This window comes from Lolium perenne, chromosome 5 (assembly GCF_019359855.2).
Source record: "Lolium perenne isolate Kyuss_39 chromosome 5, Kyuss_2.0, whole genome shotgun sequence".
Lineage (NCBI taxonomy): Eukaryota > Viridiplantae > Streptophyta > Magnoliopsida > Poales > Poaceae > Lolium > Lolium perenne.
In genome coordinates this window covers 209,777,714-209,849,802 of record NC_067248.2, presented here as the reverse complement: position 1 = coordinate 209,849,802, position 72,089 = coordinate 209,777,714, and the positions used below count along the sequence as shown (strand labels likewise).

The 72,089-nt window shown below is 45.8% G+C and overlaps 1 protein-coding gene across 1 annotated transcript; it reads left to right on the top strand.

The window, feature by feature from the left end:
• The first annotated feature begins 46,361 nt into the window (after nt 1–46,361).
• LOC127301808 (uncharacterized) lies at nt 46,362–48,371 on the top strand. Its single transcript, XM_051332085.1, has 3 exons — nt 46,362–47,316; nt 47,518–47,746; nt 47,848–48,371. Exons 1-3 carry the CDS (start codon nt 46,505–46,507, stop codon nt 48,010–48,012), a joined length of 1,206 nt encoding a protein of 401 aa, XP_051188045.1. The 5' UTR covers nt 46,362–46,504; the 3' UTR covers nt 48,013–48,371.
• The last annotated feature ends 23,718 nt before the right edge of the window (nt 48,372–72,089 follow it).

Sequence of the window (72,089 nt, the reverse complement as noted above, 5' to 3'; positions counted from 1 at the left end):
GGTGTCCGTGCATTGCCCGTGATGGCAATCATTCAATACACATTCGAGAAGTTGAATGTCTATTTCCAGAACTACACCGATGAAACAGAGAAGGAAATAGCTAGGAATTGTGAGTTCCCTACGAAGGTTGAAGAGTTCATGGAATTTCAGGCGAGGAAGGCGGACTCCCAAACGGCTACATGCTATGACAATGTTGAATGGGTTTACCAAGTGAATGAGCCGGGAGGCACCACACAAGGTGGTGTCCAACACGGAGGCCGGGCTTTCCGTGTGTCCCTAAAGACATGTGAATGCACATGTAGGAGGCCCTCTTTGCTTCATTTGGCTTGCTCCCACTTGCTCACAGCGGCACGCACTAGACGTGTCGACTACAATAACGCGCTCACCGTTCGGGAGTCCGAGTTCTCAATCGAAGCCACAAAGAGGACATGGGCTCCAAGGTTTTCTCCTTACTTGGATCAATCACAATGGCCGGAGTATCATGGAGTGCAAGTTTGGCCAGATCCAGAATGGAAGGTTGTGAAACGTGGAAGAAGAAAGACAAAGAGGTATCACGAAGATATGGATAGATGGGGTCATTCGGGAAACAAGTTATTCCAAGAGGCTCGCGAGCCAACTAATTGTGGATCATGCAATAGTAAGGGCCACAATAAAAGGAAGTGCACATCCGGCAAAAAATCAAAGTGCACAAGTCAAGCATCAAGTAGCCAACAAGCTTCAAATCAACCTCGATGCCAACAAACGCCAAGCCAACAAGCTCCTAGCCAACAAGCTCCAAGCCAACCGCGTCAAACTCCTCCAAGCCAAACGCGTCAACCTCCTCCAAGCCAACAAGCTCCAAGTACACAAGCCCAACGGCAACAACCTCCTCCAAGCCAACAAGCTCCAAGCACACAAGCCCAACGCCAACAAGCTCCAAGCACACAAGCCCAACGCCAACAAACCCCAAGCACACAAGCCCAACGGCAACAACCTCCAAGCACACAAGCCCAACGACAACAAGCTCCTACGCAACAAGCTCCAAGGCAACAAGCCTCAAGGCATCAACCACAATGGCGACAAGCTCCAAGGCAACAAAGGATTCACGTAGGGCTTAGTAGAGGTGGCCGTCGCGGTGCTAGTATGCTACGATACCTAGCGGGGCCTTATCCGTATGTGTCTCCAAGTTACTAATTGCATTGTACTTTGGTTTTTCATATTCCATGACTAACTTTGGTTTTTCAATTTGGTTTACAGGTATGGCAACTCAACCCACCAAGGGGAAGGGAGTATGGGAGGGCAATGAGAAGGAGGAGTCCGCTTGGGAGGAGGCGGTAAGGACGGTGCGGAAGAAGGAGAAGGAAGAACTAGAGAGGAAGAGGCGGGAGGAGATAGCTAAGAAGAAGGAGGAAGATGAGCGTATGCAAAAACAGTATGACGAATACATATTGTTCCACAAGAGGAGGAATGCCAAGCTGAAGGCCGAACGGGAGCGCGAGGCACGGATAAAATTCCTGAGGAGCTGCCAACTTGAGCAAATTGCGAGGGAGAGGGCCAATAGGATGCACCTAGAGGAGGTGGCTAGGGAGGCTGAACGCATCAAGGAGGAGAGAGCTCAAGCGGAAGCTGCGAAGACGGAGGAGCGCCACCACTTCTTCGATTCGGTCGTTCAGTTGGCTCGTGACTTAAGGGAGAAGGAAGAATTGGCTGAAGAAGCTAAGAAGAAGAAGGCAAGGGGGGAGGGAGCCTTTGCGACGCAGTGATGTCCCTTTGGCTATGTTCTTCTTGTCGAACCTTTATGTTGTGTGAACCTTGATCTTCTCGAACCTTCGTGTCGTTGAACCTTATTGTAATTGAAACCTTGATGTCGTCGAACCTTATTTGTCATTTGAACCATTATGCTGTGTCAATGTGTGGTACATATTCAGTGCAATCTTCTTGTTGTCAAAACTGCTGGAATATGGTAGGATTTTTCATGGTTTTAACACAAGTCAATGTGTGGCGCCCTTCCCGCTGGCGCCACACATGCTAGTGTGGCGCCCGTGGCATCGGCGCCACACATGCCAACTTATATGAACTACTGGGTCGAAAACATCCAGGGCCTCCGGACGATAAGTCCTTAGCCGTTTTGGCGACCCTCTTTGTGTGGCGCCCTTCCCACTGGCGCCACACATGCTAGTGTGGCGCCCGTGGCATCGGCGCCACACAAAGAGCCTCGCCAAAACGGCTAAGTCCCAGACGATTTGTCTTACAGTATGTTTTGGACAATTAGACATGCATGTGTGGCGCCGATGCCACGGGCGCCACACTATGCAATGTGGCGCCAGTGCACAAAAGAAAAAAAACATGTCTAGGGTTCATGTCCAAATCTAGCCCGATCTATGAAATTAGTGGATGAATGGAGAAGATTTGAAGGAGATTACCTTGACAAATGGATGGGGAACGATCTCCACGGATAGATCTGACGATTTGGTGGTGGATTTGGTGGGGGGAGAGGGAGGAGAGAGAGAACCGGGCTGGGGGGATGGAGGAGAAGAGAAGAGAAAGAAAGAAAGAAGAAGGGTCGGGCTGGGGGCGCGCACGCGGCCCAAACTTAAGTGAATGTGTGGCGCCCTTGCCACGGGCGCCACACTTTCAAAGTGTGGCGCCGGCTAGAGCGGCGCCACTCGTGCTGCCACGTCGGATCGGGGTCACCAGCTCAGCGTCGACGGGCCATGTCGGATGGGTGTGTGGCGCCAGGGCTAGGGGCGCCACATGGGCATGTGTGGCGCCCGTGAGGGGGGCGCCACACAAAAGGGTTAGATCCGTGAAATAGTTTCGCCGGAGGGTCAGTCTGTGCTATAGTTTGACAAAAGGGTTATTTTTGTGCAAATCGCCGAAAAGTTCAGCCTTTGTCGATGAGTAACTGGCCGTTGGGATAGGATTTTACCGTCCTGAAATGAAAACTAACATGTTTTAGTCTGTTTGGGTCGGGCTGGTGAAAAATGTCCTTCCAGCTTGATGGATCTACCACTGTTAGTTAAGCGATCATCGTTTCCTCGCACGACAAACGCAGCTGACAGTGCACACGCCGATTTTTGCTGTCTGGCAGTCCAATTTTGATATTGGTTCACTAGACGCGTGCAACTGGGTAAAGAGCATCTCCACCGATGAGCCCTATAATATGGCCAGCAGTAGTGCCGGCAACAGTATATAGGACGCGCCGGCAATAGTATATGTGTTATGGGGAAGTGTGTTCTGCACCGGTGATCCCGATACCACAGCTTCAATAGCACATGAATGCATTTAAAGTAAAGTTGGTGGGGGCAAAAAAAGTAGTAGAGATGAGAATCTTTGGAGGGGTTGTCACTGCATGTGGGCCGCTTAGCATCTTTTGAGCAGATATTTGGTGTCGGTGCACCCGATCAAAGCCCTTCGCATAGGTAAGGATGACAATGGAGCGGTTTTGGACGGATATAGCTGAACTAGATCCATGCCCAAATCCATCAGTCTCGCTCTGCCCCGTCCATGAAAGTATCCATGGGCATGGATGTCGCTCCAAATCCAAATCCACAGGATATCCGGATATGCATGTGTTTATGCAATATGTGCATGAACAACACATATTTGAGCATAAAACCAACATTTCAGTAGCATTTCAACAATATTTCTGTAACATTTCAGCAATAATTATGTATACAATAAATATAAGGAGAATGAAGGACGACGGGACGAGAGAAAGTCTGCTGCATGCCCGCACGTCTCCTAGGTGGAGGAGAGCCGGACTACTGTAGAGGTGGAACTGTGGAAGCGAGGCCCTCCGACCAAGCCCTCTACCACATCGTGCGAGGGAGTTAGAGGGGGAGGCCATGAAAGAAGTGGTAATCGGTGGTACGTGTTAGACTCACTGATTTTGGCCTCAAGGTAGGGTTAGCTAGGCTAGGTGAAATCTCATGTCTCACTAGCATGTGGGACCTACATGTCAGCCGGATTTCTATTGGATATCCGTGGGGCAAAACCTCTACCTATGCCCGCCCATGAGTTATTGGATATCCGTCCCATGAAATTCATGGGCATAAGCAGCCCTCCATACCCGTGCCCATTAGGTCGGATATGATAAGAAATCGGTTTCCCGATCTTTCACGATGCACCTTGATGATCCATAGGATCGATAGACCTTGAACTTCCTCGACAGATTCAAGGATACTCAAGCACATATGAATACTCTTGACAGACTCAAGAACTCTCACATCTTTATTGGATAATCGGACGAACGTCCTAGACGCCGTCACGTACGCCAAACCCATAGGAACGGAGATAACTAGAACTCGAGGTTCTACATGATCTGAATCAAAACTAGACTAAAACTAACCCTAGGCCGGCCATCCCCTTATATGAGAGAGGCTGGTGCGGCCGCCCAGCCCCTATTGGGCTGGGGCGACCACTTATGGGCCTAGCCCTAGTTGGGTTGGACAGGCCCAATCCCAGCACACACACTAAAAACCCTAATTTGGCCCACCACATGACCTGGCTACATTATTTCCTAATAACAATGCTACGATACAATAATAATGGTACAACCTTAGACTTAATCCTCGTATCAATGGTTGTCCTAATGTACCAGGCCTGGATATCCATATCATTCTCCCCTTCTTCAAGAAGTGTTGTCCCCAACGCGTGAGGGTCTGCTAGAAAAAGGGTAACGTCAGATAAGAACATCGCCGATCTTCATCATGGGTTCCTATGGGTTGCTCACGGCGAGGTTTTGTTGATCGGTCGCATCTAAATCGGTTTGCACCGGAGAAGTTTGGCTCTAGATCGGAGGAGATTTGTTCTCGGTCGAAGGAGGTTGAGTTGGAGGAAGTTTGGAGCTGTTTGCACGAAGTTTCTACGGCCAGAATCGCGAATTTTTCGAGTTGGAATCGGGGAAGAAGATGGCTTTTCGGACCCCGTCCGGCGCACGACCCGGTCAACCGGCCCCACAACCGGACTAGCCGACCCAGAACCCGGTCGGACCGGCCCCACAACCGGCCGGCCCGGTCCAAACCGGCCCTCAGGCCGGTGCCAGCCGGATGGAGGTCCTGGGGCTTCTGCGTGTTCGCCCGGTCGTCCGCCCGGTCAAACCGGCCACCGGACCGGATCGTCCGGTCCCCAGCCCGGTCAAACCGGCTGCTGGGCCGGACCGACCGGTCTCCAGCCCGGTTCAATCGGCTGCTGGGCCGGATCGGCCAGTTCTCGCTTCTGCGCAACATGTAGATTCACAGTCTTCCGCGACGGTTGCATTTCCCGGCGATGTTCTGGGCATGAGGTGTACTCTCCCGAAAAAATCTAGTAAGGTTTTCAATGATTATCTCGACAACTTGAAGGGAGAAGAGCGTCCGCCATCCAACCTTCGTTGGTGTCTACACCGTCTTGCGACAGTTCAAGAGTATGAAGATTGGGAGAGGAACATGGAGCTGGGTTTTGCTCGATGTCGCATATACAATAGGAAGTTCAATGGATCTTATTCATTTATTCTTGCTCAACGTCGTGTGGACGAGGCATTAGACCATTGCTAGCATGATGCGGTTGATAGAGGTGAATTTGCTTATACTTGGGAGGACTACAAAACATTTCTTCGTAATGGTTTCGTGTTACCGTATATGGAGGAGAGTGAGCAGCCATCCAGAGTTGTACATGCAACAGAGGAAATAGACAGGTGCATAGTTCCTATTCAGGAGATTGTTCCACTACCAACAGTCACTAAGGGCGAGGTGATATCTTCAGAGGAGAGGAAACCTGACTCTGATACCAAGAGCACTACTGTGACTGTTGAGGAGGATGTACCATTGAGCGGGCTGAATATGCAACTCAAGAAGGTACAAGATGATGCTTGCAAGACAGTTGACAAAGTTCAGCGGTGGAGTTTGTTTCAGACTCAGTGCTTTATCAAGCGCAAGGCTTGCAAGTTGATGGTTGATGGTGGTAGTTGTACTAATGGCATTAGTAAGGCGATGGTGGCAGCATTGGGGTTGTCTACATGGCGTCTTCCTGAACCTAAACGTCTTGAGTGGTTGAATAGCTGTGGTATGCTGAAGATTACTCACAAGGTGCGTGTGTCATTTACAGTTGATGATTATGTTGATGAGATAGAGTGCGATGTGTTGCCATTGGAGGTGTGTGGATTGCTACTTGGACGTCCTTGGCAGTATGATTGCAATGTGACACATGTTGGGCGAGCAAATACATATTCTTTGATGCATGGTGGCAAACAACGAACTTTGAAGCCTATGGGTGATGATCATATCAAGTCCGATGTGGAGTTAGTGGTGCGTAAAGAGAAGTTACACAAGCCTAAAGTGCAGCAAGAGATGCATGATGTTCCGAGCATTGATGTTTGTGATGTTTCAGCCATGCCTGTAGATGACAAGCCAGTTATTGTTGGTGACAAGCCGGATGAAGCTACACTTGTTGTTGATGTGGATGTTGCAGCATGTGCTACAGTTCCAGTTTGTGTTGATGCTAGTATGCGGACTGATGATGTTTGTGCTGATGGTGTGTCAGTACATATGGCGCAGATGCGCGTGGGAGGAGTGGGAGGCGAGCGCGTCAGTGAAGACAGTGGGCAGCGACACTACCATGCTAGGAGTACTGCAGTCCAGTTTTTCGCGACACCACGGATGCATCGAGGCAAGGATGGACGTGGCCCAGGAATTACACGTCTTGTGCAGGGTCATGTGCAGCGACACAAGGGTCCATCAAAACCTCGCAAGAAGAAGGTATTGGCGCCGACGTCCAAGCTCATGTGGAGAAGAAAGGAGGCGCCAAGTGTTGTGTCAAGTCAAGCGGGCCGCGGGGGAGGATGTGGTGTGGAAGGTAAGCAAGACTTGAGGACGGTGAGGACGTGTCATATTCATATCACGTCACCTTTTCCAGAAGACCCTCACGCGTTGGGGACAACGCTTCTTGAAGGGGGGAGGATGATACGGGCATGGAGGCCTATGTGGAGCCCAGATTCAGGACTCCACCAGCTTAATTATCTTAGTTTATGTAATGGTCATATGTGGGTCAATTAGGGTTTTTATTAATTTGAGTCAGTTTGGTTTGGGCCTGTCCAAACCAAGTTAGGGAGGCCCACTAGGGCTGGCCGGCCACCACCCCCTCATATAAGGTGGAGGGACGGCTAGGGTTTAGATAGACAAGTTTAGATAAAAGATTAGGGTTTTCCCCATTGCGTGTGTTCACGTGTATCGTCCCTCTGGGGATACGGCGCTACCGTTTATCTATGATATCCGCTGTGAAGGTTCTTGTGTTCATCAAGGATTATCTAGCTCAAGGTTTGAGGCGTATCGTTCATCGATCCGTTGCTTGCTGGATTCGTTCTCTCTTCTCCAGGCTGCGTTCATCGCGTTGTTGGGAAGATTTACTACCCCAGGTTCTCGTTGTGAAAGATCGGGCAACACCTAGGAGGATCTACCGGGTTCCCCCCATATCAGGATATCTATGGATACTCGGATCCGTGGATAAAATTACCATCCTTACGCATAGGGATCCTTTCGGGCGCGCCGACGCTTTTATGAGGCTCCAGAACATGCCGATGTTTTTTGGGAAGCGGCGGTGCAAACGCTTTTTCTCACTAGGATCTCAATAAAGCTAATGGAAGGGCTATTGGGAGCGTCGGTGGAGATGCTATAAGGCAGTACGGATTGTGGATCATGGTCGACAGTGCCCGTGTCCAGGCCCCATCCATGGAGATAAAGGCCGGTGATCTGGAAAGCGCGGGCGATGGAGAACTGCACGAGCTCGCCTTGTCAGTTCACACAAAAGAGTACGGACAATCTCGCGAGGGGAAAGATGAGGCTGTTTGGTTTGTGCCCATGCCCGCCACGCCAAATCAGGGACACGCCAAAATATTGCCAAAGGATTTGCCGAGGGATACTAGAGTACTAGACTACTAGTGACCAAAATTTTGGTATGGCAACGGCTGGCTATCCAAAGAGCCTCGATTAGCTAGCATAGAACGAACGACTGGTGTGAAGATTCGTCCCTACGTACTCCTACGTACTATGAAAAGTGGAACGTCAGTCGACGAGTTACCGGCCAACTGAGCGAGAGAATGCTCACCACGCAGCTTCATCGGCGTTCGAACCAGACGCGCGCGAAGCAAAACCGTTTGCAGGCCCTCCACTTGTTCGGTGAGTTCACTGGTCTACCCGGCGCCAGTAAAAAGAAGTTTTCGTCTACCCCTCTCGATCCAGAGCCTAGAACGCTACGCACACGGCAGCGGAGGATTCCTAGCTGCGTTCCCCTTTTTCCCCGCGAAAGGCCGCGACGATTCCTCCCCGCGCCTTTTTCCCAGAACGAGGAGAACTTGAAGTTCCTCCGGCGCAATGCATAGTCAAGTCCACCGTCCACCCCTCCTTTTGCGCCCATTTTTCTTCCTCCCGACGATATATCTTCGCCCATGATCATCAGATCAGATGCAGAGGAAACGCTCCTCACCTACTCCTGCCAATAATTCGCACGAGCTTATCTAGAAACCGCAGTTGGTCCCGTACGTCGTGTGGTTGCATCCGATCAATCCATCCCTCTGCCAGCCTGATACTAGATAGATCAGATTGGGGAGGTTTCGTCTGCCGGGCTTGCTTGCTTGACTTGTTCGTCCATTAATTCCTTGTTTTTCTACATTTTCTTTACTTTGCTCTTCTGGTCGTAGGACTCGTAGTCGTAGGAGTGTAGTGTATAACTACGCTGTGTATATACTATGTGAGATGGTGATCTTGGTGAAGGCAATGATTGGGCAGTGCGTGTACGTACGGCCACGGACTACACTACAGTCTACACGACCTGGATGGCTAGATCCAAACTTTGATGGCCCAGCCTAGGTACCTGCCAGTGACAAAGACGGCGCCGCGAACCGAGTGGCTGCATCGACCGACCGGCCAGTGGCGGCGTGCATGCTGCATGCATGGTCCATGCCGTGCTCCCCGCCCGCCCGGCGCCAAAATTCTCTTAAACGCCAAGTATCCATGGGATTGGAACGGCGCGCATGCATGTTATTTTTTTGTACTCCCTCCATTCACAAATCACAATTATCTCACGTTCGTGAATTTAGTCAAGGTCTAGTTTCGTAAAATTTTGACCAAATATACGAGAAAGTATCATCATCAACAATGTAAGATCTTTTATATTATAGAATCGCCATGAAGTATATTTTTTTGGTATTATATGTATCTGGTATTATAAATGTTGATATCTTTTCTTACTATATTTATTGTCAAACTTTGTAAAGTTTGACCGTGATAAAACCTAAGCAATTGTTCAGAGCGTGCACTTGTTATCTGTTCAGAAGTGAAAGAAGTCGAAGAAGGTAAGGGAAATGGTAGCCCGGACTCTGGTGATACGATGGTTTGGGTGGATGTCCCCGAAGGGACATGCTTTGAGTAATTCAATTTGAATTTCTCGGTGCAAGCATGATCTGCAATTGAATTTAAGCTGGGGCACTTTGTGTCTTATGTGTAAAAAAATAAGTGTCTTAGTTTTATCTAGGCATGGAGGTATCTAGATATATTTTAGTTGTAGATACATCCATATCTAGAATAAACCGGGACACTTATATTTAGACGGAAGGGGTACTATTTCCGTTCTCTCATGCCCTGGTTGCAAATCGATTGCAAAATCATATCGAATCAATTATCGGAGTTGCGTGCGATCGCCATGAAAGAGAGCTCGCTAATTGCGGCTCTACCCAGAGCAGCCTACAGACTATCTTAAGCACGTGTCTGCCGGTGTCCAAAGATACTCTTATCATATATAGGCGTCATCCATGCGGTGAACCGAAAGGATGGAATAGGGTTTTGCATCTATGCGTGCAAGTCAATGAACTCCGGCAAAGACAACGGATTGGGGTAGGGCAACAACAGTGCCAGAGCGGGAGGACTTGACGCGGGAGGCGTTGACAGGGCGGAGCTCCCAGTAAGGTAAGGAAGGGCAGCCGCACCTTACCTTGATTTTTAACTTCCAATATTGGATGCACATGTTTTTCTGAACATTTTGAGTGATTATAGATCAAAATTGGACTTCGTAGAGAAAAGTATGTTCGTTTTAGTGAACACTACGCAGAATAGATTTAGAACAAAAAAGGGGACTAGATCTAATTTTGTCAAAAATGAACTCTTTCTCTTTGCAATACCTAATTCTCAATTTAACAAAACCCGATTCTAAACAATTTTGTACATGGGTCTTTAGCTTATGTGGTGCGGCCAAAACCAACTAAGATATACAATAAATTTGATTTTAGGTTCTACTTTAGCTTTGTGCAGTTTATTGATCCAAAATTATGATTGTATTAGTTCAGCCATTATCTTTGGTTAAGGTTGTGAGAACATGTTTCTTCAATTAGAAAAGATGATGGTTCAGAGCCCCCGTTACAAGATGCCAATTTGCGCAGAACAATCAAATCAAAATTTTAAGTGTGGATAAAATGGTAACAAAATGGAAGAATCAAGAAAAGGGATAAGATATATTAGGTTACTATTCATTATGTTAACTGTGGACATCTTCGGTCGTTATAGCTATAGAACCTTTTATAATTCTTTGCTTATATTTTTTAGTTTGCCCTACTAGTTGTATATAACTATCTATATGTCACATTTTGAGTTGGTTCAAACCTTTTTTTCTCGTTTTGGAGGTATTCTACCAGCATAGATTTGTTCGTACTAATAAATGTACTATTAAATTGTATAAGTAAAATTTTCCAAGATGTAGACCAAAAGAGAACAGAAGGAGTGTGTCATATCCTAGGTAAAAGGACAGAATAATGTGTTGCAAAAAGCTATTTTTGGAGGCCGTTTAGAATCTTCGTTCTAACATAACGACCACGTTCGTTCGGCTGCCGATGGCTGGCCATAAATAAATTCGTGAAGGGAACAAAAGCGGCCGAGACATGGACAAAGCGAAGCCAAAAAGGATCGAGATGCACCCTGCACCTCGGCGGGCGTCGGTCCGGCGGGGTAGCGTGGAACCTGCTCGTCGGGTGGGAGGAGGGGCGGCGGCGCGGCCGTTGGCGGCGGAGCAGCATAGGCGGCGCCATGGCAGGGCCCGCTCGACCCAGATCTGGGCCCAGGCGGGGCCCGGAGGGGCTCGGCGGTCGCTCTGCGCTTGGCAAGCCGGCGGAGCTCCCTCGAGGAAGAGAAGGCAGGGCCGTGATGGATGGGCGACGGCGACACTCCGGCCGGCCAGCTGCAGCGTAGCAGCGGGGCTTTACGGGCCCTTTTGGGTCCAGCCGGGCCAGTTCGGGCCTGGTTTGCCCCGTAGCCTCGTCCGGTCAGCTACCGCGAAGGCGGTGGAGGTAGTTCCCTCCCGCGTGGCTGCGGTGCTGCTGCCCCCGTCCCCGCTGCATCCCTTTTCTTCCTCTAGGCCCTACCCCGGTGACCACAGTTAGGCGGCGAGGATGGCTTCAAGACCGTGGTGGAGTGTGCTGGTGGGCGGCATGTTAGGTGGAGTACGTCGGAGCATCTAGGGTGGTCGGTTTGGAGGTCGGGAGAAATCCTGTCGGCATGCTCGACACCGACGCGGTGACGCCTGCGGGTGTCACCCTACCTTCCTGATGGGCGTCGGGTGTACCTCCTCCTCAATCCCCTCCGCATACCAAGGGAAACCCTAGGACTAGTCCGGGCAGCAGCGGCGTCATCGTCGTCTCCTTGGTGAAGGTATTGCTTGGTATGCGGCACCTCGGCGTGCTAGGAGCATGGTGGTACTTCTCCGGAGGGCGCAGCGGTTGCGGGTCGTCATCGTTTTCGTCGATCTACCGGTGTTGGCATTAGTTTTTCTTTCCTTTCTTTTTCTTTTCTTTTGGGCTTGGTTGTGCTGCGGCTCCAGCGCGTTCGTTGTATCGGGTCGTTTGCTATATTAATATAGCGGGACCAAAGCCTATTTCAAAGAAAAAAAGGATCGAGATGAAAAGGCGTGAAATAATATCTGCTGCAAGGAAAAGAGAGACGGAATGGGGAAGGAGAATGGAATAACATGTGGATGGATCTACCACCGTCATTCGAGCGATTCTTGTTTTCTCGTGGGACAAACGCAGGTGACAGTGAACACGCCAACTTTCCGTGGCTGTCAGTCCAACAAAGTTGCGTGAAACTTTGAATTTGTCCCGCGGTGCCGATCGGGTGTTCATGCTCCACAGTGCTCGATCGTGTCCTCGCTCCATCCATGGCCACGGAAGCAGGTGATCTGGAATGCACTGGCGATGGGGAATTGCACGAGCTCGGCTTGTCAATTCAGAGAGAGCAGTACGGCTAGTCTCGCGAGGGGACGATAATCTCTCTCTCTCTCGCTGGTTCGGCCGTTCCAGCAGGAAACGAACGATCGGCACGAAGCCCGTCCCTACGGACCAAAAGTGCAGCGTCTGCCGACGAGCTACCAGCCAACTGGACGAGATCCTCAGTCAGAAACCAGAATGTTTATCCACGCTGCTGGAACAAAACATGCGCGAAGCAAAACCGTTTCTGGCCGTCCCGTGAGCCTTGACCATTGACGGTGAGGTCACCGGTCTACTATTTTCTCAATCGAGATTCGAGAGCCTACGGCCGGTGGGCACACGGCCTTGGAGGATTCCGTCCCGCGGGAGCCCGTGCCACCGCGACGATTCCTTCTTCCCCGAGCGAGAACGAGAGTTTCCCCCCGGAAGCGTCCCCCAAAGCGTCTCCCAAAGGGATTTGGGGCGCGCCGGACAAAAAAAGCGTTCCAGTCGCGTCTCCTAAAGCCCTTTTTTGTCCGGCGCGGCCCTATACGGTGTCCGGCGCCCCGAGCCCGTCCCCGTCCCACAGGGGACGCTCCGGGGACGCCGGACACAACGAAAAGCGAGGCGGGGAGTGGCGGGGCCGACCCGTCAGCGGCACGGAAGGCTAAAACCCCGTCGCCTACCTTTGGTCAAGCGACGGGAATGGCGGCCCTGTTTTCCCCGGCGACGCAGGGACGCGTCTCGTCGTGCATGGCCGCGTGGCCGTCCGCGCCGAGTTATTTCGTGCAACCACCGCCGCGCCGCTGTTTTAAGACGCCCTGCAGTTATCGCCGCTCATAATCCTTCTCGTCGCCGCCGCCTCCCCCCTCTCAGATCCTCTCCTCGCCGCTCAAAAAATGTCGAGCTCGTCCTCCCGCAAGATCGCCGCGGCGAACGGCTTCGGACGCGGCAGCCTCACCGTGGCGGAGGCGTGGGCGCCACCACGCCGGTATCCAGTCCCGCCGGACATGCGGCTACCAAGCAGCGGCGGCTGGAAGATGGCCGTGAACGGCATTGGCGTTCCGCCGCCGCCGAAGCCGCGCACGGACCAATGGTGGGACGCCGTCAAGGCCCGTCGGGCTCAACTCACCCGCCAGGAGCGGTTGGATCCGACGTGGGCGGTCGACAACAACGACGCCTGGTGGACGTCGTACTTCCAGGCGAAGTACGACGTCGAGATGCACAAGACCGACGGGCTCGTCGGCGGCCCCAATAGGCTGGAACGAGGAAGGCCGCGCCGTTCGGGGCGTTCCGGCGCGCCCTCGAGAACGTCATCCGCGGCCTCCGCAACGGCGCTCCAAGGCTGGAGATGCCGTCGTCGCCGCCGCCGTCTCCTCAATGGCAGCCGAGGAGGACGACGTGCTCGTCCTTCTCGCACTCTTCTTCCTCGGGACCGGCGCGGTCGCCGCCGTCCTCGTCGTAGCGGTCGGCGCCCTACACCGTCCCCAAGCGGGGGGTCAAGGCGGAGCCGGTGACGCCGGTCCACACGAGGCGTGGCGGTAGCGGCAGCGAGCGGCGGCAAGGGAGGCGCGGCGGCGCCCTCCTCATCCCGGCCGGAGGTGAAGGAGGAGCGGAGGAAGCGTCGCAGCGGCGCCGCCGGCGGAGTACGAGCGGCGCAGCGGCTCATCGCCGCCAGCCGACGACCCCGAGGATCGCCTGTGGCTGCGGGCGGCGTTCATGGCGTCCATGGACGACAAGGACGCTGGAGGGGCGACACGGACGCGGCGATCGCCATGTCCATCCGCGACTCCGGCAAGCCGCTGGTGGACCTCACCGACGACGGCGAGGCAGGACCAAGCGGCTTGGTGAAGGACGAGCCCGTCGACGAGCGCGGCAAGCAGGAGGTCGTCACCGACGAGATGTACAACTTCCAGCAGTACTACGACGCCTCCGGCCGCCGCAAGTGGTTCTAGATTAGGTTTAGTTTTAAAGTTAGTCAAATTTCGTTCGAATCTATGTAAGTTTGGACGAATCTAATCGAATCTAGTTAAGTTTAAAATTTACGAAATTTTGTTTGGGGGACGCGACTGGGGAGCGACGTCCCCCAAACGCGGCACGAACGAAACACGTCCCCCAAACGCTCAATCCGGCGCGGTTTGGGGGACGGTTTGGGGGACGCGAGTCAATTCTCACCGCCTCCCTTTTGCGCCGTAATTTCTTTCCTCCCGAGGCGATCTTCCGTTTTGATCATCAGATGCAGAGCTCATGATTTGGTCCAGGAAAACGCTGGTGACCTACAGCGGTACTGCCAATAATTTCCGGGCCGAGCAGGAGCTAGCTTAGACCATCTCCAGTCGCGTCCCCCAAATGACGTTTGGGGGACGGCGGACAAGAAATGGAGAAAAACGCGTTTCAGTCGCGTCCCCCAAAGCTAAATAGCGCCTCATTTTATGTCCGGCGTCCTCGGTAGAGACTCTATGTATGGAGTCTCTACCGGGGACGCTGGACACAAAAATAGCGTCCGGACGCATGCATGCAGCCTCTACTCCCCACATGTCATTCTCTTTTCCCACACTTTGTCTCACCTACTTTTCCCACATGGGGTGGTCCCTTCTATTAAAATGCATGCATCCGGACGCTGTTTGAGGGACGCGGCTAGAAAGGGTCTCTTTTTTTTACAAATTTTTAGTCTCTTTTTGTCCGGCGCGGTCCTAAGCGTCCCCCAAATCATTTGTATTGGACGTTTTTTGAGGGACGCGACTGGAGATGCTCTTATCTACTACTAGAACGAATGCACCAGTTGCGGTTGCTCCGGCCCTGTTGTATCCGATCGATCCGTCCGTCTGCCAGGAGAACATATCTAGTGCTACGTAGCCAATGGGTGCTACTTGATTCCAGCCAAATGTCGACCCTTCGATATGGCTTGACGGACAGGATCGAACATGAGCCATGGTCACTCTCCCACCATGGCACATATGCATATTACACCCTGCCCTTTTTGACATTATGGTACAGGATCCGTCAGATCTACTGTGAGTCGTCCCCAATCCTGTGAGTCGTCCCCAAACCGTGCATCTAGGTGGAGCCAGAGCTCCATCCGCCGCCGCTGTCGCTGCCTGGCATGGAGATGAACTAATTATCCCAGATCCGCTGCACCTGCAAAGTGACACGCTCAGAGATGTCTGCTTCTATGCTTTGCATCGCTACCTCTCTTCCGTGTGTCACTCGTAGACTGAAGTCGCCATGGGCTGAGATCTTGTGGCCGCCGGACATCAGGTCTCTTCGTGCTAAGAAGTCAAGTTTTCTCTTCTCTGGCTTGCTTGTAACTCCTAATGAACTGTAGTGTTCAGACTTCAGAGTATAGACATACTTATGAATCTCTGTCTCTCTTCTTTTTGACAGTGACTAGACGGTATATGAAATGAACTGCTAACAATTACAAAGCGTGAATGCAAATCTTCTGTTGCAATTTCACCACTTGTCAAATCCAAGGATTAGCCCAATTTTCTCTCATCAAACGAAGCTTATCTTGTACATGTGTTAATTACACGACACATTCTAATTCCAATACTGCAACTCATACACACTTTATATTCTAACAAAGAGACTGCATTTCCAAATCGAAAGGGAGAAGTTCAACAAGTAGTGAGAGAACCAGCGCCTGTGGAGACGGAAACCTGCACCGGCTGGTCCATCTCCACATCACACAATGGGTGGGATTGCACTACAGGTGGTGCTGGTTTCTCGATGGGCAGGGGCTGCTCCGGTAGAAACAGTTCTCGCTGGAACATTTCCTCAGATGCCGGCGGCTGGCGCTGCTCTGGAGGACACGGTGAGTGGTGCAAGTCCGTCCTTGCCGTCGGCGGCGGCAGCGGTGGGAGCTCAGCTCTACGGAAAATTTGGGGGTGACAGGACTAGAAAAGATGGACCCTGTGCCACAATCTGATAAATTGGAGGGTATAATATGCATATGTGCCATGTTGGGAGTGTGACCATGGCTAATATTTGATCCTGTCCATTGGACAAGATGGAACGGTCCAGATTGGGCTGGAATCATGTAGCACCCATTGCCTATGTAGCACTAGATACGCTCTCCGTCTGCCAGCCCTGTACATAGATTTGGGGAGGTTTCGTCTGCAGAGCGTGGCTTGACTTGCTCGTCCACCCCTGTTTTTTCTGCATTCTCCTTATTTTACCCTTCTGGGAGTGTAGGACTAGGCTGTTGGCAGTGATATGACGTTTATTTCATGAAAACAATGATTAGGCAGTATAATCTAGCTGGGCGCAGCGTACGTGTGGCCACGGATGACACGACCTAGAGCCAGAACGTGTCCGCATCAATCGAGCGGCCGGTGGCGGCGTGTGCATGGCTGCATGGTCCATGCCGTGCTCCCTGCCCTGCCCGACGCCAAAATTCTCTTAAGCGCCAAGCATCGAGGTCGATGGGATTGGAAGGGCATGCGAGGAACATCTTCTTCTCCGTTGCACTAGGATGCTTTCCGTTCAGAATTGGAACAAGGTGAAGAGCAGAATTGAAATGGAATCGATAATGCATGGCAAGATGATCTAGTAGCTGGGGTCGATCGTGCATGAGCTACGTGCGTCGCGATCGTGGCGAACCGAAAGGCTGCATAGCGGGCTAGCTTTCCACTCTATGTGGGTGTCGTTGGATGCTGCATACGTACGTCGACGAATGTAATTCAAAATTACCAGTAACTGTCTACTTTACTGACGATTTCTCCTCTGAAGTCGTATGCCGGTCCGTGCAGCCTTGGTGGAGCTGCTAGAGTTTTGGATGATCACATCACTATATATACCACAATTAATATTCAGGGAACAATCATTGCGATCTTAAAATACAATGTGCTGCAATTTCCTCCGAAATTACGTGCCCAGAGGTGCAGTGGATAGCTAGTGGCACTGCAGGCTGCAGCACCCACGTTTCTTTCTTCTCTTCCTAATTGGCACTGAAACTTTTCAGAGGAACAAGATGCATCTCAGAATCTCAGATGTACTAATCTTGGCTGCCCGGAGCATGTGCAAGGATGGACGAGCACCACTGATTAGATGGTCCATGCACGGAGAGAAAAAAGGGCCATCTGTTTTGCGCAAGCATGTAAAAAGACCACGCTGCCTTTTCCACTCGGTGGGCGAGTGCAGGTCGAAAGACCCAGCCAGGTATATGATCTGGACCATCGCCGGGTGCTTAATGGGGCAAACGTACATGCGGCGATATTCTGCTACACGGAAAAGAAGGACGGAATGGAAAGGAGAATGGAACAACAGGTCGATCGATGTATATATGTACTACGGTCTGTTGAGGAGAACGGCAAGCATTCTCGTTTTCTCGTGGGACAAAGATCCGCAGCTGACAGTGCAACTTGAACGAGCTTGACTTGTAAATTCAGGAGAAAAACCGTTTCTGGCCGTCCGGTGAGCCTTCCACCCTTTACGGTGAGGTCACCGGTCTACCCTTGTCGATCCAGAGCCTATACAACACTACGCACACGGCAGCGGACGATTCCTCGCTGCGTGCCCTTTTTCTCACGCGCGCCAAAGGCCGCGACGATTCCTGCCGGCGCCTTTTTCCTGGAACGAGAAGTTCCTCCGGCGCAATGCATAGTCAATTCCACACCCCTCCCTTTTGCGCCCATTTTTTCTTTCATCCCGATGATGCATCTTAGCGCATTATCATCAGATCAGATGCAGAGGAGACGATGCTCACCTACTGCCAATAATTCGCACGAGCTTATCTATCTAGAAACCGCAGCGCCCCACTTGGCCCCGTACGTTGTGTTGCATCCGATCGATCAATCCATCCGTCTGTCAGCCTGATAGATACAGATTAGATTGGGGAGATTTCGTCTGCGGGGCGTGCGTGGCTTGACTTGTTCGTCCATTAATTCCTGGTTTTGTACATTCCATTTTTCCTTGTATTTTTTCTTTGCCCTTCTGGTCGTAGGAGTGTAGGACTAGCTAGGCTGTGTGTGTGAGATGATGATCTTGTTTTTTTTTTTGTTTTTTGACACTCTGATGATGATCTTGGTGAAAAGCAATGGTTGGGTAGTGCGTGTACGTATGGCCACGGACTACACTACACGACCTGGATGGCTAGATCCAAGCTTTGATGGCCCAGCCTAGCCAGGCCCGTTGATAGCCATGATCGAAGAGCTCGACCGAACAGGGCCCCCAAATTCCTGACGCCCCCAATTTTATGCTCGCTAGTAATATTTTCTGGTGGTTCAGTCCAGGCACCTAGCTACAGCAGTCCATTTACTTGCTTCTCGGCCCAGCACCAACGTCAGAACGTGCACGTAAAAAAAAACGTCAGAACATGAAACTCCAGCAGGCCACGATGGCGGTATTGCAGGATCCTAGTCCCAACGTAGATGAATTGTTTGAAATATTATGCTGATATATTGTTTTATGAAACATGACAAATCATAAGAAAAATAAAGTGTCAATGTGGTGCAATTGATGGAGGGAGTTACTTTTTATCTAGAATTTACATGAGAAATCTATGGATTCTCTTGATATTCTGAAGTTTTTGGAGAAGCCCCCCTTTTATCCTTTTGCTAATATTTCTTATAGAATTTTGTTAACCATTTTTTGGTCACTATTGCATAGTGGAAAGGAGCTTTTTCTGAACTCAAGTCGACGAAATTCTAACGTTCTACTATGCCACAAGAGAAACTAGGTGGATTGTCAGCGGTAGGATATCTTGGAGATGATTAATTATGAAGATATGATGGAATATTTTATTTCAACAAGTACTAGACGGATGATGCTTTTTGGAAGGACATGAGGTCTGTTTATTACTTTAGTGCTAAATTTAATCTTCTGGAATGAATCCTTGTTGAAGATTGTACAAAAAAGAACATGATGAAGTTATGTAGACTGAAAATGGGGGGGGGGGGCTTTGCCCCCCCCCCCCCCCCCTTTTTTGTAAAGAAAAAGAAAAAGTATAATTTGTTTACTGGTTATTGAGTTTTAACAAAAAAACTTACGGCCTCTTTTGGTAAGTCGCACCGCACCGGGGCCCCCAAATTTTGGAGATGGGCCTGAGCCTAGCCTAGGTAGTACCTGCCGGTGACAAAGACGGCGCCGCGAATCGAGTGGCTCCATCGACCGAGCGGCCGGCCGGTGGCGGCGTGCATGCTGCATGCATGGTCCATGCTGTGCTCCCCGCCCGCCCAGCGCCAAAATCCTCTTAGGCCATCTCCCAGCGGAGCGACGCGTCCGTTTGCGTCTGCACGGACAAAAAATACGCTCCAGCGGCGCGGCGCAAAACGTCCGCAGTGTCCGTCCTGACGTAAACATGGATCAAATATGCGACAGGAATGCGTCTGTGCGGACGCATCCGCGCGTCCGGTTGGGCTGAATGCAGCTCTCTCTCTCCTCATTTAATCATGCATGCGGTCATCCACACAAATAGAATCCCTCCCTCTCTCTCCTCTCTAATCACGCATGCGGTCAAATAAATGCGTCCCTGCCGCTGGAGAAAGGGCAGACGCATGCAGACATGCGGACGTTTTTTATGTCCGTGCCCGACGCAAACGGACATAAATATGCGTCGGGCCGCTAGAGATGCTCTTAAACGCCAAGCATCCATGGGATTGGAACAGCATGCATGTTATTGTTTTGTACTCCCTTCATTCCTTCACAATTAGTACCTCACCTTCTGAGTTTAGTCAAGGTCTAGTTTCGTAAATTTTGACCAAATATTTACGAGAAAGTATCATCATTATCATTAACAATGTAAGATCTTTTATATTATAGGAGTGAATTTCAATTTTTACCCTGTAATTCTGCATTTGTGACACTAATTACCTTGTTGAATAAAAAATCATACATATTCGACATTTGAGAACATTTGGATCCTTCATTTCTGGTGCGTATTTATTGGGAAATGTGTGAGGTGACTACCAACTTTCAAAAATATCAATACGGGAACGAGGAATGGAACAATTGGATAACAGAAGTATGAATATGATCGTAAATGATGGCCTCCGATATTTACACATTTTGTAGCACCACATCGACGAAATACAGCGGTCCTACCTAATAAAAACAAACAAAGCGCTAAATTAAGGTAAAACCATGTTTAAAGACTCTTAGATGTGATATTATTGTGAAAGTTGCACTAAATTGGGTAATATGTGTCACAAATGCGCAACTATATGATAGAAAGTGGAATTCACTCATATTATAGAATCGCCATGAAGTATATTTTTTGGTATTATATGTATCTGGTATTATAAATGTTGATATCTTTTCTTATATTTATTGCCAAACTTTCTAAAGTTTGACCGTGACAAAACCCAGGTAATTGTGAAGACTGTGCACTTGTTATCTGTTCAGAAGTGAAAGAAGTTGAAGAAGGTAAGGGAAATGGTAGCCCGGACTCTGGCAATCCGATGGTTTGGGTGGATGTCCCCAAAGGAACATGCTTTGAGTAATTCCAATTGAATTTCTCGGTGAAAGCATGATCTGCAACGTACGTCGACGAATGACGAATGCAATTCAAAGTTACCTGTAAGGCTGTAACCGTCTACTTTAGTGACGATTCGCTTCTCTGGGAGTTTTGGATGCATGATCTAGCTATACGAGACTATCCAGGAGATAATAATTGCAACTTTTTTTGATGTAACCATACATTTTATTAGACAATCTTTTTACAGAGATTACACATATGGTCACCACATAAGACAATATTTGTATCAAGCAACTTTGCACAAGGAAAGTTACAAGAAGTAAAACTACAAGTTCACCCTTGAAGAAACTTGTGCCTCGCCGAAACATCGTCCATCTTCCTCCACCGTCACCATGGTAACACCAGAAAAAGAGGCGAACAACCGCCGCACCTAGATCTGGGAGAGCACCATCATATTCAAAGATGCTTTCTGAGCCGATGAACCGGGTCGTCGCAGAGGACGAGTCCGAGACTTTGTGGCATGTCGGCCGGGGCTCTTCCCCGTGGTCACCAGATTCCAACGCCGCCATCTTCCCCAAACTCAGTCGAAGAAGACGAACGCCGCCGTCTACCGTCATCCTCACACCCAACTGCAGCAGCCAACGCAACCGTCACCCGCGAGAGTGCCGAACGCCAGCCACCAGACACGAATCTCACCAGATCCAAAGACCGTCGAGAAGACCAGGCCACCTGCCCCCGACGCTACTGGGGGAGCGACGCCAGGATGGAGAAAGAACAGAGGCAAATTATTCTGACGCGGCGCAGTCTTCTCCATAGAACAGCGCTCCAAGAAAACACTTGCCCAACCCAAACTACCGGCCAGAGTAATCGTCGTCGGAACGGCCGACGGAGGAGGGCAGGGACCGGCGACTTGGCCGGCCTAGTCGGGAGCAGAGTCGCCGCCGAGATGATCTCTTTTACGAGCGGTTAGAGGAAACACAACGTACTGCAATTTCCTCCGTAACTACGGTGCATTAGATAGCTAGTGCCTAGTGGCACCACATCGCCCACGTTTCTCTGTCTTTATAATTGCCACTGAAACTTTTCAGAGGAACAAGATGCATCTCAGAATCTAGATATATAATCTTGGCTGGCCGGAGCATGTGCAAGGATGGGCGGCGCCACTGATCGATTAGATGGTCCAGTCCATGCATGAAGAGAAAAAGAACATCTGGTATATTTCAAGAATCACGCTGCCTTTTTTCTCTCGGTGGGCGGCTGATGCTGATCGATCGGACGACTATCGGCGGCCGGCGGGTACTTGATGTGCATCCATGGCTTCGATCTCGCCGCGACGCACGCGATCGAACAATTGGCTGCCGTTCAGTCGACCGCTGGAACCGTGCATTTCGAGTCTCTCCGTCATGTACTGACGTACCCTGTCAAATAAGCTCAAAATTCTCGTTAGAATTGCTTTTCCCAGATTGCAGATCCATGGCAAACCCTTTTGGATCAATAATTGGGGCTGCGTGCGATTTCAGCGAAAGAACTCGCGACGTGGGGCTCTACCCTTGCAGTTGCAGCCTAGCTACTATCTTAAGCACGCAACGGTGTCCAAAGATACTCATATCATGCCGTCAACCGAGAAAGACGAGGACTAGTAGTAGTCACCTACGTACGTAGCACATCTAGAGCCGCTCCAAAGTCTACCGTAGGAGGAGCATCAGTAGCCTGCAGCCTGTATACATAAACCCATGCTTTGGTCCGTTTGTGCCCGCGGACCTAAAAAAATGTACTCCTGTATCTACTCTCTTCGGCCGGATGCAAACTGGTTAGCCTGTTGGCGGGAACGCAAACACGATCTAAATTTAAGTTGCAAAATCATCTGCAGACATGGCCCGAACACACTGTATGTCCAAGCCCTGTCGCCATGGCCCGGCATGGCAGCAAGCGAGAGGCCTCATTATTTCTCTACAACAAGTCTGGTATATGATTATTTTGATCTATGTTGATCACATTATTGTGGCTAGTGTTAGGATGATCTCCTCGCGTCCGAGCCCAACGGCTCGAACTCGGACCCTTGACCTCGTCCGCGCCCTGATCGGGGGCGCCCAACCGCATCTGGTTGGTGGGCCCCTGTCGCATGTCGCCTGTGCTATATATACAGTGGTGGGGGCGGTGGCACAGGTTACGAGGATGACTGGAGTGCCACTCGCCCCACCTAACAAACCTACCGATCTAGGTCTGCACAGTGCCGACGGGAAGCTCCGCCGCAATCACTTCCTCAGCGACTCGCCGCCGTCGCCACCATCTCCATGTCAAAGTTCTCTGGTACCTCTGCAAGGGTGAAGGTGACCCTCGATCCATGTCAAAGTTCTCCGGTACCTCTGCAAGGGTGAAGGTGACCCTCGATCTCTCTCCCTCTCTCTCAGAACATGAACACTTTATGTTACAGAGATAGATACTACTCGTTTAGATCTACACTAGTTGATCCATGGGATTTAACATTGGTATCAGAGCTTCTAGTGCTAGATCCTAATCGGTAGAAAAGAAAGAGAAAACCCTAGATCGACGCGAACACCGAACCCTAACCCTAACAGTGATAAAGTGGGGCAAAATTTCTTGCCGGCAAGGGCTTTTGGGGTCGTCGGTGAGAAAGATCACGGGCAGTGGGGCACAGCGCCGCCACAGCCGACAGGATACCGGCTGTTGTGTTGTTACTGCGCGGCCGCCGGCAAAGGCACCACCACTCTGCGCCGCTTGACGGGGGTGCGCCCACCCTCGGTTGCACGCACCGCCGGCAAGAGGGCCAGGGGAGCGCCGCCGCTCGTCTGCGCCGCCGAACCGTCGTGTTTTGGTGGTGAGATGGAGCAGGTGGCCAAGGGAAAGGTGGAGAAAGAAAAAGGGGCGGGCACGCTGATACGTCTCCGACGTATCGATAATTTCTTGTGTTCCATGCCACATTATTGATGATATCTACATGTTTTATGCACACTTTATGTCATATTCGTGCATTTTCTGGAACTAACCTATTAACAAGATGCCGAAGTGCCGATTCTTTGTTTCTGCTGTTTTTGGTTTCAGAAATCCTAGTAACGAAATATTCTAGGAATTGGACGAAATCAACGCCCAGGGTCCTATTTTGCCACGAAGCTTCCAGAAGACCGAAGAGGAGACGAAGTGGGGCCACGAGGCAGCCAAACCCTAGGGCGGCGCGGCCCCACCCCTGGCCGCGCTGGCCTGTGGTTTGGGCCCCCGTGCCGCCTCTGACCTGCTCTTCCGCCTACTTAAAGCCTCCGTCGCGAAACCCCCGATCACAGAGAGCCACGATACGGAAAACCTTACTGAGACGCCGCCGCCGCCAATCCCATCTCGGGGGATTCAGGAGATCGCCTCCGGCACCCTGCCGGAGAGGGGAATCATCTCCCGGAGGACTCTACGCCACCATGGTCGCCTCCGGAGTGATGTGTGAGTAGTCTACCCCTGGACTATGGGTCCATTGCAGTAGCTAGATGGTTGTCTTCTCCCCATTGTGCTTAATTGTCGGATCTTGTGAGCTGCCTAACATGATCAAGATCATCTATCTGTAATTCTATATGTTGCGTTTGTTGGGATCCGATGAATAGAGAATACTTGTTATGTTGATTATCAAAGTTATGTCTATGTGTTGTTTATGATCTTGCATGCTCTCCGTTACTAGTAGATGCTCTGGCCAAGTAGATGCTTGTAACTCCAAGAGGGAGTATTTATGCTCGATAGTGGGTTCATGTCTCCGTTAATCTGGGGAAGTGACAGAAATCTCTAAGATTATGGATGTGCTGTTGCCACTAGGGATAAAACATTGGTGCTATGTTCAAGGATGTAGTTACTGATTACATTACGCGCAATACTTAATGCAATTATCTGTTGTTAGCAACTTAATACTGGAGGGGGTTCGGATGATAACCTGAAGGTGGACTTTTTAGGCATAGATGTATGCTGGATAGCGGTCTATGTACTTTGTCGTAATGCCCAATTAAATCTCACTATACTCATCATAATATGTATGTGCATGGTCATGCCCTCTTTATTTGTCAATTGCCCAACTGTAATTTGTTCACCCAACATGCTGTTTATCTTATGGGAGAGACACCTCTAGTGAACTGTGGACCCCGGTCCAATTCTCTATCTTGAAATACAATCTCTTGCAATCTTTGTTCTCTTTGTTTTTCTGCAAACAATCATCATCCACACTATACATCTAATCCTTTGTTACAGCAAGCCGGTGAGATTGACAACCTCGCTGTTTCATTGGGGCAAAGTACTTTGGTTGTGTTGTGCAGGTTCCACGTTGGCGCCGGAATCTCTGGTGTTGCGTCGCACTACATCCCGCCGCCATCAACCTTCAACGTGCTTCTTGGCTCCTACTGGTTCGATAAACCTTGGTTTCATACTGAGGGAAAACTTGCCGCTGTACGCATCACACCTTCCTCTTGGGGTTCCCAACAGATGCGTGCTGTACGCGTATCAAGCTCTTTTTCTGGCGCCGTTGCCGGGGAGATCAAGACACGCTGCAAGGGGAGTCTCCACTTCCCAATCTCTTTACTTTGTTTTTGTCTTGCTCTATTTTATTTACTACTTTGTTTGCTGCACTAAATCAAAATACAAAAAAATTAGTTGCTAGTTTTACTTTATTTGCTATCTTGTTTACTATATCAAAAACACAAAAAAATTAGTTACTTGCATTTACTTTACTTGATTCATCATGTTTCCTTTTAATTTTACCACGAAAGATATACCGGTAGGACGTGGGTCTATAATTGGGAGAAATAATATAGAAGAATTTTTCAATCATGTCAGTACCGTTGAAGATTTTGAAGATAGACACTTGGTAGAACTTGCTCCTACCTATGAAATTGCCGCTGCTGCTTTAGTTCGTATGATGGAAACTAAATTTGTTAACCTCAATCCTATAATCCAACACATGTTTCTTACACTCGGTGATATGGAAGAAGGGGAAAAGAAAGACTTTGTTTTAGAAACCCTTCTTAGAGAATTTGGTGGTATAGCAAGAGAGGCTAGAAAGGTCTTTGCTAAATATAATATGCTTGGTTCTTATACTAATTTTGTTAGTCTCCTTGAAAAGATGGATATGGATAGAATAAAGTACAGTAATAATATTAATGATGGTGGGGAGATCAAAGCACCAATACCATGTAAGCTCCTAGCGATGAATGATGCGCTAGAAAATAATTATGCTTGGCTTGTTCCTGAAAATTTGTTTGATGAAAGTAGCAAGCCCAAGACTAATGAAAAGGGGGACGCTAAAACTTATGTATCTAATATACTATGCCTGGTTGAGAAAACTCCATACCCCGCTGAAGATGCACCACCCTCCGATAATACTTGATACACACTTTCTGCGCCTAGCTGAAAGGCGTTAAAGAAAAGCGCTTATGTGAGACAACCCATGTTTTTACTACAGTACTTTGTTTTTATTTTGTGTCTTGGAAGTTGTTTACTACTGTAGCAACCTCTCCTTATCTTAGTTTAGTATTTTGTTGTGCCAAGTAAAGTCGTTGATAGTAAAGTTCATACTAGATTTGGATTACTGCGCAGAAACAGATTTCTTTGCTGTCACGAATCTAGGCTGGTTTCTCTGTAGGTAACTCAGAAAATTATGCCAATTTACGTGAGTGATCCTCAGATATGTACGCAACTTTCATTCAATTTGAGCATTTTCATTTGAGCAAGTCTGGTGCCTCGATAAAATTCGTCAATACGAACTGTTCTGTTTTGACAGATTCTGCCTTTTATTTCGCATTGCCTCTTTTGCTATGTTGGATGAATTTCTTTGATCCATGAATGTCCAGTAGCTTTATGCAATGTCCAGAAGTGTTAAGAATGATTATGTCACCTCTGAACATGTTAATTTTTATTGTTCACTAACCCTCTAATGAGTTGTTCTAAGTTTGGTGTGGAGGAAGTTTTCAAGGATCAAGAGAGGAGTATGATGCAATATGATCAAGGAGAGTGAAAGCTCTAAGCTTGGGGATGCCCCGGTGGTTCACCCTTGCATATTCTAAGAAGACTCAAGCGTCTAAGCTTGGGGATGCCCAAGGCATCCCCTTCTTCATCGACAACATTATCAGGTTCCTCCCCTGAAACTATATTTTTATTCCATCACATCTTATGTGCTTTTCTTGGAGCGTCGGTTTGTTTTTGTTTTTTGTTTTGTTTGAATAAAATGGATCCTAGCATTCACTTTGTGGGAGAGAGACACGCTCCACTATAGCATATGGACAAGTATGTCCTTAGGCTCTACTCATAGTATCCATGGCGAAGTTTCTTCTTCGTTAAATTGTTATATGGTTGGAATTGGAAAATGATATATGTAGTAATTTGCTAAAATGTCTTGGATAATGTGATACTTGGCAATTGTTGTGCTCATGTTTAAGCTTTTGCATCATATACTTTGCACCCATTAATGAAGAAATACATAGAGCATGCTAAAATTTGGTTTGCATATTTGGTCTCTCTAAGGTCTAGATAATTTCTAGTATTGAGTTTGAACAACAAGGAAGATGGTGTAGAGTCTTATAATGTTTTCAATATGTCTTTTATGTGAGTTTTGCTGCACCGGTTCATCCTTGTGTTTGTTTCAAATAGCCTTGCTAGCCTAAACCTTGTATCGAGAGGGAATACTTCTCATGCATCCAAAATCCTTGAGCCAACCACTATGCCATTTGTGTCCACCATACCTACCTACTACATGGTATTTCTCCGCCATTCCAAAGTAAATTGCTTGAGTGCTACCTTTAAAATTCCATCATTCACCTTTGCAATATATAGCTCATGGGACAAATAGCTAAAAAACTATTGTGGTATTGAATATGTACTTATGCACTTTATCTCTTATTAAGTTGCTTGTTGTGCGATAACCATGTTCACTGGGGACGCCATCAACTATTCTTTGTTGAATTTCATGTGAGTTGCTATGCATGTTCGTCTTGTCTGAAGTAAGGGAGATCTACCACCTTATGGTTAAGCATACATATTGTTAGAGAAGAACATTGGGCCGCTAACTAAAGCCATGATCCATGGTGGAAGTTTCAGTTTTGGACAATATCCTCAATCTCATATGAGAAAATTATTAATTGTTGTTACATGCTTATGCATAAAAGAGGAGTCCATTATCTGTTGTCTATGTTGTCCCGGTATGGATGTCTAAGTTGAGAATAATCAATAGCGAGAAATCCAATACGAGCTTTCTCCTTAGACCTTTGTACAGGCGGCATAGAGGTACCCCTTTGTGACACTTGGTTAAAACATGTGCATTACGATGATCCGGTAGTCCAAGCTAATTAGGACAAGGTGCGGGCACTATTAGTATACTATGCATGAGGCTTGCAACTTGTAAGATATAATTTACATGATACATATGCTTTATTACTACCGTTGACAAAATTGTTTCATGTTTTCAAAATCAAAGCTCTAGCACAAATATAGCAATCGATGCGTTTCCTCTATGGAGGACCATTCTTTTACTTTCATTGTTGAGTCAGTTCACCTATTTCTCTCCACCTCAAGAAGCAAACACTTGTGTGAACTGTGCATTGATTCCTACATACTTGCATATTGCACTTATTATATTACTCTATGTTGACAATATCCATGAGATATACATGTTACAAGTTGAAAGCAACCGCTGAAACTTAATCTTCCTTTGTGTTGCTTCAATACCTTTACTTCGATTTATTGCTTTATAAGTTAACTCTTATGCAAGACTTATTGATGCTTGTCTTGAAGTACTATTTATGAAAAGTCTTTGCTTTATGATTCACTTGTTTACTCATGTCATATACATTGTTTTGATCTCAGCTCATATGCTTTACAATAGTATGATCAAGGTTATGATGGCATGTCACTCCAGAAATTATCTTTTTTATCGTTTACCTGCTCGGGACGAGCAGGAACTAAGCTTGGGGATGCTGATACGTCTCCGACGTATCGATAATTTCTTATGTTCCATGCCACATTATTGATGATATCTACATGTTTTATGCACACTTTATGTCATATTTATGCATTTTCTGGAACTAACCTATTAACAAGATGCCGAAGTGCCGATTCTTGTTTCTGCTGTTTTTGGTTTCAGAAATCCTAGTAAGGAAATATTCTCGGAATTGGACGAAATCAACGCCCAGGGTCCTATTTTGCCACGAAGCTTCCAGAAGACCGAAGAGTCAACGAAGTGGGGCCATGAGGTGGCCAGGAGGGTGGCCGGCGCGGCCCCACCCTTGGCCGCGCCGACCTGTCTCCTGGGCCCCTCACGACGCCCCCTGACCTACCCTTTCGCCTACTTAAAGCCTTCGTCGCGAAACCCCCAGTACCGAGAGCCACGATACGGAAAACCTTCCAGAGACGCCGCCGCCGCCAATCCCATCTCGGGGGATTCAGGAGATCGCCTCCGGCACCCTGCCGGAGAGGGGAATCATCTCCCGGAGGACTCTACGCCGCCATGGTCGCCTCCGGAGTGATGAGTGAGTAGTCTACCCCTGGACTATGGGTCCATAGCAGTAGCTAGATGGTTGTCTTCTCCTCATTGTGCTTAATTGTCGGGTCTTGTGAGCTGCCGAACATGATCAAGATCATCTATCTGTAATTCTATATGTTGTGTTTGTTGGGATCCGATGAATAGAGAATACCATGTTATGTTGATTATCAATTTATATCTATGTATTGTTTATGATCTTGCATGCTCTCCGTTATTAGTAGATGCTCTGGCCAAGTTGATGCTAGTAACTCCAAGAGGGGGTATTTATGCTCGATAGTGGATTCATGTCTCCGTGAATCTGGGGAAGTGACAGAAATCTCTAAGATTATGGATGTGCTGTTGCCACTAGGGATAAAACATTGATGCTATGTCCGAGGATGTAGTTATTGATTACATTACGCGCAATACTTAATGCAATTGTCTATTGTTAGCAACTTAATACTGGAAGGGGTTCGGATGATAACCTGAAGGTGGACTTTTTAGGCATAGATGCATGCTGGATAGCGGTCTATGTACTTTGTCGTAATGCCCAATTAAATCTCACTATACTCATCATAATATGTATGTGCATGGTCATGCCCTCTTTATTTGTCAATTGCCCAACTGTAATTTGTTCACCCAACATGTTGTTTATCTTATGGGAGAGACACCTCTAGTGAACTGTGGACCCCGGTCCAATTCTCTATACTGAAATACAATCTACTGCAATACTGTTCTACTGTTTTCTGCAAACAATCATCTTCCACACTATACATCTAATCCTTTGTTACAGCAAGCCGGTGAGATTAACAACCTCGCTGTTTCGTTGGGGCAAAGTACTTGGTTTGTGTTGTGCAAGTTCCACGTTGGCGCCGAAATCCCTGGTGTTGCGCCGCACTATATCTCGCCGCCATCAACCTTCAACGTGCTTCTTGGCTCCTACTGGTTCGATAAACCTTGGTTTCATACTGAGGGAAAACTTGCCGTTGTACGCATCACACCTTCCTCTTGGGGTTCCCAACGGACGCGTGTTGTACGCGTATCAGAGCGCTCGCCGTGAGTTCGCCCCAGCCGGCGAGATGCGGGCCACGAGCTTCTCCGTCCGCCACCGACGCGTGCGGGAGAGACAGAACAGGGTAAAATGACCTAGGGTTTTCTGGGGGCTGACCATTTTTGGGTCTTTTATACCGGCCCGAAAGTGAAGGATGACCGTCGGATGGATCCGACGGCCAGGATCGAAAACCTAACAGCGTTCGGGCCGCGTTGGCAGGCCGCCACGTTCGGGCCGCGTCCGGGCCGCGTAAAGGCCGCGGCAAGAGCCGCGTGCGGGCCGCGTTGGCAGGCCGCCACGTCGGTGCCACAGTTTCGGCAGCGTGGGCGCCGCGTGGCTGCGTGCCGCTCCGTGCGTGCGGGCCGCGGGCCCACACCAGCATAGTAACAGTTTTTCCAGAGGGTTTTTTTTTTGGCAGTTTTGGGCAGTTTTAGGCCTAATTTTGTCTAGATTTTTTCTGAACAGATAGGACCAACGAAATATTTGTTCAGGAATTGAAAAGTGAAAGTTTATGCCTCTGAAAAGTTCAAAAAGTTAATAGTTTAAAGTCAAAGTTTCCGCTGCAAATAGTGAAAGAAGCATTCTTGTCAAGTTTTTTCCCTGAGCAAATTGAACCAACGATATATTTGTTTTAGGAAATTAAAAAGTAACAGAGATGCTTCTGAAAAGTTTAAAGTTTAAAGTTTGAATTCAAAGTTTCCGCTGCAAATAGTTAAAGATGCATTTTAATGCAAAAGTGATAATCAAAATTTTAAAGAAATGATTAAAGTGATTATTGTGACAATTATGGTTGTGTTATTTTTTGACCAACGTTATTAATGACATGATCGTGATTTTTTGCAATAAGAGGTGCATCTATCTCTATTTCTGCCCAACGGTGATATAGATATAATTGCACAAATAGTTGTATGTTCTAATTTTGACCAACGTTGGATTATTGCATGCAATTGTTGTTATGATCTCATTTCATTGTGGTTTAAAGGAGGGTACTATTTGATGAGCTGCATCAAGGATGTTCCAACCCTCAGAGGTGACAACTACACTGAATGGAGAAAAGAAGGTCAATTTGTGCTGAGGTAGACTGGGTTCCCACAGCCGGTCAGACCAAAAGATCTAGTCAGAAATGACAAGAAAGATGGTGCTGCATGGCAGTATAAAAAGTGGCTAAGTGCAATTTATAAAGAATACAATTGAGAACGCTATTGTGGGCTCAATTGCAGAGTGTGCTTCCGTAGGGGAGTATCTTGAAAGAATAAAGAGCCAGTTCACTGGTTCTTCAAAGATATGTGCGACCAATTTCTTGAAGCAAGCGTGTGAGAAAAGTACACATGGACAGGAAGGACATGGCAAGTGTGCCATATGGTGTAATAGTGTAATAATGCTTATGTGGGGTTTTTTTACTCCATGATGAGTTTTATTTGTTGTCCTTGCGTGAAAAAGTATTGTCTCTGTGTAAAGTGAATGAGAAAATATCCGCGTCAGAAAAAGAACAAAAGAAAAGAAAAAGAACTGATGAATCATCAAAATTATGGCATTGTCGCTTAGGCCATATTTCGAGGGGGAGAATAGAAAGACTCGTTAAAAATGATATTCTTCCTCCATTAGAATTCTCAGACATAGAACAGTGCATCGATTGCATTAAAGAAAAATTTGTAAAGCAAATTAAAAAGGGTGCAAATCGAAGCACAGCAACACTAGAAATAATTCACACCGATATATGTGGACCATTTCCTGGGAAAAGTGTGGATGGCTATGATTTGTTCATAACATTCACGGGTGATTACTCCCGATATGGTTATATTTATCCAATAAAAGAAAAAACAGAAGCATTGGATAAATTCAAAATATTCAAAGCTGAAGTTGAAAATCAGCATGATCAAAGAATAAAGATAGTCAGGTCTGATCGTGGAGGGGAGTACTACGGTCGACTTACTCCATATGGCCAAGTCCCTGGACCTTTCGCAAGGTTCCTACAGGAGACTGGAATAGTCGCCCAGTACTCGATGTCGGGCGAACCTCAACAGAATGGGGTAGCTGAAAGGCGCAATCGTACCCTTATGGATATGGTGCGTGGTATGATGAGCTATTCCACCCTACCATTGGGATTGTGGATTGACGCGTTAAAAACCGCGATTCACATTCTAAACAGAGTACCAAGCAAATCGGTGCCCAAAACGCCGTATGAGCTATGGACAGGGAGAGTGCCTTCTCTAAACCATCTGAAAGTGTGGGGGAGCCCTGCTGAGGCCAAAGTATTTAATCCAAACATCCCCAAGTTAGATACCAAAACAGTCAGCTGCCATTTTATTGGCTATCCTGAAAAGTCAAAAGGTTATCGTTTCTACTGCCCAGAGAAATACACAAAGTTTGTGGAAACGAGACATGTTGTCTTCTTAGAGGACGAAATGATGAGGGGGAGCATGGTAGCTCGAAAAATTGATCTTGAGGAGAAGAGGGTGCATGCACCTAATCTAATGACTCAGGAGCCATTTTTTGCGCTACCATGTGCACCTGTACCGATGATCCCTGCGATTGTGGTGCAAGCGCCTGTTGTAACTCCACCCATGACAACGATGAGTAAAAATTCGGAATCTGTCCGTAAGGAGCCGAATGAACCATTTGTTGAGCATGAAAGGGAGCAACAACAGCCACCTCTAGAGGCAAAAGGAATTACACAAAGAGAAGGGATAGATTACAATGAGACATTTTCTCCGGTTTCATGTAAGGATTCTTTCAGAATCATAATGACACTAGTTGCACATTTTGATTTAGAGTTGCATCAAATGGATGTAAAGACGGTATTTCTAAACAGGGATTTAGAATAAAATGTCTACATGAAACAACCCAAGGGTTTTATCATGGAAGGCAAGAAAGAAATGGGATGCCGCCTAAAGAAATCCATTTATGGATTAAAGCAAGCCTCCAGACAGTGGTATCTAAAGTTTAATGGAACAATTAAGAGATTTGGATTTAAAGAAAATATTGAGGACAATTGCGTTTATGCAAAGTTTAAAAGTGGGAAATATATTTTCTTAATCTTGTATGTGGATGATATTCTGCTTGCCAGCAGTGATGTTAGTCTACTGCAAGAGACAAAGAAGTTCTTGTCCTCAAATTTTGATACGAAAGATCTTGGTGAAGCGTCATATGTTTTGGGCATAGAAATTCACCGAGATAGAAACAATGGAGTATTAGGACTATCGCAAAAGGCTTATTTAGAAAAGATTCTAAGTAAGTATAATATGCATAAGTGCAGTGCCACACCTGCCCCTATAGTCAAGGGCGACAGTTTTGGGAAACATCACAGTCCCCAAAATCAATACGAGCTCGATCAAATGAAAGCAGTTCCAATATGCTTCGGCTATTGGAAGCCTACAGTATGCACAAGTGTGCACTCGCCCTGACTTAGCTTTTATCACCGGAGTACTCGGTAGATATCAAGAAAATTCAGGTTTTGAACACTGAAAAATGGTAAAGAAGGCATTGCGTTATGTGAAAGGCACAAAGAGTTACATGCTAACATACAGAAGATCTGATTCCCTAGAAATAAGAGGATATTCAGATGCAGATTTTGCGGGGGATAAAGATGATAGAAAATCCACATCTGGATATGTATTCACCCTCGCAGGGGGAGCTATTTCGTGGAGAAGCTCCAAATAGACGATAGTTGCATCATCCACGATGTATGCAGAATTTATAGCATGTTATGAAGCCACGGGGCAGGCATTATGGTTAAAGAAATTCATACCCGACTTGAAGAAATTCATACCCGACTTGAAAGTGGTAGATTGTATTGACAAACCACTAAAGATGTACTGTGACAATGAGCCTGCAATATTTTATGCTCACAACAACAAGTCGAGTACGGCTACGAAACCGATTGAGGTTAAGTAGTATGTTGTGAAACACAAGGTCCAGGATCAAACCATAAGTCTCGAGCATATAAGGACAAAAGATATGATTGCGGATCCGCTAACGAAAGGCTTACCACCCCGTGTGTTCAAGGAGCACGTAGCCGGCATGGGTTTAAGGGAAAGTCTTACCTATCCTGGATCATAAGAGGCCCAAAAGTAAAAGAATTTGTTTCGAAACAAAGAAGTGCATTGTGGTTGTCTGATTCTATCGGCAATAGAGCTGTGACGATGAAACATGCCCTATGTACTGATCCAAAATGAAATGAATAAAATGAAAGAATAAAGTTAAAAGAAAAGTTGAGATCAAGGGGGAGAATGTTAGGATGATCTCCTCGCGTCCGAGCCCAACGGCTCGAACTCGGACCCTTGACCTCGTCCGCGCCCTGATCGGGGGCGCCCAACCGCATCTGGTTGGTGGGCCCCTGTCGCCTGTGCTATATATACAGTGGTGGGGGCGGTGGCACAGGTTACGAGGATGACTGGAGTGCGACTCGCCCCACCTAACAAACCTACCGATCTAGGTCTGCACAGTGCCGACGGGAAGCTCCGCCGCCATCACTTCCTCAGCGACGCGCCGCCGTCGCCACCATCTCCATGTCAAAGTTCTCCGGTACCTCTGCAAGGGTGAAGGTGACCCTCGATCCATGTCAAAGTTCTCTGGCACCTCTGCAAGGGTGAAGGTGACCCTCGATCTCTCTCCCTCTCTCAGAACATGAACACTTTATGTTAGAGAGATAGATACTACTCGTTTAGATCTACACTAGTTGATCCATGGGATTTAACAGCTAGCTCTTCAAATTATGTTACCTTAGCATTGCTTCATAAGTTGACTTATGTCTTTGCTCTCGTGGACTTGGGAGATCTAAACAAAAAATTGGCATTGAGGCATAAGGATGTTCCAATGACCTTCTCCTAACTCACGAGAAATGTGTTGTCGATTTTCTTAACAATGTGGGACTTAATAATTGTGCAACCTGTCGTACACCTTTACCCACTTCGGACAAATTGTCCTTGGATGATGGTTCACCACTTGGTCCCGAAGATAGTACTCCGAAGCACTCCGGGTGCATTACAATAGTTAGCTTGACACACCTGAATCTGATGTTTTTAGTCAATATTTTCATGCTCCTACTACTCATTGAGTAAAGTCAAACATACGATGCGATATGGACAAGAAACACTTTAGGTGGCCTGACATTTAAAGTGCCTTTTTTACATGTAAACTGGGCAGGATGCCTTGATGATAGATGTTCCATATATGGATTTGCCATATTTTTTGGGTTCAAATTTTATTTCATGGAGTGCTCGCGAAAAATCTAGAGTATCTCATTCCAGCACATAAGCAAAATGCAAGTAATTCGCAAATGCCACTGCTGAATTGACATGTGTTGAATCATTGTTTTGAGAACTTGGAGTTTCTCTTAAGGAATGATCATGTCTTTGGTGTGCCAATCTTGAAGTTACTTACTTATCAGTAAATTTAGTTTTTCATGCCCGTACGAAAGATATTGAGATAGACTATCACTTTATACGTGAGAGATAGCAATCAAAATTTTAGATATTAAGTTTATTTCCACTAGGGATCAGGTAGCTGATGGTAATAGTAAAATTTTAGGTGTCAAGTATTTAGATGAGTTTAAATGTAATCTAAACCTCTCTCGTACCTCTCACGTATATGGTTTGGGAGGCTTTTTCCTAATATTTATTTCCACCATGAAACCCACCTCAGTGGGATTGGCTTCCATTACTTATCATAACGAAAGGGTAACAAGCAGTATCCATGTGCAAAGTCGAAACAGGAAAGGGGAAAACGCCGCCTACTGCTAACTACATAAGTACATGGCTTTCACTTTAAACAAGTTCGGGAAGCAAAAGAAAAACTAGAAATTCTGGGCATGTACTAGCTAGTAACAATAAAGCGCACCCCAAGCGAACAAGGTGAAAATTTTCGCTAAGGAACAAAAGCAAAGGCTTCATCTTGTGAAGGGAGCGATCAAGGGTTTGCCTCACGAGCCGTCATGGCAACATCAACTAGAGATTCCACACCAGCCCGAAGAGCTACTTGATTTGCATCGTTATTTAAACCTGCCTAATAATTCATTGAAATAGCAGAATAGAAAATTAGATCAACATGAGTTTTGATAAGTTTCCCATCGAAGCAAGCTTTGTTCCGCGTCTTCCAAATCGCCTAGCAAATGGCAACTAAGCCGCCAGGATGGGTTGCCGACAGTATATGGTTTGGGAGATTTTTTCCCTATATATATTTTTTCAGCTTAAATTAGAGGGTACGTACGTCAAGCGGTACTCCTTCTATTTTGAAATTAGTGTCACGGATTTTTCTAGACATATGAATGTTATTTATATATATTAAAATGGGGGCAAAATCGGCAGTACATGGTTAACGACGGCAAAAGATCTCGCTGGAATTGCTTTTCGGTTCGTTGTGACGCCCTGATTGCAGATCGACGGCAAAAGCCTTTCAGATCAGTAATTGGCGCTGCGAGCGTGCCATCTCAGAGAAAAGAGCTCGCTACGTGCGCAGCTCTACGTGAACCTAGAAAGGGAAAAGGGAAGGAATATTGCTAGTAGCGGTAGACACGCACACCTACGCTACCAAAATGTATACGTAGCGCATGTAGAGACGCTACAGAGTCTACTGCTGTAGGAGGAGCAGGAGCATCATGCAGCGGCTATACGTACAGTAAAGCACGCGCGACCCCAAAACAGCAGATTAATCCGTCCACGGATCTGCCCCACCCACCAGTCCGGGAACGAGCCGGCCAATACCGCGACTGGTACCGTCACGCTACACGACCTTGAATCGTAGAAGGTCGTACGCGCCCCGGCTCGTGCCCGGGCTGCCGGCGCCGTGTAGGGTGGTGCGAACGTGGGAGCCATATCTCGAATTCTCGGTGCGTGTCGTGGAACGTCCGAACGGGTACCGTGGACAGGGTGGCGGAGTTAAGACGTACACCTAGTACGTCCGTACGCGTCCTTACAGCTAGCTGGATTTTGAATTTGGACCTGGATCTGCACGTACGCGCGCGCCTCGGGACTCGGTAGGGCGTTTCTCGTTCCTGCTTGCTTGGCGATCGAGGTGCTGTTCGGGGCAGTGTCGAGCTATTAATTCCAACACTAGTGGAAAAGAGGCCTTTCGTCCCACCCTTTAGTCCCCGTTTTGAACCAAACCGGGATCAATAGGGGGTATTGGTCCCGGTTCATCATGAAAACCCTTTAGTCCCGGTTCGTTTGGACCCTTTAGTCCCGGTTGGTAATACAAACCGGGACTAAATGGTGGTCTATGGGGCAAAACCCTTTAGTCCCGGTTCGTATTACCAACCGGGACTAAAGGGACTAAAGGTCTACCCTTTAGTCCCGGTTCGTAATGCACCTCCACCCCCACCCCCACCCCCCCCCCTCCCCCCCCCCCCGTGGATCGCCTTTTTTAACACTGTAAAATAGAAAAGAAAATGATATAAAATTTTAAAAATAAAATGTTTTCGGATTCTTGTATGTTATGCAACCTACTATTAGGGAAAATTAACAAATTTGAATTTTCACTTATTTTGCAAAAATGTTTTGAAAAATGGTAAAACCGCAATAACTTTTGCGTACGACGTCGAAAAAAAACGTATAATATATCAAAAAAATCCTAGGAAAAAGTTACATCCGAATTCACCAGGGTTTACCCGGTTAGCCAATTTTTAGATTCTCAAAATTCCAAATGAAAATATGAAAGCAGGAAGATTTTAGTTTTTGCCAGAAATTCGGAATTTTATTTTTTTAAATTTTTTAAAATAATAATTACATCATGCATAAAGATTACTATTACTTAACCATAAAGTTAGCCAATTTTTTAGATTTTCAAATTTTCAAGTTTGGCAAAAAAATATTAAAAAATAATAAATTTAAAAAAACAATTATAATACAAATTTAAAAAATTATAATTATAATACCATTACCACAACATGTACGTTATTAGTTTTGTTTATTAAAATAATTATTTCGAATTCGAATAATAAATAAGTGTGACATCGACCAACATGTTAATAGGATTGATATGATACTAGTATCACAACATGCGCGCGAAGCACTTGGAAGCGGGATGGGAAAGGAACTTGGAAGTTAAGCGTGCTAGTGCTGGAGTAGTGGGATGATGGGTGACCGAGCGGGAAGTTGGACCACGAGTAAGTAATTTGACTAGAGATTAAGGGTACTTAGAGATTAAGTGGAGTTAGAAACTAAACTAGTTAAATAACTGAAATACTGGAAATTCTGAAAAAATAGGAAAAAAAAGAGGAGCGAAAAATAATTGGGAACCAAATAGATAACCTTTAGTCCCGGTTCGTGTTACAAACCGGGACTAAAGGGTTTTTTCCTCGACGCGCGCCAGCAGCCCACGTGGCGGGACCTTTAGTCCCGGTTTGTTTTACAACCGGGACTAAAGGGGGGGACCTGTAGTCCCGCCTAATTGGTCCCGGTTTGGAAACCGGGACTAAAGGCCCAAATGAACCGGGCCTATAGCCCCGTTTTCCACTAGTGCAAGGGAGCCGTCGATGGCCTCGAGGCCAAGGTTCTTGGTTCAGGACGTCACCGCAAAGCTCATCGACCAAGTCTGCCCGCCCAACTATACTTATACTCTACTTAAAAGTTAAAACAGGCACGTAGTATTGTACTTTCTTTATCCCATAAAAGTTATGTAAGATTTATTAAAATTTAGATATATCTAGATGCTATTATATAACTTTCCTAGAACGAGTAAAGTACTACTCCCTCCGTCCCAGTTCATAAGGTAAAATTTCAAAAAATATTTGTCCCAAAATGCCTCACCTTCTAGGCACATTTGCATTTAATGTGGGAGTAAAACTGATTCATTATTGCATGTAAAAGACTCCTCCTTTCGTATCACACCATGTAAAACGAGGCTCATTAGTACTTTGCATGCACCATGTGTGAAATGGTTTCAGTTTTTGCATGTTCATTAGTACTTTCCATGCACCATTTGCATTTAATATGGGAGTAAAAATGAATTAAAGGGTAGAAAATAAAGTTCTTTTTAATTTCCCAATTAATTGCAACGCCGATGTTAACGTTTTTACGTGGAAATTTAGAGCCAATGAGAATTCACCTTGGGCCAAGATATTTAAAAACTTTGCCTTGCGAACTGGGACGGAGGGAGTACTAACTCAGTATATAAAAATCCACCAATTCCTTGTAAAATCATAGCCACATCAGTATATATTTGACTAAAGGGTTCAAGAACAATATTCTACTGCTAAAATTAGAAAATTATACTTATGCCCATTTTGTTTCAAGATATACTTTCGTCCTTTCTTTCTTCATGATATATATTTCAGCTATTTATATCGTTCTGTTTGACATTCTAGCGACCACTACCTAGTCTTGGAATGGTAACCGCTTTTGAACCTCTTTATCTTTTTTAAAAAAAAGATGCACTACAAATATATAATATGTCCACATATTCTGGTCATGCTATCATACACGAGTAGAATATGAGGCTTCAGTCCCGATTTATAAAGGCATTTGGTCCCGGTCTTGCAACGGAGACTGTGTAATTGGGACTAAAGGCTCCCCTTTAGTCTCGGTTGTGCTGCGAATCGGGACTAAAGGGCCTACACGTGGGCTATGGACACGCGCCGAGGCGAGGGATCTTTAGTCCTAGTTTGTAACACCAACCAGGACTAAAGGCTATTTCGTCCATTTTTTTTATCCATTTTTTTAATTCGTTTCCACTCGCACTTTTTTTTCCGAAATTTATAGTATTTTTATTTCACAAGTTTAGTCTCTAACTACACTTAATCTCTAGTCAAATTACTTACTCGTGTTCAAACTTCCCGCTCGGTGTCATACTTCTTTATTGTTTGAATTCCATATATTTACTTTAATAAACAAAAGTAATGAAGTAATAATAATCTTGAGTAAATAAATAAAAATATTTTTTAAAATTTTTAATGTTACATTTTGCAAAACCTAAAATCTGGAAATTTTCATACTTTCTTTTGGGTGTTTGAGAATCTAAAAATTGGCTAATCGGGCAAACCCGGTTGAATTCGGATGGGAAATTTCGCGTAGATACATTTTCATATATTAAATTTTTTTTTTGAGTTCGTATGCAACCAGAAATCCTATTTTACCGATACATGACGCAATTTTACAAAAAAGTCGAAATTCATATTTGTTAATTCTCCTTAAAACTAGATGACATAACACATGGGCATCATGAAGGATTTTATTTTAAAATTTATATCTATTTCTTTCGTATTTACAAAGCTAAAAAAAGGCGATCCGATTTGTAATACCAACTGAGACTAAAAGTTCTTGCACGAGAGGCAGACTGCCGCAACCTCTTTAGTCCTGGTTGGTGCCTTCAACCGGGACTAAAGGTTCCAAACAAACCGAGATTAGAGGGTGGCCGTGGTCCGCGTAGTGCGACCTGACGAAAGTCTTGTTTTCTACTAGTGATACCAACAAATATAAATGCACGTCGAAAAGATGGACTATGAACCACAATCTTTTTGCACTTACATTGTGTACTCAAACTTGTACACGTGTTTTTTATCTTTTAACAAATGTATTATTGGAGGTTGTTCGTCGGCGTGCATGGAGGTCCAAGCGGTAGTGCCAGTCGCGGGGCGGATCACGCAACACTTCCTTGACCATTTGACCGACGCTCAAGGGAAGCATGGGCTCAGTGACGACAGGTGGAAGGGCGGCAGTATGCCAGGATTGTCAAGCTCAGGAACTCAGATGCCAAGGGTAGTGATACTCCCCTTTCAGAGGTTTGGTGTGGGCGGCAAAAAAACTCTAGATCATCATCAAACTGCAAGAACACACAAGGATTACCCAGGTTCGGGCCGCCATGAGGTTAAAACCCCTCCTGTCTGGTTGTATTGATTCTTTGGTGGTTGATTACACTGTGAACTCCTTGCCGCGGATTCTGGCTAGGCGTCCTCCTTCTCTCCCTCGATCGCGGTTCTCCTTCTATACTGCCAAGAGGATACCACATTGGTTGACAAGATACTGCGTTCCGACTCTCTACTGGAAGCGATGATGAAAAATCTATCTATTACCCTACAAGAAGGACAGCGGGCGGGAGGCGCCGAGCGGGCGGTAGTGCCTACCAGCCAAATGCTCTGTCCTCGTCCCGTCTCGTCTTTTGACCTTGGTGCCTAACCCGGCATGCTTTCTATTCCCGGGGAGCTTTCGTTCCTTGTCCTTTGGGGATTCTCTGCACCGGTCTACGAACAGATCTTGCTAAAACGGCTTGGTTATAAGCTTCCTCTCCTCTGGCCTCGGTCGACGTGCTTACGCCGGCTCAGCTATCAGATGTTTGAGATGCTCTATAAATATTGAGTAGAAATCATAATTGTTTTGAAACTTGTACATATGAGCCTTTTTTTTTTAACTGTAGTTTTTTTCCTTTTCATAATTAAAGAGACCACGAAAGCTTAGAAAGCAAAAGCTCATGGAGTGAGGGTCAGCCGACGATCTACCTCGAGGCTAAGGGTTTGGTTTACGACGTCAACGGCAAAGCACATCGATCGACCAAGTCTGCTGAACAACTTAAAACTGTCATACTTGTATAGTAGTGATTACATTACAATAGTGTACGGATTTTGGACAGAGAAGCGGAGTCAAGACGTGTACTAGTAGCAGCAATACGGGTCCGTACCGCCGGACCGGGGCGTTGGTCAGCTACTACTCTAGCTAGCTGGAGTTTGAACTGGACCTGCACGTTGGGACTTGGGAGAGCGTTTCTGCTTGCTTGGCGATCAAGGTGTTTTCGGTGTCGAGTGAGGGCAAGGGAGCCGTCGATGGCCTCGAGGCTAAGGTACGTCAGCGCAAAGCTCATCGACCAAGTCTGCTGGATTACTTAAACCCTCCATAATAGTATAGTGATTGTATAGAATAGTGTAGTACTACGGACAATTGACTAGGGTAATCAAACCATCAACTGCCGATTCTTTTGGATTTCAATTTATAGGTGTATAATCCAGGGATGCAACTAGGTTATAAGACTCTTTTCCACACCCTTCAATTAGACTTTGAAACCGTTGATCTCTATCCAGCTATAGCAGTCCCGTCCATTATACCTTGAGGTTTGATTGTAGCTATATGTTTACAACTGTGATCGATCATATCTGTTTGGCATAAAAAGTTAATGTGTGAGCCAACGAGGCTGATAGGGTATTGGGATGAGCCATCTCACATTTCATCGAAGGATTTAGTATTCTCTAGACATCGTCTACCATGATAGCAAGCCATAATTTTATTTGAATGGGAAACATGCGCCGACCTCTGCATCAGAACAAATAAGGTTTGAAAGCTAAAAACAGTACAATTCAAGGATCGTTCAAAGTGGCCACATGAATCAGCCAATAGAAAAAGGACACAGAAGCCCTTGTAATCCTTTTAGACCGCTACCAACCATCCTAGCTGAATAAAGCTCATACAACCATCACTAGTTAACTGCATCTGGTATTCATATATTTCCATTTCTCCGCAGGAAGGAGGAAGAACCACATGTGTATATAGCAAGCAGCTCAAGATAGCTTGTAATAAAGTAGCATGTCCATGTTTATTAAAAACAAGATCATTTTGACAATTTCAAATTGCCCAAACAATGGCACAAATACTCACATGTATCTGAGTTTTTGTTTTCTTATCACATTTAACCACTTTCCAAATATATTTAGAGTATAGGTTTGCATTGTTATGTTAAATGTAGAATGAACAACTCTTCACACTATACAAACAAAATGATAGAGGATAAATAAATGTTCAATTCACTTGGATCACAGAAGACACATTTTTTTACAGATAGCCCTTTTGCAAGGTCATCCTTAGTAAGTAATTTTTCTTGCATCGTCTACCATGGTGTCAAGCCATAAGTTTTTATTTTGCCTTTTTTCAGCGATTGACCCAAGTAGTTGGAGTTACATATCGTTTGTTGGTTTTCTCGCATCTATTTAGTGCTTTGGGCATCATGGCTCCGGCCAAGCTGTGCGGGCGCATGCAACCTTTATTTCGCGAGCTACCGCTAGTCGTTGGGAACAAAATCAAGACAGCCCATGACAAAAATCTGCAACGAATTTAATGCAGATGAATGGTCCGCGACAAAATCTGCGACATTTCGACATGTGACGGGCTTTAGGGCCTAGGAAAAATTGTAACGAATCTGGGTGACGAAATGAAGGAAACACCACGCGTAACCGGGATTTTGCCTTCGACTGGCCGCGTGACGAAAAGGCTGAATTCGTCACAGATCCGTGATGTTTCTGAGGACGTCATAGACCACCACTATTCTTGTAGTGTAGCTGCATGACTTAAATTGATCATGACAAAATTGCGCCTTCCTCTAGTATAGATATTATCTCGTCCCTCTAAGTGTGATATGATTTAGAACAATGGACATGCGCAACATGACTAAGTGTTAATTGAGGTTGTCTAACTAAGTGTTAGCTGGAAGAAATTACATATCACGTATACAATATAAGAGAGTTAAGCTACCCGGAATGACGAGCCGACTCGTCCGTAGTTAAATTTATAGTATATAACATCACATTGGGACAATGCAAACAAAGTGACTTCCTTGGAAGGCAAGTCTTCCACGCCTCCACCTTCAGTCATCGTTGGCGGAAAATGGCTAGCAGCTTCTCACCAATTGTCCATCTCTTGTTGTGTGATCCGGCAGAGGCACCACGCATGTGGTGCTCTAGTCGGGGATGTCGTCATAGTTGCAGGCAAAGCCGGCGACAACAAAAAGTTAGCCATTGTACAAGTCTTCGCTGACAAGGACCAAGAAAGAGCATCATATGGCAAGGTACAAGGATTGCATTGCCCCGAGCGACACACCACCTCATATTTCTCACCAGCGCGTCTAGCGGTAAGAACCATGGCCTTATACCTAAGCCAGTTCCTTGGCGGCGTCTATCCGGAGTTGGGAAAAAATATTTGGTTGCTTCTTCTCTCCCTGATTGTGGCTCAACACAAACATCCCCAAGCCTTTTGAGCTTGAGGATCCGAATCCACCTACACATCTCCAATGACACAGATGGTTGTAGATCTAATACCAGGTAACTTGATAGCCACAAGACTTAAAAACATCATCTCCAATAACTTGAAGCTTCTTTGGTCTAAAGCTCAAATCTGTAGCACCCCCCGTCCTAACTGATGAACTGACATGCTCTATTGAGGACGTGTGTGGACATATTAACTGACCATGTCATGATGTTTGTCTTCTGAATCGGGAAATACTTATGAGGCACCGGCACATATCAGAGCGTCAACACTGAGGCGCTACCAATAGATCAGTGGAGTCAGCCTTTTCCTACAACACAAATCAAAGTAGCATAGTGTAGAAGAACAATGGTAAGCATGTAACTTAACACCATCACTCATGATAACCAACATGCCATCACTTGTAACATACTAACAAGAAACCACCCATACTGAAGAAGAAGAATGCATCACCGTGACTCTATGAGGCTTGTTAAGTTCTGTTCACTGCATGTTATCATGTCGAAGCGGATTGGCAGTACAAGGAGGAGAATTGTGCATTTAGAGCCAATCCATGTGTACCACCGATCATGCTTAAACAAGCACTATACATAAATTGACTAGTCAACTGAACCCACATTACCAGAAACCACCCATCTACCTTATCCTCGTGCTACTACATCATCACGAAGCAAGATTCGCAAAATCGCTCACATAATCTTCAGATCTTCTAGAGAGAAGACCATATTCTTGCAGATCTAAGCTACCATGGCACGACGAAGGAGGCATCTTGGAGATGTGGAGGAAGAAGACTTGCCGCCGCATACCACCATCGACCGGATTTGATGGCACCAGTCGCCTTCTCGTCTGAAGATCCTTCCCTCGAGTAAGAGCTTGAGTGGAGGCTAAAATGGTGGCGTGAGATTTGTTGGTGGGGGTGGAGGGATGTAAATAGGCGAGGCGAATCAATGGTAGGTTGCCAAATATCTGTTGCCGGTTTTTCGCGGACGTGTGCTAGCTCCCGTCATCTCTCACTCGCACTAGCTCGGTGCCGTGTTTCCCCTCCGTGCACTTGCATAAGTCAGCTTGCTAGAGATGACCGGTTCAGACGGTCCCCTTGTGCGGGCTCTGAGCTGCTTTAAGAATCGTGTGGTGCAAATGTTTTCTAAAAAAGACCCGTCGTTTCTCTTCCATAATAACTTGAAAAGGTGTCCCGCGTGAAAAAAAAGTTAGAAGACGTGAGAGAATTCAGACCGAGCCAGGTTCGAGAAGCGACTGATGGATGGTATTTTTACACCCGGCTGATGTCTAGCGTTGGTATACCTGGGCATGGGAAGCCTGGCCCTGTCGGCCCAACCTAGACCGTCTAGAAAATCCCGGGCCAAGCCGGACCTAACCATGTCTAGCATGGGCATGATTTTTTGTCCCGATGGCCAGGCCGGGCCTGGACCTTGATTTTATGCAATTTAGTGAAGAAGCCCGGTCCACAGCCCAAGGGCCAACAGGCTTTCACTCTGATGGGCCGGGTCTGGGCCTGGTTTTTGGCCCGGAGGTTGGGCCGGTCAGGCCAAGATTTGCTGCGTTGGGCTTTGGTCGGCCCGGCCCAAGAAAATGCCCAGGTATGTTGGCGTTAACCAAAAGGTGACCGTAAGCTCAAAAAAAAAAAAAAAAAAACCAAAAGGTGACCGGTGAGAAAAGGGCAATGCGCCGGGCACGCGGTGGTAGTAACAGGGAAATCCCCATCCTGTTCCCAAGCCGCGCACGCCGTGCCGCACACGGCCACGGCCGTTCCGTTACCCGTGCGGCGCCCCGCCCCGCCCGCACGCCCTACCGCCAATCCAGTTCGTGTTGGCGCGGTACGGCGTTCCCGACCACCGTCCTCCGGCCAACCGAAAGCGTTCCCGCTCCGCTGCGCTGCACATGCCAAAGCTTGGACGCACTCACCACGCTCCCTCCCTCCCTGCCGCTTCTTTTCCCCATAGGGAGATTCAGATCCGAAACCGGTGGGCCCCACCTACCGCCCACAACCTGGTCCAATCGATCCTAGTCCTAGTCGGGTGCGGTTCCATCCCTCCGCGCGCGCGCGAAACACACGGGTCGCTCGCTGCGACCCCGCGGGATCCGTCAGCATCCCACTGACCCCGCCCGCGGCCCCACATGGCAGCCACGCCACCAAGAACCGGTCCCCCACGCCAGGTCGGCGCGCGCCGGAGGCCGGAGCGGAGCTGGTCACCTCCCCCCGCGCCCGCGGTGGTTATAAGACACCTCTCAGCCCGCCCGCCTCCATTCCTCTCTTCTCTCCTCTCCACCCACTCCCGCTGCCTCTGCTCCACCCTCCACCCGATCTGCGCTCGCGCCCCGGCGGCGGGTAGAAGAAGAAGATCTGACGGAAATTGAGGACAGGGACGGCGGCGCCAGGCGGCGGGGAATGGACGCCCACGGGCCCGGGGCCGCCAGCAAGCTCACGCGCACCCCCTCCTCGCTCCTCCGCTCCCCCACCGTCCGCAACTGCTCCTCCTTCCACGCCGTCCTGCTCCACGACGACCCCGAGCCCGACCACAAAAAGTCCCACGCCGTCGCCGCGCAGCACACCCACAACCTCCGCCCCGCCGCCGCCCACCCGCTCATCCTCCTGACCCTCCCCCTCGCCCTCCTCCTCCTCATCCTCCTCCTCCACAACGACCGCCACCTCGCGCTCCTCGCCGCCGCCGCAGCCGCCGCGCTCGCCGCCGCCGCCGCCGCGGCCCGTCTCCTCCGCGGCCGCCTCCGCCTCCGCCGCGCCTCGCCCTCCGGCTCCGTGCACTGGTTCATCGGCGACGACGACGACGCCGCCTCCGCCACCACCAGCCCCCACGCGCGCGGCCGCGTGGTGCGCGAGGGCGTCGAGTTCTACAGCAACGGGGACTGCTACGAGGGCGAGTTCCACAAGGGCCGCTGCAACGGCGCGGGCGTCTACAACTTCTTCGGCAAGGGCAAGTACGAGGGCGACTGGGTCGACGGCAAGTACGACGGCTACGGCATCGAGTCCTGGGCGCGCGGCAGCCGCTACCGCGGGCAGTACCGCCAGGGCCTGCGCCACGGCCACGGCGTCTACCGCTTCTACAGCGGGGACTGCTACGCGGGCGAGTGGGCCGGCGGGCAGAGCCACGGCATCGGGGCGCAGACCTGCTCCGACGGCAGCTCCTACGTCGGCGAGTTCAAGTGCGGCGTCAAGCACGGACTCGGAAGCTACCATTTCAGGTCTGCACCTTTCTACTGCCGAATGTTTCTACTCTACATTGATTTGGTCACTGCTTCGCGCTCTTGACTGTTCCATTCCTCACCAACAAGTGTTCCACCGCTTCACAAACACCTTGCTCCTGTTGCAATTCAGGCAACATCGCTAGGAAACTTGTCCATTGCTTGCTAATTTCTAACCTGCTGCTGCCATTTGTGTTTCAGAAACGGCGATCGCTACTCCGGGGAGTACTTCGGGGACAAGATCCACGGCTTCGGCGTCTACAGCTTCGCCAACGGCCACTGCTACGCCGGCTCCTGGCACGAGGGCAAGAAGCAGGGGCTCGGGATGTACACGTTTCGGAACGGCGACAAGCGGTCGGGGGACTGGGATTTCGGGACCCTCAAGAGCCCCATGCCGCCCACCGATCCTTCCGTCGAGCGCGCCGTGCAGGTATGTACATCGATTCGCTTCTGCTCACATTCTCTAGCCTCTGCAATTCCTTGTGGAACGGAATTCTGAATGTTCTGTTGTTGTTGTGCAATTATCATCAGGCTGCGCAGCGGGCCTCCGAGAACGCATTCCGCCTGCCGAGAGTGGACGAGCAGGTGCACAAGGTGGTCATGGCCGCGAACCGGGCGGCCACGGCGGCTCGGGTGGCGGCGATCAAGGCGGTCCAGAACAGGATGGACGGCAAGTTCTGCGACACCTACGTCTGATGAAGCTTGCTTCTGTGTGTTGTGTTCAAAGAAACCATGCCACCCGTTTCTTCTAACTGTACATTAGGGTAGCCAATAACTAATCGGCGAGTGAGTGAGTTTCAGACGACGACGACGACGACGACCGGGGCGGCACAACCGCTCGCTCCGAGTCAGAGAGAGATCAGACCAGCAACAAACGGGAGAGCCTCCGAGGAGCGGAAGCTGTGACAGTTTTGCGTTTCAAAAAACAGCTCACATTCCGCGATATCGCGATCGCGACCGGCGGTGGTCCCTTCCCTTTCCCCCCTCTTCTTCCTGTAAGCTGTAAATTGTACATAGATCCCAAGTGTATCAATGGAAGAGTGAGCTTTTTCTCAGTGGCCTTCTTTACCACTTGCTGCATATCCCAAGTTCTCCATATGCATTCTGCACTTTGCACATCCATGCAATTGTGCTTGCACCTACTGCATTTCATTGCTCCGGTCTAAATCTTGACTGCTCCCATGTGCAGTGATTCCCCATTTGCAATGGTACCATGGAGGTGCACATGGGGGATTGTAAATTTCTCACTTGTCCTGCAACTTGTATGTAGTAGCTGTTATGTTGGCCCCCCATGATAGTATTTGCATTTCAAGGACCCTTTGCTGTCTATCCATTCCCTGCATGAGAGCCCACCGTGCTGATTCAAAACTAGAAGCAATTCATAGCACCGGGTCCACCTGCTGCTCCAGATTTTCCCACCAGAAGCATGAATGCAGAGGAAGAATTATGGAAAAGGGTAAGCTGTCACCATGCATTGCTGTATGCTGGGAGCTGCTGTTGCTATATGGAGTATATATATTCCCTGCGTGAGGACAATCATATCAAACCAACCAATGATTCAATTGCATTATTTTGGATAGAATGATAATTCTGCTGTGTCAGGAAATTCCCAATAATTCTGAATGTTTTGCGGCCGCCTTATCTTCTTGTCGAGCTTATTGCTGCTGAAATTGTTTGACCTGCAAGATGTCTATCGCAGAAACATTGGGCGTATAAACATGGAACATATTCTGCCGCTGTACTACCCTAGAAACATTTCACAGTCTGATGGTGGCCTCAAGTACAGACCAAACAGAGTCGACCTCGGAGCCTGTGATTCTTAAATTGCCCCTACACTGCTCTAGACTAGACTAGACAAAACCCTGCTTAGGTAGGTGTTTTTTTGAATTATCTTAAACCTCCAATGCGCTGGAGGAACCCAATGCTGGGGATTGCTCATCTCAAGGCGGCCTGCCTTCTTCCACAGTTCCACTGTTTCTTCTGAGGTCTCACTGACTGTCTTCCGCTGTGTGATGCAGTGAGCATGCATGATAGGAGCTCCTGTTCTTCTCCTTGCAAAAACATGGGCGGGAACCAGGAAGAAGAAACGGCCGCCGGTTTCCTGACCCTGGCAGCTTCTCCTGTTTGTATGAAAAGCAGGAGCCAACTTGTGCTTTTCATGCTATCGTCTTTTTCTCTTTTTCTACAGATGCAACAGGGTCTAGACTTGATTTCTGGTCTCACACAAAAGCTAATTACGAACCCGGTTTTAGCCTAGCGTATCATAATTATTAGTATTATAAATTCAGGGCTTCAATCATAGTGACACTCCTAAGATAGGAGGAGCATCTGGCCATGACATGATTGTTGTGCCATTTGATTATTGGTATTTCTTTTTTCTGCAAGCAGTTTGCCTGTTTTGTAGCTCATAATTTTCTCCGTAATTTCTCGGAGAATTGGAGCTGAAATTTTTACTATAGTTTTTACTATAAAAAAAGAAGTACTCTCTCCGATCCATAATAATGGTCAGACTTTTAGTTAAAATTTGAACTAAAACCCCGACAGTTATTATGGATGGAGGGAGTATTATCCGTCTTCTTGCAAGGAATTGAAGTGTTATCTCTGTGAGACACATGCATCCAAATGGGGCCTTCATGTGTTGAGTAAGAAGTCAACTCATGCTCACCCTGTTGATTCCATGATGTTCGCTTGCGTGGGAAGCGATATTGATCATACAGCAAAATGTGCATGGACCATTTCTTTCCCCTTTTCTTTCTTTATATACCAGCCAATAAACATCTCTCTCCGTCCACAGTTTCATTCAAAGAACTCGTCGCTCCTAGTAAACATTGCTTTCAGTAGCCATCAGCTGGTCGGGTACCCATCAGAGTTTATCACAAACATAAACTAGTATCCATGACGCATCCATCAGTCATGAGCTACTATGCAAACAACGCTGGCCATTAGAAAAAGGGAGGGGAGGAAGAAGACGCCGCTCCGACAAATAGTAAACAGTGGTGGCGCTACGGTGGCCGGCCGTGGAAAGGATCGCCAGGCTTGGTAGCTTGCGCCTGTCGCCCAGCGTTCAACCACTTCACAGGAAAATTGTACTAGTACTGAAGAACGCACGCTTTCTTTTTGCCAATTTTTGTGTTCTTTCTTTCTCCCACGAACAAGAAAGGAGGCCAAGCAAAAGGGGACGTCGTGCAGGTTTTCGCTTGCACATCGCACGCACGTCTCTCAGATGGAGCAGGTGATCGATGGATGTATGGTCAAAACAAAATTGTCACACTATATGTATTTTCAAAGCATGATGTGTGGGGAAAAGAACTGAAAACTATGATGCATTTGATCTGCTAGTGGGTTCTTGAAGCTTTGAATGAAGTTGTTTTCTTCATGTCAAGGCGGTGGCAATGACCGTTGGACCAGCATCATGCAGGTTTCATACTGTCATGGACTCTGAACTTTTTTTCAGTTTCTTGGTGGTGTGATGGTTCAGATTCAGCATAGCTCAGCAGGGGAGAGCACCCTGGTGGCCTGGTTGGCTGGGTCTCGTCGAGTTGGTGGGGTGGTGGTGGTGTTGGTGGGTGGCGGATCATGGAGCCAGGTAACAGGGGATCACTTTGGCGACTTGAAAATTGCGGGTGAAAGAGATTAAGGTTATCTCCAGGCCCGACGCATCTCTGTCACCAAAAGCGTGTCCGGTTTGCGTCGGGTCATGTACGTGAAATTGACCTTCGAGACGCCATTGACCGTTTGCGTCTAGGTATCTCCAGCAGGCCGACACATTTTTTTTTTCATTGATAGAGGTACATAGTTGACAAAGTTTAAAATTTAAACAAAAGAAAAACATAGAATAATCGAAAAACATAGGCAAAACATAGAAAAATCTACCAGGCGTCTGGCCGAGCCATTTCACGTCCAAATTCCTTGGGGCGACCTTTTGACTGTTGACATGGACAGAGGGGACTGAATTTGAGCGATTATGTTGGTGGTTTGACGGCCATGAGAGTTTGATGAAGTCATAGGCCTTTCATGCATGCTTCCCAAAGTCAAACCACATGAATACAGTTGCATTTTCGAAAAATGAATACAGTTGCAGCACCCGCTGACAATTTATAATTGGACAAGTCATATATAGCATTTGAATAACTATACTTCAGATGTCAGACAGTGAACTAACTGTATTATCAGGTTTAACCTGTCTGCAATACAACAGGACAGTAGTATAGGATACTGACCTCTTTGGATAAGAAGATTGATAAACGTAAGATTATGAAAAACACACAAAAAAGGACAGGTTTACAGCTGCAAAGAAGATGATCATAGAACATAGAACATAGGAAAGCTGCAGAGATATTCATTTTGATAACCCCAGAAAAAAAGAGAGTAGGAGAACTCCGTCGATCCAACCTGGTTGAGTCTTACAAAGATAGCGGATGTCTAAATTCCTACGTAAATGAGGCATATGCTTTAAAACACAGGAATTTGAGTAGCACTATAGAATCCTACAAAAATGTCCTAAATTTTGGATCACTGCCTATTGATATTAATTTGGAGCGGATGTCCAATTTCATATGTAATAGAGATTTAGACCATAAGATGCTGGGTAACATCATTATTTTGATGCAGAGTCAATCCATAGAAATAATCCAGATAACCCTATACAAAAAATCCCATGAACTTCCAAAAAGTACACATCTAAAGAAAGCCTATACTTTTCCAAAACTTCTATAATTTCTGTGGTGGTTTAACTTTCTCGTTAGTTGGATGGTGTGAAAAGAGAGAAATGTGACGGTCTTCCACAACAAGTCCATCCCGACCACTATGCTTCTAGAGATCATTAAGAGCGAGGCCAGACTTTGGATCACCGCGGACGCGCAAAACATTTGAGCGATGTAATTTTGGAAGACTGATCCCTTTTATTTCTTGGTCTGTTTTGTTCTCACAAACTTGTCCTTAATTAATGAATGGGGTAAATATTTTGCCTCCATTTCGAAAAAAAGTTATAGGCTCATTCACGCATGCTTCCCAAGTAAAACCACATGAGTGATAATGTTGTTGTTGGAACGTATGTCCTGTTACTAGACATATTTTGTGGCATCTGAATTATGAATGATATCTACACAAGCGGTGTCTGAAGTTCTCCCCTTTCCCCTGTGGGAGAGGTGTGCGAGAGGTGATCGTGTATCCCCTATGCCCACTGACAAACTAGGGGGTTTCCCTTCCCTCCGCCGAGAAGCACATGGAACCCCAACCCATCATGTTAGTTATGTAATTTTTTTCGATAAGTGGATGACCCCATGTGCATCGATTATGAATTACAAAGTATTACAAATCATGGATCATTCGAAGTCTCAAAATGTATGAGCCAGAAGAAAATAACAAAAGAGACTAGACGCCACATGATTTTCATGTAAGGCGCCTCTCAGTACACCAGCTGCACCGGCTGTATAAATTATGTGCTACCATCGCCAAACGGTTGTACCCAATATTCATGTCCTCGCGCACATCCTCCGGCTGAAGATAGGACCACATTTGGATCCAATAGTTAACCAAAGGAACAACCTGCATAAAAGATGGGAAACTTTTTTTGTTAAAGATAAAATCATTTCGGTCCTTCCAGATAGCCCATAATAAAGCGCACATACCTACTCTAATGTTCCCTTTATCTTTCTTTGCTACACCATTTAACCAATTACCACAGAGGTTTGTTACATTTGCTGGCGGTGGAAAATGTCATAAAAATAATTCTCCAAAGAATTTGGGTAGACAGGGATGTGAAGAAAAGATGCTGTATTGTCTGATCTTGATAAAAAAAAATTTAGAGAACCCCTACCAATTTAGTTTTTAAAGATTATCCTTTCCGAGGATGACCTATTTGTGGAGGAGCCACATACAAATTATGATTTTAAGTGGAACCTTGATCTTTTAAATATTTTTTAAAAATAGCCAGTGTGACTATTAAGTAGATCCAGATACATATATTTAACTAAAAATTGCCCTGACGAAGTGAGATTCCGGTGAAAGACATCATCATTTTCAAAAAGATGAAATCCCATAAGGAGCACGACTAGGCGAACCCATCTATCCCATGTATTATCGGAATGAGCCCGCCTAAAACCTATGTTTAAGGGGGTCGCATGCATAACTTGAGCAACAATAACATTAATATGATTCACAATGCGATATAAAAAAGGATATTTATCACAAAGAGGCCTATCCCCAAGCCACGTATCCTCACAGAACCTAGTATTTCGACCATTTCCTACTTCCATTGATCCTCTCTCGAAAAACGCATCTTTTACCCCCATCAACCCTTTCAAGAAGGGATAGTCTGTAGGTCTCCCTTACACCTGAGATAAAGTTTTATCTTTTAAGTACATATTTTGAAACAATTCTTGTCAAACACCTTGCTCATTTATGAGTTGAAAAGCCACTTACTAAGCAAACTTTTATTTTTTAAATGGAACACCTCCACGCTCAGGCCCTGATCCTTTGACCTACAAACAATGTCCCATTTCATCAACCTACGTGTTTCTCTTATGCTCATCACTTTGCCAAAAAAACTGAGACCTAAAAAAGTCCAGTCTCTTTCGAACCGCAACATGTACCTCAAGTTAGTTGTGTACATAGGGTTTGGGTTTGTGGTTCATCAGCTGCCCAACTCCAGCCTTTCCAAGATGATGTCCTTCGCAGCAACAGTAGGAAGTCGCGAGCCATATATTCCCCCCGCCCGGGTGGTGTGGCAAGGTTAGGGTTTTCATGGCATGTGGTAGGCTCATCCAGCTCCGTTGGGGTGATTTTTTTTTGCTATTATGATGGGAGACGCTCCTTGCTTTTATCCTTTTGTATATTTACGGGGTCTTGTGTGGTTTTTCTTAAGGTGAATATTGGCAGTGACATGCGAAAGAATATCTCTATTCATAGAGCCTCTTTGATTTGCAGGATTCTAGAAATACATGATTGCAATGCCATGCCCGTTCTAATCCTACGATTTTCATATATGCCAAACTTTATTTGTTTCAATCACACAAAAAATAAAAGAGGGTCAAGTAAATGTAAAATTTCCTATAAATTGCAGTGCATATGTTTCCGTAGTAAAAAAATCCAACAAGATTTAATCCTAAAAATCAAACAATCACAACCGAAAAAGTTTCTAAGAGCTTGAATTCTCCATAATCCCTATAAAATTCCTTCAAATCAAAGAGTCCAGTGAGAGTGAAGTAGCAGTACCATCAGGTTGGTCTGTGCACCATGGGCCAACAGCATAGGATAAAACTTTCAAAAAGTTACAAGGAAAGTACTCCACAACCATAAACAATGGTAAGCTACTCTTTGGCGTACAGATTCAAGGCTAATCATACGACCAAGATGGCGGCTCATACCAATTGCATCTCTGACGAACTTTCAAAAGAATTTACAGCAAAGTACCGCCAGTACCCTTCAACCGTAAACATCGGTACAGTACATGAGGAGTACTCCTTTCTTGGCGTACAGATTCAAACCCATCATGCCCCTCAGGATGGCCGGTCATCGTATTGCATCTCGATGCGGAGACCTCTCTTGGGAACCTCACGCACCTGTCATGGGAGAAAAACAAGATATTGGAAACTACCCCGTACAATACTCTCACCTGCGCCTCTTCTCGCCGATGATTGGTAGTCGAGGTCGGCAGCGGCAAACCAACGCACGCAGCACGCAGACGCACCGATCAACCATCATATCATAGTTTCAAGTTTCAACCAGACATGGATCCGCATGACACAGCCATATGCAACCACGCGAACCAGCCACGACGGCCGGTTTATTCTACGATTGCGATCTTGTCCACTAGCTTGGATCAGTCATGATGTATGAGGGTTTAATCAGACGGCGCCAGCGCCGTTGACGAGGGCCGGGCCAATGGGCCATTGTTTATCCCCTGCGTTTGTGTGCGGCGACATGCTGACGGCACAAAAGAGAAAGATAATGTAATTTGGTTCCATGCATCAGTCGCTGTCTGTCTGTCGCGAGAGAGAACAATCGAGGAAGCAAACATGGGGCCATCCATGGCGGCGTGGAGTGTGAACCTGGAACATGATCGGCATCGTCGGGAGAATATGGGCACGTTTGCTGTGCCATGTCTTGTGTTCGTTCATGTGATTTATGGCACTCCCGTGTACGTTCTTATCGTCTCCCGATTCCTTTGGTCAAGTGTGTGGTGCTGGGTAAGATAGTAGCAGCAAGGTGCAGAGAGCTGCGATGTATGTACCATGGATGTCACACAAGTGGTGCCACGGCCCAGGTTTTTTCACGGGAACGTGTGGCTCGTACAGGATGAACTGACTGGTGATGCAACGTCGCGCGTAGAGCGGTTCACGGCTACGAGTTTCCCATGTCCCCAGGGCCCAGGGGTTGACGACAGTTTTGTGCCTGGATGTGTTATGTACTCCCTCCACCCCATGGAACAAGTTAAAAGTTTGTTTAATTTAGATAAATTTTCGATATGTTCTATGGAACGGAGGGAGTATAATAATCTGATAATGATATAAGGAAACCCGAGTGTTGACAATAGTCGGATGCGGTTTGTCACAATTATTTGGTTCTCGAGCAACTTATCATTTTTTTTGCTTTTTATAAATATATATACCCTCTACCTCGGGAAAGAAGAAATAAGAAGAAACGCAAAAATGCGCAAGCCGACCTCGATCAACGCCGGTGTGCAGCTGATCAATCAAGCGAGCGACGAAGGGCGTCTCATGGAAGCGCGTCTCGCAGCAACCAAGGTTCAGGTAGGTTTCGGCCATGAATTCCTCGTCTTTCGAAAGATGATGCACGGGAGATCACTTCGAATCTCTCCAATTCCTTTATGACTATGGACACCGCTGGCATGCTCAGGCCAAAAACTATCGAAGGGGCATCGGCTAATCTCGCAGCTTACTTGATCAATCACCAGCCAACACCCCGGTCCAATGGCGCAAGCATATCGGGGTGTTTTGGAAAGCCTTGCGATCCTTGGAGATAAACTCACCCCTAGGAAGGACAGAACTACAGGCAGTGGATCTAAGCATCGTTCAAAAGATGTCCGCAACGATATTACACAGAGTAAAATTGACAAAGCTCGTCGTCGGCGTGCTGCAAGGGAAGGATACGATAGTGATGATTCCGAGGAAACTCAGGAGTACGATGGTGAGCTTCGAGGAGCCTATTGTTTGAGCTACGAAATTCAGGAGACAATGCCACCGAAGAGATTCAAGCCTACTCCACTGACGCTGCTAAGTATGATGGGCAGCAGGTGCCGAGGTCTTGGATAGATGATTATCTTCAAACCGTGATCTTGCACAAGGAAAAAATAGCAACAATGTAGTGTCTGCAACTTTACCTAAAGGATTCGGCACGAGCATGGTTGAGAGGCCTGTCGAAAGGATCTGTTAAGTCATTGGAAGATTTAGTTGATGCTTTCGTCAAGAATTTCCAGGCCACATACAAAAAGCCCGTTGGAATCGAAGATTTGCGTCATTGCCAGCAGAAGCCGAAAGAATCAATGCGCATGTACATCAGACGTTTTACCGAAGTCCTAAACGCTGCCGAAGATGTTTCTGTCGACATAGCGATCGATGCTTTCAGTGATGGCATCCGACGAGAATCCTACATCGAAGAACTTGGCCGGAAAAAGCCAAAGACTATTACTAAGCTTATGGAGATTGCCAACAGTTGGGCTGATGGAGAAGATCACGTGAGGAAGCCACGTCCGCGCAGTGACGACGAAGATGATTACAAGAAGCATGATTCAGGCCATCGACGTTACCGCCACAAAAAAGAGAAGAGACTGCGGGTATGAAGACACCAATATTGTAGCTGCCGGATATTCCGATCGACGTGATGATCGGTACGATGATCAGCGTGGTGATAGGCGCGATGATCGTCGGGATAACAACCATAGCGGTTCTGGGGGGAAATTGCGGCAACTACACGGAGCGGCCACAACGGGTCCCAGAGTTACCGTTTGCCGAACAACTAAACGCTCCCTGTTATATACACGCATACATCGACCTGAAGGATAACACAAAAAAGTAGAGCCATTTGCTCAGGGACTGTCAACAGTTTATCGATATTCATAAGTTTTACGAGTCGGGTAAGGGGCAGGCACAACTCCCGAACCCACCATCGCCACCTCAGCATCAAGTTCAGCAAGTTCAGACTCGTGCCTCTAATGAAGCTTTTTCTCCACCTCGGGGGCAGATGAGCATGATTCATAAAACTGATGTATCCAGAAGAGAGATGAAGAAGCTTACGCAAGAGATCAACCTTGCAGAAAGCACCATGGCTAATGACCCAGAATTCATCGACTGGTCTACGCAGAGCATCCTGTTCAGCAGGGCCGATCACCCAATGTCTACCCCAAGACCATGTCATGCAGCTTTGGTAGTCGAAGCACATATCAGAGGATTCAACATGAGCAAAGTATCCATGGATGGTGGAAGCAGATTGAACCTGATATTCACAAGCACAGTCAAGAATATGGGCATCACAACCAATATGTTGTAGGAGTCTGATACATGTTTTCATGGCATTGTTCCTACCTTGCCAGCATACCCACTCGGCAGAATTTCCTTGAATGTTGTCTTCGGGAAACGCGACAATTTCAGGAAAGAAAGGATCGAGTTCGAGGTAGTAAATTGGGAATCTAAGTACCACGCTATCCTCAGGAGGAAAGCTTACGCTAAGTTCATGGTTGTACCGCACTATGCGTACCTGATACGTCTCAAACGTATCTATAATTTCTTATGTTCCATGCTAGTTTTATGACAATACTCACATGTTTTATATACACTTTATATCATTTTTATGCATTTTCCGGCACTAACCTATTAACAAGATGCCGAAGCGCCAGTTCCTGTTTTCTGCTATTTTCGGTTTCAGAAATCCTACACAGGAAATATTCTCGGAATTGGACGAAACAAAAGCCCAGGGTCTTATTTTCCACGGAGCCTTCCAGAAGTCCGAAGAGGAAACGAAGAAGAGCCGAGGTGGCTCCACACCACCTGGCGGCGCGGCCAAGGAGGGGGGCGCGCCGCCCTAGGGTGTGGGCCCCTCAAGCCTCTCCCGACTCTGCCTCTTCGCCTATTTATTCTCTTCGTCGCGAAAACCCTATTACCGAGAGCCACGATACGAGAAAAGTTCCAGAGACGCCGCCGCCGCCAATCCCATCTCGGGGGATTCAGGAGATCGCCTCCGGCACCCTGCCGGAGAGGGGAATCATCACCCGGAGGACTCTACATCACCATGATCGTCTCCGGACTGATGTGTGAGTAGTTCATCCTTGGACTATGGGTCCATAGCAGTAGCTAGATGGCTGTCGTCTCCTCTTGTGCTATCATGTTTAGATCTTGTGAGCTGCCTATCATGATCAAGATTGTCTATTTGTAATGCTACATGTTGTGTTTGTTGGGATCCGATGAATATGGAATACTATGTCAAGTTGATTATTGATCTATCATATATGTGTTGTTTATGATCTTGCATGCTCTCCGTTGCTAGTAGAGGCTCTGGCCAAGTTGATACTTCTGACTCAAAGAGGGAGTATTTATGCTCGATAGTGGGTTCATGCCTCCATTGAATCTGGGACAGTGACAGAAAGTTGTAAGGTTATGGATGTGCTGTTGCCACTAGGGATAAAACAACAATGCTTTGTCTAAGGATATTTGTATTGTTTACATTACGCACAGTACTTAATACAATTGTCTGTTGTTTGCAACTTAATACTGGAAGGGGTGCGGATGCTAACCCGAAGGTGAACTTTTTAGGCATAGATGCATGCTGAATAGCGGTCTATGTTCTTTGTCGTAATGCCCTAAGTAAATCTCATATTAGTCATCATGATATGTATGTGCATTGTTATGCCCTCTCTATTTGCCAATTGCCCAACTGTAATTTGTTCACCCAACATGCTATTTATCTTATTGGAGAGACACCACTAGTGAACTGTGGACCCCGGTCCATTCTTTTACATCTGAATACAATCTACTGCAATCATTGTTCTCTGATGTTCTTTGCAAACAAACATCATTCTCCACACCATACGTTTAATCCTTTGTTAACAGCAAGCCGGTGAGATTGACAACCTCACTGTTAAGTTGGGGTAAAGTATTTTGATTGTGTTGTGCAGGTTCCACGTTGGCGCCGGAATCCCTGGTGTTGCGCCGCACTACACTTCTTCACCAACAACCTTCACGTGACCTTCATCTCCTACTGGTTCGATAACCTTGGTTTCTTACTGAGGGAAAACTTGCTGCTGTACGCATCACACCTTCCTCTTGAGGTTCCAAACGGACGTGTGCTTCACGCGTTATCAAGCTCTTTTTCTGGCGCCGTTGCCCGGGAGTTCAAGACACGCTGCAAGGGGAGTCTCCCACATCCAATCTCTTTAATTTGTTATTGTCTTGCTTTACTGTACTTTATTTTCTGTTTTGTTTGCTTTCTTTATATCAAAAAAAAATAGTTACTTGCATTTACTTTGCTTAATTTAGTTTGCTTTACTTATTTACTATTGCTAAAATGGGTACTCCTGAGAACACTAAGTTGTGTGACTTCACAAGCACAAATAATAATGATTTCCTATGCACACCTATTGCTCCACCTGCTGCTACAGCAGAATTCTATGAAATTAAACCTGCTTTACTAAATCTTGTTATGAGAGAGCAATTTTCTGGTGTTAGTACTTATGATGCTGCTGTCCATCTTAATAATTTTGTTGAACTTTGTGAAATGCAAAAGTATAAGGATGTAGATGGGGACATTATAAAACTAAAATTGTTTCCTTTCTCCTTAAGAGGAAGAACTAAAGATTGGTTGCTATGTTTTCCTAAGAATAGTATTGATTCATGGACTAAATGTAAAGATGCTTTCATTGGTAGATATTATCGTCCTGCTAAAATTATATCTTTGAGAAGTAGCATAATGAATTTTAAGCAATTGGATAATGAACATGTTGCCCAAGCATGGGAAAGAATGAAATCTTTGGTAAATAATTGCCCTACCCATGGACTGACTACTTAGATGATCAACCAAACCTTTTATGCAGGATTGAATTTTTCTTCAAGGAACCTATTGGATTCAGCTGCTGGGGGTACTTTTATGTCCATCAGTTTGGGTGCCGCAACAAAGCTTCTTGATGATATGATGATCAACTACTCTGAATGGCACACTGAAAGGGCTCCACAAGGTAAGAAGGTAAATTCTGTTGAAGAAACCTCCTCCTTGAGTGATAAGATTGATGTTATTAAGTCTATTCTTGTTAATGGTAGATCTAATGTTGATCCTAATAATGTTCCTTTAGCTTCATTGGTTGCTCAAGAAGAGCATGTTGATGTGAACTTCATTAAAAATAATAATTTCAACAACAATGCTTATAGGAATAATTTTGGTAACAACTATAGACCATATCCTTCTAATAATGGTAATGGTTATGGTAATTCTTACAACAATAGTAGGAGTGTACCCTATGGTCTTGAAGCCATGCTTAAAGACTTTATTAGTACACAAACTGCTTTTAACAAATCCGTTGAAGAAAAGCTTGGTAAAATTGATGTTCTTACTTCTAAGGTTGATAGTCTTGCTGCTGATGTTGATCTTTTAAAATTGAAAGTTATGCCTCATGAAACTAAAGATATTAAGTCATTTGCTACAGCAAACGCTATCCAAGTTCGAATTAATGAAAACATTAGATTGATGGCTGAATTGCATGTTAGGTGGCAGAGAGAAGAAAAACTTGCTAAAGAGAATAATGTAGCTAAAGTTTGGACTATTACCACCACTAGTAATGTTGATGCTTCACATGTTGCTAAACCTCCTACTATCAATGGTAAAATAATTTGTGTTGGCAATGTTTCTACTCCGAATACAAAGCGTGCAAAACTGCTGAAACTGCTGAAACTGTTTGTGATAAAAGTGCTAAAAAAATTCAAAATATTGGGGACAATGATCCCATTGCTTTAGATCATAATGGTTTAGATTTTGATAATTGTCATATCTCTGAAGTTATTAAGTTCTTACAAAAACTTGCTAGAAGTCCTAATGCTAGTGCTATAAATTTGATCTTTACAAAACATATTACAAATGCTCTCATTAAAGCTAGAGAATGGAAATTAAAACTTGAAACTTCTATTCCTAGGAAGTTGGAAGATGGTTGGGAGTCCATCATTAAGATGAAGGTCAATGATTTTGATTGTAATGATTTATGTGATCTTGGTGCAAGTATTTCTGTTATGCCTAAGAAACTCTATGATATGCTTGACTTGCCACCATTGAAAAATTGTTATTTGGATGTTAATCTTGCTGATAATTCTATAAAGAAACCTTTGGGGAGGATTAATAATGTTCACATTACGGTTAACAATAACCTTGTCCCCGTTGATTTTGTTGTCTTGGATGTTGAATGCAATGCATCTTGTCCTATTATTTTGGGAAGATCCTTTCTTCGAACTGTTGGTGCTATTATTGATATGAAGGGAATATTAAGTATCAATTCCCTCTTAAGAAAGGTATGGAACACTTCCCTAGAAAGAGAATGAAGTTGCCTTTTGATTCTATCATTAGAACAAATTATGATGTTGATGCTTCATCTCTTGATAATACTTGATTCACACTTTCTGCGCCTAGCTGAAAGGCGTTAAAGAAAAACACTTATGGGAGACAACCCATTATTTTATTTCTGCAATTTTTGTTTTATATTTGTGTCTTGGACGTTGTTACTACTGTAGCAACCTCTCCCTATCTTTACTTTATTGCATTGTTGTGCCAAGTAAAGTCTTTGATAGTAAGGTTGATACTAGATTTGGATTACTGCGCAGAAACAGATTTCTTGCTGTCACGAATTTGAGTAGATCTCTCTGTAGGTAACTCAGAAAAATCTGCGAAAAATCATGAGTAATCCTCAGATATTTACGCAACTTTCATTCAATTTGAGCTTCTTCATCTGAGCATGTTAAGTGCCTCAAAAAAATTCGTCTTTACGGACTGTTCTGTTTTGACAGATTCTGCCTTTTATTTCACATTGCCTCTTTTACTGTGTTGAATGGATTTATTTGTTCCATTAACTTTCAGTAGCTTTGGGTAATGTCCAGAAGTGTTAGGAATGATTGTGTCACCTCTGAACATGTGAATTTTTTTGATTATGTACTAACCCTCTAATGAGTTTGTTTTGAGTTTGGTGTGGAGGAAGTTTTCAAGGGTCAAGAGAGAAGGATGATACAATATTTTTGTTCTTCATCGACAACTTATCAGGTCACCTCTAGTAAACTATATTTTTATTCCGTCACATCTTATGTGCTTTACTTGGAGCGTCTGTATGTTTTTATTTTTGTTTTTGTTTGAATAAAATCGGATCCTAGCATTCCTTGTGTGGGAGAGAGACACGCTCCGCTTGTTGATACGTCTCAAACGTACCTATAATTTCTTATGTTCCATGCTAGTTTTATGACAATTTTCACATGTTTTATATACACTTTATATCATTACTATGCATTTTCCGGCACTAACCTATTAACAAGATGCCGAAGCGCCAGTTCCTGTTTTCTGCTGTTTTTTGGTTTCAGAAATCCTACACAGGAAATATTCTCGGAATTGGACGAAACAAAAGCCCAGGGTCTTATTTTCCACGGAGCCTTCCAGAAGTCCGAAGAGGAAACGAAGAAGAGCCGAGGTGGCCCCACACCACCTAGCGGTGCGGCCAAGGAGGGGGGCGCGCCGCCCTAGGGTGTGGGCCCCTCGAGCCTCTCCCGACTCTGCCTCTTCGCCTATTTATTCTCTCCGTCACGAAAACCCTATTACCAAGAGCCACGATACGAGAAAAGTTCCAGAGATGCCGCCGCCGCCAATCCCATCTCGGGGGATTCAGGAGATCGCCTCCGGCACCCTGCCGGAGAGGGGAATCATCACCCGGAGGACTCTACATCACCATGATCGCCTCCGGACTAATGCGTGAGTAGTTCATCCTTGGACTATGGATCCATAGCAGTAGCTAGATGGTTGTCTTCTCTTCTTGTGCTATCATGTTTAGATCTTGTGAGCTGCCTATCATGATCAAGATCGTCTATTTGTAATGCTACATGTTGTGTTTGTTGGGATCCGATGAATATGGAATACTATGTCAAGTTGATTATTGATCTATCATATATGTGTTGTTTATGATCTTGCATGCTCTTCGTTGCTTTTAGAGGCTCTGGCCAAGTTGATACTTGTAACTCCAAAAGGGGGTATTTATGCTCGATAGTGGGTTCATGCCTCCATTGAATCTAGGACAGTGACAGAAAGTTCTAAGGTTATGGATGTGCTATTGCCACTAGGGATAAAACAACAATGCTTTGTCTAAGGATATTTGTATTGTTTACATTACGCACAGTACTTAATGCAATTGTTTGTTGTTTGCAACTTAATACTGGAAGGGGTGCGGATGCAAACCCGAAGGTGGACTTTTTAGGCATAGATACATGCTGGATAGCGGTCTATGTTCTTTGTCGTAATGCCCTAAGTAAATCTCATATTAGTCATCATGATATGTATGTGCATTGTTATGCCCTCTCTATTTGTCAATTGCCCAACTGTAATTTGTTCACCCAACATGCTATTTATCTTATTGGAGAGACACCACTAGTGAACTGTGGACCCCGGTCCATTCTTTTACTCTGAATACAATCTACTGCAATCATTGTTTTCTGCTGTTCTTTGCAAACAAACATCATTCTTCACACCATACGTTTAATCCTTTGTTTACAGCAAGCCGGTGAGATTGAAAACCTCATTGTTAAGTTGGGGCAAAGTATTTTGATTGTGTTGTGCAGGTTCCACGTTGGCGCCGGAATCCCTGGTGTTGCGCCGCACTACACTCCTTCACCAACAACCTTCACGTGGCCTTCATCTCCTACTGGTTCGATATCCTTGGTTTCTTACTGAGGGAAAACTTGCTGCTGTACGCATCACACTTTCCATTTGGGGTTCCCAACGGACGTGTGCTTTACGCGTCATCACTTGTTCATATGAACACTGGTGTTCTTAGCTTTTAATGTTCATGGCAAAGGTTGAAAACTGCTTCGTTCATTGCTATTTGGTTGGAAACAGAAAATGCTTCATGTGGTAATTGGTATATTATCTTGAATAATTTGATACTTGGCAATTGTTTTGAGTTCTCAAATAGATCATGTTTAAGCTCTTGCATCATGTAGTTTGCACCTATTAGTGGAGAATTACTATAGAGCTTGTTGAAATTTGGTTTGCATGATTGGTCTCTCTAAAAGTCTAGATATTTTCTGGTAAAAGTGTTTGAACAACAAGGAAGACAGTGTAGAGTCTTATAATGCTTGCAATATGTTCTTATGTAAGTTTTGCTGTACCGGTTCATACTTGTGTTTCCTTCATACAACCTTGCTAGCCAAAGCCTTGTACTGAGAGGGAATGCTTCTCGTGCATCCAAAACCTTGACCCAAAACCTATGCCATTTGTGTCCACCATACCTACCTACTATGTGGTATTTCTCTGCCATTCCAAAGTAAATTGCTTGCGTGCTACCTTTAAAACTTCATTCCTTGTCTTTGCAACACATAGCTCATGGGAAAATAGCCTTAAAAACTATTGTGGTAAAAAATATGTAGCTTATGTATCTTATTTCTTATAAGTTTCTTGTTGAGCGGTAACCATGTTTCTGGGGATGTCATCAACTATCACACTTTTGTTGAATATCATGTGAGTTGCTATGCATGTTCGTCTTGTCTGAAGTAAGAGTGATTTATCATGATTAAATGGTTTGAGTATGCATATTGTTAGAGAAGAACATTGAGCCGCTAACCAAAGCCATGTATCATGGTGGAAGTTTCAGTTTGGACATTAATCCTCAATCTCTTATGAGAATATTATCTGTTGTTCAATGCTTAAAGTATTAAAGAGGAGTCCATTATCTGTTTTCTATGTTTTCCCGGTATGGATGTCCTCAAGTTGAGATTTATCAAAAAAAAAAAACGAGAAATCAAATGCGATCTATCTCCTTGGACCTTTGTACACCCCTTTGTGACACTTGGTTAAAACATATGTAATGCAATGATAATCCATGGAAATCCAAGCTAATTAGGACAATCTGCGAGCACTATTGGTATTCGATGCATGAGGCTTGCAACTTATAGGATGTTTGATGCATAACATTTATGAATTATTACTACCGTTACAAAATTGTTTCCATGTTTTCAAAATAAAAAGCTCTAGCACAAAGAGTAATCCCTGCTTCCCTCTGCGAAGGGCCTTTCTTTACTTTATGTTGAGTCAGTTTACCTACTTCTTTCTATCTTAGAAGCAAACACTTGTGTCAACATATGAGATGAATGAAGTGATATAAAGTCTTTGAATCACTTTATAAAGTCTTTGAATCAATTTATAATGATATAGTGTGTACTCACATGTTTTATATACACTTTATATCATTATTATGCATTTTCCGGCACTAACCTATTAACAAGATGCCGAAGCGTTAGTTCCTGTTTACCTGTTTTTGGTTTCAGAAATCCTACCGCTCGTAGCTGTTATGTTGGCCCCCATGATAGTATTTGCATTTCTAGTACCCTCCGCTGTCCAAAACTAGGAGCGATTCTAGCTCCGGGCCCCCCTGCTGTTCCAGATTTTCCCACCAGAAGCAGGGAAGGAACTATGGAAAGGGTAAGCTGTCACGATGCATTGCTGTATGATGGGAGCTGCTGTTGGTATACATACTGTATATATTCACTGCACCAGGACAATCGTACCAACCAATGATTCAATTGGCATTATTTTGGATATAATCATAATAATTTTGAATGTTTCGTGGCCGTCTTATCTTCCTGTCGAGCTTCGCTCAATGTTGTTAACACTCCCTCGGGTCGGGGAAGATTTCGACAGCAGAAAAGAATACTCCCTCGGGATGAACATGGATGATTGATGCTGTTTGAAATGGTTTGACCTGCGAGATGTCTTGATCGCAGAAACATTGGGCGTATAGACATGGCCCATATTCTGCCGTTGTGCTACCCTAGAAACATTTCACAGTCTGATGGCGGCTTCAAGTACATACCAAACAGAGTCGATCTCGGAGCCTGCGATACTTAAATTGCCACTGCACTGCTCTAGACAAAACCCTGCTTAGGTCTAGGAGTTTTTTATTTATTTATCTTAATCCTCCAATGTGCTGGAGGAACCCAATGCTGGGGATTGCTCATCTCAAGGTGGCCTGCCTTCCACTGTTCTTCCACTGTGTAATGCAGTGACCGTTCCTGGTAGCAGCTCCAGTTCTTCTCCTTGCAAAAACATGGGCGGGAAGAAGAAGCGGCCGCCGGTTTCCTGACCTAGGCAGCTTCTCCTGTTTGTATGAAAAGCAGGAGCCAACTTGTGCTTTTCATGCTACCGTCTTTTTCTCTTTTTCTACAGTTGCAACAGGGTCTAGACATGATAGTTGGTCTCGTACAAAAGCTAATTACAATGATAGTGACATACTGTATCATAATTATAATCTTCTTGCTTATTATAATTTCAGGGCTTCAATTCTAGTGACATTCCTAAATGATAAGTGGAGCATCTGGCCATCACACATGTAAGAACTGAATTATGCAGAACCATGTTAAGCTTTGTTAATGAAGCATGGGAGTGACCCCTTTCATAAAAAAAAATCTGGCCATGATATGATTGTTGTCTCATTTGATTATCGGAATTACTAGTTTTTTCTGTGAGCAGTTGGCCTGTTTTGGAACACGGAATTTTCTCCCTAATTTTCGAGAGAGTCGAAGTTGCAGCGTCTCTTCAAGAAACAAGTATTTTATCTCCTACTAGTATTTGAGATTGAGAAGTGTTATCCGAGAGACATCTGCATCCAAATGGGGCCTTCATGCGTTGTGAAAGAAGTCAACTCGTGCTCACCCTGTTGATTCCATGATGTTCGCTTTCATAGTATTAGTACCTGATAATAAACATATATCCGTCCTTGGTTTCAAAGAATGCATAAACATTGCTTTCAGTACCCATCAGCTCCGTCCTTAGTTTCAAAGTTTTATCGCAAACATATCTTAGTATCCATGACGCATCAGTCATGAGCTACTCCTCGAAATAGGCTTTCGCCCCGCTATATTAATATAGCAAACGACCCGATACAACGAACGCGTTGGGGCCGCAGCACAACACCAAGCCCAAAAGGAAACACAAGAGAAAAGAAAGAGAAAACAAAGCCGACACAGGCAGCTTTGACAAGAACAAGAATGACTCGCAACCGCTGCGCCCTCCAGAGAATGCTACCACACTCTTAGCACGCCGAAGTGCCGCGTATCAAGCAACACCTTCAACAAGGAAAGTGACGACGACGCCACTGCTGCTCGGACAAATAGTAAACAGCAGTAGCGCTACGGTGGCCGGCCGTGGGAAGGATCGCCAGGCTTGGTGCTTGCGCCTGTCGCCCAGCGCTCAACCACTTCACAGAAAAAAATGTGCAGAAGAACGCATGCTTTCTTTTTGCCAAATCTTGTGCTCTTTCTTTCTCCCACGAACAAGAAACAAAGCCAGCAAAAGGAAACGTGCAGGCTTTCGCTAGCACGACTCATGTTTCAGATGGAGCAGGTGATCGATGTATGGTCAAAACAAAATTGTCACATTGTATTATTTTCTCAAGGCATGTAGGAAAAGAAACTGAAAACCATGATAGATTTGGCCTTGTCTCAAAAAAAAATGATGGATTTGGTCTGCTAGTGGTACTACTTTGAACTTTGAATGAACATGGTTTGCTCATGTCAAGGCTGTGACAATGACCGTTGGACCGGCATCACCCAGGTTTCATACTGTCATGGACTCTGAACTTTTTTCAGTTTCTTGGTGGTGTAATGGTTCAGGTTCAGCATAGCTGAGCAGGGGAGCAGAGCACCCTGGTTGGCTGGGTCTCGTCGAGTAGGTGGGGTGGTGGTGCTGTTGGTGGGTGGCGGATCATGGAGCCAGGTAACACGGGCAGGCTCGCTTTGGCGAGTTGAAAAATTCAGGTGAAAAGATTAATGCATGTGACCTGCGAGCTAACTCGGGCTGGCCGCGCCATTTCACATCCGAATTTCTTGGGGCGACCTTTTGACTGTTGACATGGACAGAGGGGACGGGATTTGAGCGATTCTGTTGGTGGTTTGACGGCCATGGGAGTTTGATGAAGTCATAGGCTTTTCATGCATGCTTCCAAAGTCAAACCACATGGATACAGTTGGAGCACCCTCTGATAATTCACTAATGGATAGGCTTTTCATGTATGCTTCCCAAGTCAAACCACATGAATACAGTTGGAGCACCCGCTGACAATTTAGAGTTGTACAAGTTGTATAGCATTTGAATAACTCGTAGTACATCACATGTCAGTGGATAGATGATCACGTAAGAATACAAAAGAACACAAAAAAAAATGACAGGTTCAGTACATCAAAACAGAGGATCAAAGAACCTGGGAAAGCTGCAGAGATATTCTTTTCGAAATGTGCATCGATCCATTGTGATTTGGTCTAAAAAACAGAGTGCATGTTCATATTTCTGTACTATTATTTAGGCATATGAATTAAAAAAGCACAGGAATTTGAGTAGCAATAGAATTCTATAAAAATGGCGTAAACTTTGGATAACATCCTATGGGTATAATTAAGAGTGGATGTTCAAATTCATATGTAACTGAGATATAAACCATAGGATGTTGGTAAAATCGTTCTTCTGATGCAAGTCAATCCATAGGAATAATCCAGATGACTGGAATCCTACAAAAAAATCCCATGAACGTCCAAAAACTACACATCCAAAGAGCGTCTAAACTCTCCAAAAACTTCCACGAGTTCAGTTGGTGGTTTGACATCTGTGAGAGTTTGATGAAGTCATAGGCCCATCCAAGCATGCTCACCAAGTCGAACCACATGAGAGATAACATTGTTGTTGGCGTATGTCCAGTTACTAGAAATATTGTGTGGCATCTGAACTATTATTGATATCCACACAAGCTGCATAGAAGGTTTCACTCTCGCCCATTTTCCCTGGCGGATAGGTGTATGAGATGTGACTATATACCCCTCCGCCCACCGGCAAACCCATGTGTTCCCCTTTCCTTGGGCAAGAGGGATAGGGAACCCCGGCCCATCGCGTTAGTTGTGTATATAGGGTTTAGGTTTGTGGTTCATCAGATAAATATAATTTGCCTGCCTCTAGCCTTTCCGTGATAATGTCCATCAGAGGCCGCTAGAAGTTGCCGGCCATATATTCCTCCTGCCTCCATGTGGCGGCAACGTTAGGGTTTCTGCTATAGGTGGTGAGGTTGTCCGACTTAGTTGGGGTCCTTTTTGTTGCTATACTGGGTTAGTGACCTGTTTTTATCCTTTTGTATATATATAAAACTTTGCATGGTATTTCTTACAATGAATATTGGCAACGAATTGCAATTTTTTTTTTATTCTAGGGATCTCTTTGATTTGCAAGACTCTAATAGCGAAGGAACAAAAGAAAATGCAGGATCGCAACGTAATGCCCATTCTAATTCGTACAAAATTTTCATGTGCACCAAATTCAATCATACGGAAACGAAAGATTCTTACCAAGACTTACGAGCTGAGTGTTAAATTTCCTATAAATTTAGTGTAAATGTTTCCCTAGGAAAAAGAAGTCAATATCACTCGAATCAAACATTCACCTTACAAAAATATCCTAAGAATTTGAATCTTTTATAATTCCTATGAAAACCCTTTGATTCATAGGATTTGCATAGGAATAGTGTAGGATTTTGATCCTATGGAAAATTTTCTTATGCTAGTTGTTTGATTCATAGGAACATATCCTATAAGATCTAATCTTGTAGGAATCTTGTAGTGCAAACCTATAAAAAAAACATTAGTTATATCTCCGGAAAATTCCTTGTGTACAATCAAAGAGAACTTGTCTTTGCATAGTATTTAACTAGGCATGACATCTGCAATCCTATGATTTTCTAATTTCTATACCTTTTCTATCCTATGAATCAAATGAGCCCTTATATCAAGGAGTCCAGTAGAGTGAACTAGCATCAGTCTTTGTGGAATGGGCCGATAGCATAGAATAAACTTTCAGAAAGTTACAAGGAAAGTACTACCAGCCATAAACAATGCTAAGCTACTCTTTGGCGTACAGATTCAAGACTAATCATACGACCAAGATGGCGGGTCATACCAGTGCATCTCTGATGAACTTTCAAAAGAATTTACAGTAAAGTACCCTTCAACCATAAACATTGCTACAGTACGGTAGCGGTACTTGTTGGCGTACAGATTCAGGACCAATCATACCCCCAGGATGGCCAGTCATTGCAGTTGCATCTCGATGCGCAGACCTCTCGGGAACCTCACGCACCTGGCATGGCCTCATGGGAGAAAAATAAGATCTTGGAAACTACCCCCGTACAATAATCTCACGGTCTCAGCTGTGATTAGTGGTCGAGGTCGGCAGCGGCAAACCACGCACGCAGACGTACCGATCAACCATCTCCCATATTAATTGACTTCAATATGAATGTATCTAGAACTAAAATGTGTCTAGATACATCTATATTAGAGTCAATTAATATGAACCGGAGGGAGTATCATAGTTTCAAGTTTCAACTAGACAGGGATCGCATATTCGCATGGCACAGCCATATGCAGCCACTCTAACCAGCCACGGCAGCCGGGTTTATTCTACGATCGCGATCTTGTCCACTAGCTAGCACGAGTTAATATGACTCCGACCGGTCATGATGTATGAGGGTTTAATCAGACGGCGCCGCCGTTGACGCCATTGTTTATCCTCGTCTGCGTGTGCGTTCTCTGTTCGTGCCGCGACATGCTGATGGCACAAAACGGAAAGATAATGCAATTTGGTTCAATGCATCGGTCGCTGTCCCTGTCGCGAGAGAGAACAATCGAGGAAGCAAACATGGGGCCATCCATGGCGGCGTGGAGTGTGAACCTGCAACACGATCGGCATCGTCGGGAGAATATGGGCACGTTTGGTGTGCCATGCCTTGTGTTCCTGTGTGTGATTGATCGCGTCGCACGTCTGTTCTTATCGTCTCCCGATTCCTCTTCTTTTCCTTCCCCAACTGTTCTCGTTTGGTGAAGTGTGTGGTGCTGGGTAAGATAGTAACAAGGATGTTCAGATAGTAGTAGCTGTGTACCGTGGATGTCACACAAGTGGTGTCAGTTTTTTTCACCGGAACGTGTGGCTCGTACATGGTGAACTTGACTGGTCATGCAACGTCGTGCATAGAAGCCGTTCACGGCTACGAGTTTCCCAGATCGCGGTTTTATGTCTAGACATGTCATGCATAGATATGTAGGACAATGACATCAGGAAAACAAAGTGTTGACAGAGTAAAAGAAAGCGTCTTGTTGCAGTTATTTGGCTCTCAAGCAACTTGACACGACAACGGCTGCAATTTTGTTTTTCGATAAAGGGAATATATTAATATCAAGAGATACCAATTACATCTAGCATCTGCAACAACGCACCATCCTAATGGCACTACGGATGCACACAGACAAAAAAAGAAAAAGAAAACTAAGGGCACGTTTGGTTTAGAGCCGATACTAGCCTTACCAAAAGTTGGCAAGCCCACGACCATAGGCTGTCGTTTGGTTTGACACCAAAATATTGGCTTGCCCAGCTTACATGCAGTTCATTTTTTTGCCAATGATTTGGCGTGGTGTGGGCGGCTGATTGCTCCGCCAAAAAATTGGCAGCCAAAAGTTGATAGGGCTGGTTGGGGCAAAAACCAAACGTACCCTAAGAAACAA

Bases quoted from the DNA above. Each gene is read 5' to 3' on its own strand.
- LOC127301808 (XM_051332085.1), top strand. From the start codon at position 46,505: ATGGACGCCCACGGGCCCGGGGCCGCCAGCAAGCTCACGCGCACCCCC. The intron at 47,317-47,517 runs GTCTGCACCTTT...TTTGTGTTTCAG, and splicing joins CTCGGAAGCTACCATTTCAG to AAACGGCGATCGCTACTCCG. The intron at 47,747-47,847 runs GTATGTACATCG...AATTATCATCAG, and splicing joins CCGTCGAGCGCGCCGTGCAG to GCTGCGCAGCGGGCCTCCGA.